The sequence below is a fragment of the Mercenaria mercenaria genome, unplaced genomic scaffold (assembly GCF_021730395.1).
Source record: "Mercenaria mercenaria strain notata unplaced genomic scaffold, MADL_Memer_1 contig_3886, whole genome shotgun sequence".
In the NCBI taxonomy this organism is placed as follows: Eukaryota; Metazoa; Mollusca; class Bivalvia; order Venerida; family Veneridae; genus Mercenaria; species Mercenaria mercenaria.
In genome coordinates this window covers 3,740-75,030 of record NW_026462069.1, presented here as the reverse complement: position 1 = coordinate 75,030, position 71,291 = coordinate 3,740, and the positions used below count along the sequence as shown (strand labels likewise).

General features: G+C 32.6%; 2 protein-coding genes across 2 annotated transcripts; one reads left to right on the top strand and one right to left on the bottom strand.

The window, feature by feature from the left end:
• Positions 1-11,254: 11,254 nt before the first annotated feature.
• Positions 11,255-40,737, bottom strand: LOC128553492 (proprotein convertase subtilisin/kexin type 6-like). Its single transcript, XM_053534661.1, has 12 exons — positions 40,593-40,737; positions 39,299-39,388; positions 28,185-28,274; positions 26,371-26,508; positions 24,670-24,764; positions 22,362-22,450; positions 21,820-21,989; positions 20,971-21,168; positions 19,261-19,358; positions 12,319-12,425; positions 11,981-12,095; positions 11,255-11,497 (listed from the first exon to the last, which is right to left on the bottom strand). Exons 7-12 carry the CDS (start codon positions 21,979-21,981, stop codon positions 11,299-11,301), a joined length of 879 nt encoding a protein of 292 aa, XP_053390636.1. The 5' UTR covers positions 21,982-21,989; positions 22,362-22,450; positions 24,670-24,764; positions 26,371-26,508; positions 28,185-28,274; positions 39,299-39,388; positions 40,593-40,737; the 3' UTR covers positions 11,255-11,298.
• Positions 40,738-68,133: 27,396 nt separating this feature from the next.
• Positions 68,134-69,691, top strand: LOC128553491 (uncharacterized; the record flags this gene model as incomplete). The annotated part of the gene is made up of 2 exons (XM_053534659.1): positions 68,134-68,212; positions 69,019-69,691. Coding segments are annotated over exons 1-2 (702 nt in total), but the record flags the coding sequence as incomplete, so codon positions are not given.
• Between the last annotated feature and the right edge of the window lie 1,600 nt (positions 69,692-71,291).

The following is a 71,291-nucleotide window of genomic DNA, read 5'->3' as shown; positions in this document are numbered from 1 at the left end:
CAGATTTTGAAATGGACATTGCGGCAGGTGGTAAAAGGGCAAATGTATCAAACTGTAAAGTGGCAATATGGGGGAAGGGTGTGGGAGGATACCCCCTCCTGCAAGAAGGGTTTGAGGTATTACCACAAGAAATGTTTGAATATGTAGACCCTTGATACAGCCTTTGGTGCGACTTTAACTGAAAATCTTCTGTTTCAATTTCTAAATATTACCTAGATTCTTTCTAGTATTACAATATCCAAAGTATGACTGTCACTTCATCTTTTTACTTTCAGATCATGCCTCAGGACTAGAATATGAGTCTGATATAGATTATTGTAGGTGTAATAAAAATAAATTCTAGAATCATTTCTGTTACAATAATATTTATCATGTATGTTACTTGAATGTTAAAATTTCATAACACAGCTCGATATTTACCAAAAATATTATATCCGGATACGATTACACTTTTCTCCAGTTTCAAAAATATATTTTACAAATTGTGATGATACGAAGACATTTAGCAGCAATTGGCAGTATCTGACATTGAAGTTTACGGTTTTAAATTACCTCTTATTTAAATCTTTTCATAAAAACGTTATTTCGTTTCGTAAAAGCAGCCAAACATAGACGATCTACTTTCGATTTCAAAAACTACAAGAAAATACAATTTAATATTTCGCCGATTTGTTTATTTCTCGAATAATCAGAAATAAAATCATTTTTAATATCAGTAGTACCTAAACAAACCAGTAAGAGCTTCTTCTTCCGATAATTTATCTGTTTACTGACTGCAAAATTCAACCCACGCAAAGTCGTAGAAGCGTTGTTATAAACAGGTCACGCGTGTTCGCCGACAAGTGTCCAGAATGTAGTTAGAATTTATCCGCGAAGTCTCGCGGAAGAATTAACGTACTGCACATATCTTATTCGGGTCATTTAAAATGAAGCTGTCATAATTCAATTTCATCGATGTGGTAAACTCTTTGATAAGAGACATTCAAATGCTTTCAGAGATACCCACTCAATAAAATACTAGCAGTATGTTCTGGAACTATATTTTATCTTTCGCTGGATGTTACGCAAGCTTTGTAAGTCTGCGCAATTCATAAAATGCACAGCGCAATAAATTTGTTATTTACGCAATGATTTTAAAGATTATTTTTTTAAACGGACAGGGTAACAAATGGATAATTTGGCTAAAAAGTTAATATGCAGTTTTTATTTGAATTTGTGAACATCATATTTGCTATTTTGTGACAAAAGGGCATAATATTCGTCACCATAATCATATGCGCAAATGTATTACCAAATCCCGCAGAATCGTTATGCGTGTTTATGCTTAATGAGTTACCTCGGAAGAAAATACGTGGCTTTATTCGAGTATTGCACAATTACAAGTCATAAATATGACAGATTACATCGTATACTGGTCATGGCAAATAGGATTGATATAAATGAACTTCATTCGATCAATGAACTCTTTGAAATTAGAGACAATCTAAGGGAACTACATCACTTCGCTGTGTTGTGAGGCCATTTAAGAATGAGAAATCGTGCGATAGCAAGGACTCGTCAAATGCTTGACAGCGTTTAGCCGACTCAAAAATGACAAAGGTTGAATTTTTTGGACAAATTCTTAATTATCAGTCTAGTGGCTAGTCTATGAAATCACTAAATTAGACTGGCATCTGACACTATTACATCAAAGTAAGAAAAATGACAAAGGTTGAATTTTTTGGACAAATTCTTAATTATCAGTCTTGTGGCTAGTCTATGAAATCACTAAATTAGACTGGCATCTGACACTTTTACATCAAAGTAAGAAAAATGACAAAGGTTGAATTTTTTGGACAAATTCTTAATTATCAGTCTAGTGGCTAGTCTATGAGATTTGTAACTTATCTAGTATAAATTACAAATACTTTTATAAAGAACCATTCACCATGTTCATATATAGATCTGTAAGAATGTTCATCCTTACCTAAATCATTGAACTGTGGTGACAGCCTGTCCAGCTGCAAATATTGGTTTCTTTCTCCATTAAATAAAAGATGGTATTCATGATCAACCATTGACTTTCAAGTACCAATCTGAAATATGCATTTATATGTGTAGATAATATAGGTTTGTTACTGTGGAGGGATCAGCTATGAGAAAATATCTGAAATGCAGGCAACAATTTTATTTTATGAAAAAGAAGTCACCACTTCTTTGGAATATACTATTTTCTAGTTAATATTAATTTAACTCAATATCAATAAATGGGAAAGTATCAATGGTCATTTTCTTAGTTATATAAAGTTTCACCATAGATAACATACTGTATAATGATGAAAGATTTTTTTAGTTGGCATTAATTTTGTAGTAACTATATATACATTAAAACTCCAAGGTAAAATGATCTGGAACACATGCTTCATTTAATAAAAATGCGTCAGTAATAACATGAGAGCCCTTCTGAAGAAAATGTTAATGTAGAAAATGTAATACTTAGGACTGGTGAATATTAGGTTATGACACCCCCATGATTTCTGAATGAAAAGGAATAAGCTGAACAATAATGGTAGACAGTTAATGTAAATTTGTCTTAAAATTGGCCCTGCTGTTTCTCACCAGAACATTTTTAAAGTTTCCAGTATTACAAATATGGAAAAAGTGACAATTACCCCTGACACCCATGTTTATAACAAAAAAATAATTTGTACAGTCTTTATAGAAGGTCACAAAAGGCCCATTTGTGTGAAATTATTTCAAAACTGGAACAGCAGTTTCATATATATATATACATATCAGGAAAAGTGACCATGCCCTCCGGCACCCATGTGTTCATGCTCAGATGAGCTTACAAGAGATCACAGAGTGATCTTGGCGCCCACCAATGTGCCATTTTTGAGTGTTCCAAATTTCAAGACTTACTGACTAGCTCAAGGTCAAATTTCATTTCCGTACACAACACTGTGCATGTGGTCCAAATTAGAAAGATGTAGCTTGAGAAATGTGAAAGTAGGTCACTAGATCAATTTCAAGGACAAAGTTCTTTGTACATAAAACTATGCATGTGCATCAAGTTTGAAGGCTGTAGTTTGAGAAATTTGAAAGTAGGTCACTAGGTCAATCTTAAGGTCAAAGTTTATTTCGGTACACAAAACTATGCAAGTGGTCCAAATTTGAAGGCTGTAGCTTGAGAAATGTGAAAGTAGGTCACTAGGTCAAAATCAAGGTCAAATTTCACTTCACAACACAAATCTATGCATGTGGTCCAAATTTGAAACATGTATCTTCAAAAATGTGAAAGTAGGTCACTAGGTCAATGTCAAGGTCAATGTTTGTTTTGGTACACAATCCTATGCATGTGGTCTAAATTTGAAGCCTGTAGCTACAGAATTGTGAAAGTAGGTCACTAGGTCAATCTTAAGGTCAAAGTTCATTTCGGTACACAAAACTATGCAAGTGGTCCAAATTTGAAGGCTGTAGCTTGAGAAATGTGAAAGTAGGTCACTAGGTCAAAATCAAGGTCAAATTTTGTTTTGAAATACAGAACTATGCATGTGGTCCAAATTTGAAGCCTGTACCTTCAAAAATGTGAAAGTAGGTCACTAGGTCAATGTAAAGGTCAAAGTTTGTTTCGGTACACAAAACCATGCATGTGGTCCAAATTTGAAGGCTGTAGCTTGAGAAATGTGAAAGTAGGTTACTAGGTCAAAATCAAGGCCAAATTGTATTTCGGAATACAGAACTATGCATGTGGTCCAAATTTGAAGCCTGTACCTTCAAAAATGTGAAAGTAGGTCACTAGGTCAATGTAAAGGTCAAAGTTTGTTTCGGTACATAAAACAATGCATGTGGTCCAAATTTGAAGGCTGTAGCTTGAGAAATGTGAAAGTAGGTCACTGGGTCAAAATCAAGGTCAAATTTCATTTCGGAACACGAAACTATGCATGTAGTCCAAATTGGAAGCCTGTACCTTCAAAAATGTGAAAGTAGGTCACTAGGTCAATGTCAAGGTCAAAGTATTTTTCAGTGCACAAAACTATGCATGTGGTCCAAATTTGAAGGTTGTAGCTACAGAAATGTGAAAGTAGGTCACTAGGTCAAAATCAAGGTCAACTCTTGTCAAGGTTCATCTTGCCACTCAAAACCATACATGTGGTCCAAATTTGAATGTTGTAGGTTATTGACAAGAAGTTTTTAAAAGCTATCCCTATATATGTCTATATGAACCATGTGACCCCCAGGGCGGGGCCATATTTGACCCTAGGGGGATAATTTTAACAAACTTGGTAGAGAACCACTAGATGGTGCTACATTACAAATATCAAAGCCCTAGGCTTTGTGGTTTGGACAAGAAGATTTTCAAAGTTTTTCCCTATATAAGTCTATGTATACCATGTGACCCCCATGGCGGGGCCATATTTGACCCTAGGGGGATAATTTGAACAACCTTAGTAGAAGACCACTACATGATGTCACATACAAAATATCAAAGCCCTAGGCCCTGTGGTTTTGGACAGGAGGTTTTTCAAAGTTTTTCCCTATATAAGTCTATATAAACCATGTGACCCCAGGGGCGGGGCCATATTAGACCCATGGGAAATAATTTGAATCTTCTTGGTAGAGGACCACTAGATGATGCTTCATACCAAATATCAAAGCCTAGGCTCTGTGGTTTTGGACAAGAAATTTTTAAAGTTTTTCCCTATATAAATCTATGTAAATTATAGAAATAAACAAAGGGCCGTAACATTACTAAAAATTGTTGAACCAGTCTGATTTCAGGGGACACAACTAGGGTACCAATACATCATTCTGACAAAGTTTGGTCAAAATCCCCTGGTAGTTTCTGAGGAGATGCGATAACGAGAAATTGTTAACGGAAGGACGGACGGACGGACGGACGGAAGGACGCCGGACCACGGACGCAGAGTGATTTGAATAGCCCACCATCTGATGATGGTGGGCTAAAAATGCATTTAATGTAAGAACATTTTTAATAATATTTGAAAAAAAAATACCAGTGAAATTTGACATGTATATAGAATAAGAAAGAAGACAGGGAATTTGAATAAGTAAGAAGAGAGGGAATTTACCTGTTAACACAGACCATTCTGCTTTTTAATTTCAATATACCACCAAATAGTTTTGCAAGGAGTTTTGCATATCTTTCTTAAATGTGTTTATTTTATAAATCTATTTTTTAATTTAGTATAGTTACTTAGACATGCACATGATTGTGCAGAATAATAAAATGAGGGTTCCAAGAGACAAAATAGAAAGAAATTCATCATGTTCATCATATTTTCCAATTTGCAATCACAATTCAATATCATTTCAGTTACAGAATTAAGTATAATTACACTTGCTATCAGAAGTCTAAAAGTGAAGGGACTTAAACTGCATAAAAAAGTTTTATTAGTGTTTAAGAGATCTGAACCTGTTTGAAGATAACCATAGACTTAAAGTTACTTTTACATATTTTGTTATCTTAAAAGAATAATGAGGCACAAATTGTTATTAAGATAGTAGCATGGTATAGTTCAATCTTTCACCTTCTTTTGGTGTGAGGGGGCACTGTGAGTGTGGCCAAGTAGTTAAGGTCTCTGGCTTCAAATCACTTGCCCCTCATCAATGTGGGTTTGAGTCGCACTAGAGGCATAATTTACAGATTTTTCAATATATGTTTACATTATATTATGTACAAAACTTGCTGTAATGAGATTTTTCCTCTGGGTTTAATGAATTGTTATTAAAAGACAAAGAAAATCTCCTATATAAGTGACCCCTCCCCCCACCCACCCCTCAAATACCAGACTTTTTAATCCCCAATATACAAGATCCTGTCTGGTCCAGTCTGATAAGGGTCCATAAAACCCCTGTAGACTTGACATGTAGCCTTATTATTGTCAGAGAATCATAAATTTTATTGCCTACAGATAAATTGGTTATTTCCTGTGTTTTGCATTGCTATTTTTTTTCTTTTTTCTTTTCAGAATGTACACAAAATTATTTTAACTGATAATATACTAATATTGATTGCTCAGTCATGTTGAGTAATTAATGTCCTGGCCAGTTAAATTATAACTCTTATAGGGAAGCAATTCTCTGACACTCCTTAACAATAACATAATTATTTAAGAGAAATTACAAGTTTGTTTATTCAATGATTATGATCTTTTTATCAAAAGATAAAAAGGGATATGGACAGAAGGATTTTATATATTAAAAATGCATAATTCCCCTAGTGTTGTCTAAATAACGTTTCTTTTATGTATAATAAAATCCAGCAATAAAGATATATCATTGTTCAAAATACACATAATTTATTATTTCTAAAAGCTAAGTGCCTGAATGCATTTTTTACATTTTTGATAAAAATAAAAACAGCAATGATGAGATGTAAATCAAAATATGATAAAACACTGTTTTATCCTATCACTTTGTGTATTTAGCCCTAATTCAATCAAGCTTTCTAAACTCCTTATAAAGGTGAGAACTGATTTGCTATAAAGGTGAGAAATATCACCTGCAATTTATTTACTGCACAGTAGCTTATTATGATAAACAGAAGCAAGTCTATCAATGGTCCAGACTTGTGTATTGGCCCTTACCTCCAATACCAGACCTTATCATCCCATAGGCCACATACCAGGCACACCAGAATCAGTGTCTTTAATTATTATTTACTGTAACAGTGAAACAGAATTAAGTTAGCTCTGTGTATTTAACTTTTCCCTGAAAAGGGTTGCTAAAAAGCTCTGCCGAGCTTATGTTAACCTTTTCACAAAGCAAAGGTAAATAAAAATTACCTTTACCTTTACCTATTCCAACTTAGTCAAAATAACTGGACGTTCAGATTGTTGTATATTTGGGTGGTTTTCAAAATAATGAAGAAAAAGTGGGACATAGAGTTGAAAACCTATTTCTTGTGGTGGTCACCTATTTTATATGATAGCAAATACTTCAAATTTCAAGGAAATAACTTTGGGAAAGTGTTGAGAAAAACCAAAGAGCTATAAAAATATTTTATACTTCTTTGGAAAAACCTATCAGAAAATAGTTCAGCCTTTAATTTGAAAGTTCAGTGAATTTCAATTGCAGTATGATGGGTGATAAATGTTGCAGTGTTTTATGATAAGGAAATATATTAACAGTTATATTTTCAACATATATGATAAGTAATAGGTGTAATGTGTATGGTTTGAAACTTATTCAATTAAATGTTTGTGGAGATTGGTTTTTAAAATCAGCCTTTCTGCACAAATCTGACATGAAAATAAAACTTTGCCTAGAAAATTTGTTGCTTAATGAAAATAAATTAACATATCATTATAAAACCTATTTTTTCCTCAAATTTTGAATGTTTAAAACATGCCAAATTTCAAGAATGTCCAGTAATCTTAATTTCTAAAATTTTCAACTCAAAACTTAGTTATATTGCAGATGCACAGGGGACACATACTGAAAATCAGTATAATATTCATTCATTATTAGTTTACTGTTCATAAATTTGTTTTCACAAGAAACACAATGCTTATTCAACAGCATGTGTTCCTTTAAATGAAAAATAAGTGACTTTAAAAATAACCAACACATTGAAATCATTTATTCTACATGCATTGCCTACAGAGAGTAGAAAATGACAAAATGCCATGCATGGTAAAATGTGACAGTAAAATTCATACATACTTTATTATGTTACTAAGAAGATGCACAGGGGACAAACTGCAGCAAAATATATATTCATAGAATATGTTCATAGTAAGTAAATTTTTTTTCAACTACACAGTATTCACTTGTGAACATTTACACAATGTGGGTAAACGTAAGCACTTGTGAAGCAAAAAAATTGATGTTTCCACTTTTAACTTGAAAACTGGTTACTTCTGAAAAAATGCAAACAATGAATTCTAAATTGTCCAGAGTTTCTTATATAATGATATATTAAATGAATGTCAAAAAAGGGTGCACAGGGGACATCACTTTTGGCTTTGTGAATGTTGAACAGTCCTTAATATGTCAAGTTAAAAAGCTGCTTTTTTATCAACTGTAACTCCCTTTCAAGGAAAATGAGCCGTGCCACGAGAAAACCAACATAGTGGGTTTGTGACCAGCATGCTGTTCGCTTTTAAAGCCTATTGGAATTAGAGAAACTGTTAGCGAACAGCATGGATCCTGACCAGACTGTGCAGATGCGCAGGCTGGTCTGGATCCATGCTGGTCGCAATCCAACTATGTTGGTTTTCTCATGGCACGGCACAAATAAAAAAAAGTATAATCTGATTTTATTTTTAAAACAATAAAAGAAATCTGACACTTAACAACTAAAAAGTTGCAAAGGGGACATTTTTGGGTGTATAGACATTCATCAAATGTCTGAGAAAGTTGATCTGTTAAACAAAAAAACATACTCTGTCTTCACAGCTGAAAGGATAAAGATCTTACAAAAATGTAAGGACTTTAAAAAACTAATGGAGTTTTGAAATTGTAGTGTTCTACATTAAAATTTTGGATTTTTTCACTATATTTTTGTGAAGAGGGTTCCATCACAAGATGTGAAATATTGGTGAGAGTAAGATGTTGGTAATGAAAAAAGAGTATTTTGCTTTAAATGTACAGAGTTTAAGCTTACTGGAACCACTCTCGAGTCTGCTTCTTGGAATAACCAGTACTAGTGTCATATGAGAAGTCCTGACCCCACTGGGGCTCGAACCCATGACCCCTGGATTGAGCTGAGCCAACAACTTACATACTACATAATTTAACATAAACTAATGAGGAACTCGTGCGGACGCATTGGTTGATAGGGCTATTATGCTGTCCTACAGAGGTGAAGGCCCCAGGTTTGATTCCTGGCAACTCCCATTGCGGTGTGACCTTGGGTAAGGCACTTTATCACGATTGCCTCAGTAGGTCCAGTTGTAAATGGTATATACTCGCAAATTGCTGGGGGTAAGGTATAATTGGCTTTAACTGTTCTTAAAAAAGGGTCGTTCGAAAGCTCTACAGAGCTTATGTTTATTGTTTCACAAAGTGACGTTAGATAAAATTTACCTTTAACCGAATCCTCTTTTGATAAATATATGTTTTTTTTTAAATTAATTTCAAAATTGTGACACAATCAGCATTTAAACCTATAGAATTTAAAGGGTCAGCAGCGATGAAAATTTATCAGAAACTGCTTCCAATATTTTGGTCTTTCGAGTGTTTAAGTTAACACAAGTGGGGACATTGCCCATACAGTATATCACATAAAAATATCTCAGTATCTCCATTGTTCCATATGATATGGATCCCGTTTTAAATTTTTGGATTACATTCCAACTGAACATCTAATTACGGATCACTTTTTTCGAATTTCAGTAGTTGAAAACAGCTAATAAATCACAATTACAGCTGCTTTGTAGATCCATATTGTAAAATTATGTCACTCTGGCCAGGCTTTGGCTGAAGAACTTCAAGAAGTCTTAAGAGCATCCGCACACTAGGTGATTATTTTAAACTGGTTGTATGTAATCTACTAGATCCATATTATATATGGAAAAAGATAAATAAGATAAACAAGTGACTGTCAATCAGAAAGATCTAGAATCTACAACATTTTATTTCAAAAGTGCAGATCTACTTACTTTCGATTTCGCAAGCTCCGCCATCTTGTCTCTTCAGGCGGCGAATGATGAAATTAAAACGTGCGAATCACGCTTTTCTCCAAAGGTGTAATTACACCGATAAACAGATATTTGCCTATGGGTATGTCAAGCAAGTTATTAGAGTCTTAAATTAACAAGAAGTTTTACTGAAGAATAATAGGACAGTTTTGAAATAACCAACTCATTATTTGCACACCGCGGCCATGTTTTTTGTAGATTTTTAGACAAAAAGGTCATTTTCAGAGCGTGTAAATCTTATTATTTTGAGTAGCTATTCACAAACAACAGTCCCATGCACAATATTTAACACCTCTAGCAAGTTTTAAGACAATCTGATTCGTGAAAAAGATAAGTTACTGTGTTCTGCAAGTTTTTTCTGAAGCACCATAAAAGCCGGTAAAATACGTCAAATTGGGCATATTCAAATCAATACATTTAAATTTCAGGAATATAAAATCAAAATTAAATTATGTAAGTTACAAAAGCTATCTTTGAGAATTTAATATGCAAAATTTTGCAAATATTGGGCAAAGAATAAGCATTTGGGCAGGTTTTGAAAAACATATATAAACCGTGGACCTGGTCACGACCGTGTGATAATCACGCTACACCGGCACTCTATAGTTATTCAAGTCGAATTCATTATCACATCCAAAGCATTCATGCATTTTAGCGCCGTGTGATTTTGTATTGTTCTGAAGTCAGTAACATGAAAGAATGTGTAATATACAAGACAACAAAGCAGTCTTAGATTGAAAGAGCTTTATATGCGCAAGTTATTTCTGTTCGGAATAGCAATATATGACATCACATGCAAAAGTGCCTAACTGTAAGATCGAGGAAAATATGCATAACATTCGATGTCAGGCACAATTTTTGTATTATGAGGTCATAAAGACACAGAATAAAATATATACAGCCAAAACAATACACGTTATAACAGTAAGATAAGAATTATTGTTGTTTGTCACATTTTCTAGCATAAAACTGCTATTTCTGTTTTTCTGAGGTGTATTTTACCAAAATCAGAAAATGAGCTTTTTTAAAATAAGCTGGACATATGGACAAAATAATTTGTGGTAATTGACTACGCAAACTACTTAAATATTTTCTATATTACCTAAATAAATGTGGTAGAAAACGACATTTTATCCAAATTCTGTGATTTTATACAAGGACATGGCATGGAGTAATTGTATTCAAAAACAAATCTATGTAGAAGACAAGCTTGTCCTTAAGGATATGTTCTGTAAAATAGTTTTATGGAGAAAAAATCACTGAAATAGTGTAATGCGTAAGACATATAAGCAGTGGTCATTGACAAACCTGTGCCGAATATACAGTTACACTTTGTTCGCTTGAACTCGAGTGGGCCTGCAAAATTTGTGTGAGTTATCAACAGTGCGAGTCATCGAACAACTTATTATACAGGGATTTTGCCAGGACCTGAAGATGAGTTCGAGCAAAGGCCATGTCTGAATTATCCAGATACGAGAGAACGAACTTTGACTGTATCTTACTTTCTATTGTAGTTAATAGCTTAAAGTTGTATATTTGTAGGACCTATTTCAGTAGCTTGATCTCGCACGCTTCGTGTGATCCAGGCCTAGCACAGTCATATCGAGCTAAATACAACATCCCAGATCAAACGCAGTTTCTTATTAGTCTATCATACCTTCTTGATTTTCAAATCCATTAATGTCGAACGAGTTGTACTCGGTGATATTATTTCAGTTTTCATGCGGCCGGCAGTTGTTGTGAAATTGATCGTAGTTGTAACATGTTCAACAAATATTAAGCATGAGTGATCACGTATTACCTGACAACTATAGCAGAATTCATAAATCTGTGTATAGAATCTAGAGGTCCTACAACAAAAGGTATACACTGTTTTATTCTAATTCAGAAAACATAATTTGATATATAGATATATATTCATTAATTTTTTGTTACAAAATAACATATCTCTGGTCGATTAATTATGAATATTCATTAACATTAACATTAAATGAGGCAAACAACAGTTTCGAATATTATTTCGACAAACACGGCATAATTATGATCTTAACATTTGAAATGAAGTACTTAGGATTCGGAGTTCGCGCATTGTTTTAAGTAAACATGGCATTACCATATATCCATGCTGAATTATTTTTGAGACTTCCGGCACCATGTACAGCTGAGTCTATTCCCACAAAAAAGAATTATGGGATTTGATTTTCAAGTGTAATTTTACACGCACTAATGTTCACCTAAACTATTTAGTGGAAATTAATTTGTATTTTGCCTAAAGCAAACAAATGATATTGGTAAGTATTCATCTCTCAACGATAATAACACTTGAATTATACCTGACTTTGTATCTCTTTATGGTCCATGACTGCAAATTCGGCACCGGCACATATTTTTGAGCCAGCATGACAAACTTGTCAGCATTTAAAATACCATACCCGAAGATGCTGTGAACTTAAAGTACAGAAAGAACAAGCATGCACAAAATTATCATATTCATAATATTCATAATGTAATGTAGGATTTTAGATTTTGTTTAGATTTAGATTTTGTTATTGCAGATATACATTCAACAATGTTTGTATATATCTACAAGTATAAGTGTATAAGTGGTACGTTTCAAAGGTATTAAGCATGTAAAGACGTACTATAGGATATACTGATATTATATACTTACAGTGTCTATTTGCTCCATTAGTTTTGAAATGCATTGTTTCGGCTAAACGTTCATAGTCTGAAGCATTCACTAGTAAATGTTGTACATCTCTTATTGTAAGAGCCGGACTGAACAAACAAAATGCAAGTTAAGAAAATTATTAGGCAGATACTAGTACTTCAAAAACTAATAGTACAACTACATACAAAACAGGTTGGAATTATAACTCAGAATAGTACAGTCACAAACTAAACCGTCGGCATAAGATTTTTTGATGTACCGTAATATTTCTACATAATGAACATGCCACTAAAAAGATCTATTTTGGAGACAGTATACATATTTTTCCACCATAATCATAATTAATAGCCATGTGTCGGAATGTAAAGTTATTTCAACAACTAATACATTTGAGAATCGTTGATTGCTACTTGGTCGAAATTCTCAAACATATTCAAAGATTTATAAAAGAATCATAGACAGCTATGGAAAGGACGTTTATTTACTAGTACGGATGCCAAGAATGTCCATCATGCACTCCACCCTAGACATTTTTTATAGGTTCTTGACGGTTCGGCAGGGCCAACTCTTCCAAAATGAAAAATATACCCATGAAAAAACTCTTTTGAACGGCAACCGTTTATTTTTGGAAAATGACATCCATATAGATGATAATTTGTCATATCTTATTTTGTTACTCTAATGATATTCTTTTACTCAAAACTTGGTGTACTTAGCTAATTTGCATAAAATGCACCATTGTCACAAACAATGAATACCATTCTGAGACCACCAAAACTGAATAAAATGATATAATTAATTCTTATCAATGAAATAACATTTTGTAGGTTATCTGTAATGTTCGAAGACTTAGAGTTAATACTTACTTGAAGGAGGAATAATGACGTAACATACATTTCAACAATCTTGTTGTATTACATCAATCATTTAGAAAATATTAAAAAAAGACATAATTAATATTACTTATTTTGTACTATAAGAATTACAATATGTTTAATTACTTGTCAGACAGTGGCCTTTTTTTCGTAACACGCTTTAAAATGCTTTACCACTACAATTACGTTTTAAAAGCTTTTAAGAAGAAATTGAAGCCAAAGTTGTTACATACTAATTTCTTTAAACTGTTAGGGGTAAGTTTTCTTCTGTTATTTCAGAAATTGCCAAATATATATTGGACCCTCCATTTAACTGTAATTTTAGACGGCATTCCAGTAAAACACAAAATAATGTCAATCTGTTCATTCATAGCCGATATATGCAGCCTTCCTGTGAGTAACATTCAAGTTTTATAAAAATGACTTTTTTTAATTTTACAAATAGCACCGTTATAAGAACGTATATCAATCCCGTAAGCTCAGTGGCAGGAATCATAGGGTCATGAGTCAGGTATCTGGATTTGGTTTTTGTTCTCCATGACGGTTCAATAAAACATTGTGTCTGAAGTCAATAGACTTACACCTGTTTAATACGGAGAATTTGGTACTTATTTGTAGAGACCTGTGAAGTTCAGATACAGAATCCAAGGACACTGGTTAGGTTAACTGTACGTCATTACAATGTAAATGGCTGAATTTATGTTGGAAATAGGTTCTTAACCAAATCTAACGAACAAAAGCAAATATGCAGGTATTTAAAGTACGAACTTTAGATTTAAAACTTTCACCAGGCTGACAAAACTGTTATCTTTTAGTGATACCAAATCAAGATATAAGAAATAAATAAGTTGATAGATATGAAATAAAGGAGACTATTGTAGCAATTTTGGAACATTAACAAGAATGACAGAAGGTACAAAATATTTTTGATATTTGAAATTGTACAGACAAGGACTGAATTGTACTATGTGGAGAAATATTCCAGGATATACCAGAACATTAAGAGGAACACTAAAAGAAACAATACATCAATCATAACTAGTTAAGTTTGAATATCAGTTAAATTACGTACCAAAGGCTATGATAAAGGCATGACCTGTCTTTATCAAAAGTTCAAACTGTAGTTAGAAACTCGATAGCATGAAACAATTTTTTTCAGAAACAAATTGTAATCTAGCGACATTCATAATAGATAAAGTGATTTTTTTTTGTACAGCTTATGATCTTCTTTTGTCAGTTTATAAATAATATGTTACAAAGCAACACATTATTCATACAGGTAACCAATAAGAGAGAAAAATGCTACAGTAGGTATCATTAAAGTGAAAATGTCGTAAGTCGCAGAATGTGATAATTGTAACACTGCTGCCTCAAATTTTGTGCAAATGACATATTTAAAACACTTCATCTAATTTTAGATTCAGACATTAACTGATCTGTTCAACTTTACTATAAGAGAACAGGGTTTAAGCTAGTGCTACGTACGTGAGGACAGCGTCACATTTCAATACATCTAATGAGCTGACACAATCAAAGCAAGTCAGGTATTATTTTGCTTGGTTGTTTTTTTTTACTTTTAAAGGTCATCTTTAAAAGGTTATTTGCTATTGCAAAAACTATCTTTAAGCTGGATGATTGTAAAATGTCTCTTTGTACTTGGATTCAGTGTTGTTACATTTTACACTGAAGTGTCGTTCAGATGGCACTCAGTAGTATCTTCCTAGAAGTTTTAAATGACATTAAGTATTTGTTTTCTTTACAGTTGTGTTCTTCAAACACCTAACATTGTTCACTTGACAGCTTTTTGCATTTTTATCAGTTTAAATCTAAAGTTTACTTAAAGCACTGGAGTATTTCATTTTGCTTTATAGATATGTACACTGCTGCTTTACAACAGTGAATATTTTATTGATACGCTCATAAATATAATGCATGTATTTCTGAAATCAAAATGCTTTATTCCTCACGTTAATGATTGCATAAATACACTTCACAATCACACTAAAAGAGATAAATATCCATTAAAAACCTTTTTCCATGAAAGGCAGGCCCACGTTTTATAAGAGTATGAATGTTAGCAGGGATGTGAACATAATCCATATATAGAGAAGATTTGCAAAAAAAATACATAATCAATACAAAATGTAATTATTGACAACAATATCGAAACCATCGAATAAAAGAACAACATAATTAAGAGACTGATATCAGTTTAATCAAACATATACATGTATTAGTTCAAAATGAAAGAAGAAAGAAAGAAATAAACATTGAGTGTGTAAAGAATGTTTCAGATGATTTCTAGGTTGACAAAAGTAAAGGAAAAATGTTAGAATGAATGTATTAATGTTTTAACAAAATAGTGACTTCATGATATTGAAAACAATGATTCAAATTTCTTTTTACATATTTCTAAAAACAAAAAAAAAAATAATGTGGTAACTTATTTCAAAGCGCCGTTACGGGAAAACCTCCTTGCTTGAGAAGTATGGCACTATACTATTTTGTAAGACTATTAAATATCTTGATAACTAAATACCATTCTACTCTTTTCTGGGAAAATAACGATACAATAAAACAAAATTACTGAAATGGTAACGTATTATACTAACATGTGTAAAGTACGTTGCAAACAGATTCCTCCTTGAGCACCGGTTTATTTATCACAGTTTATTTCATCATGTTGTTCAGTTTTAGCTATTTATTTTTTCCAGAGATGTCTGTTTTAGCATAGTATTGTTTTTGAATAAAGATTTCTTCATAAAACTTTCTTTGCAGCTAGAAGGCAATAAGAACATAAGTATTTTTATTTCGTTGATTGGACAAAATCTCTATGTGCTATGGCAAAAACAGAATTACAGGAAATTGCGACTCCTGCAATAATTCGAAAATAAATATGACAGTTTTATGAAACAGGGTGTGTTAGGCAAAGGGCTATAAAAATACTATTTTGTTATAAATCAGTTGGCACTAAAGTAACACTGATGCTATTGAACATGCAATGGCAACTTTTACGGCTGCCACACGGCAAAGACAACACTGCTTTGATAATTAAATAGAAAAAGTGGAAATCCACTGGTCGCCAAACGCTTCATGAATGAAAACAAATGCAGCCTTAGTTTGATAGAGCTTGTTCAAGGAGGGAAGCGGAAATGAAAGCTATCGTCTTCACGCCCTTTAGCCAAAGAATGAGCAGAAATCAAAATTACAATGTATCTAAAACCGATTAAGACACCCTCAGATGTAATTATTTGGCCGTATACATAGAACTTTCAATGATACACTAAGTGAAATGCCAAGAAAAGTAGTTGTATGTTCCCCAGTTAAAATAATAAGTTTTGCCGAAATAGTTCAGAGTCCGTATTCATAAGGCATCTTAAAGAGAATTCCTATAGGTTTCTTTTTCCTTTCATAAATTTTTTTTTGATTCACATATATGATAGGAAAAAGCAATGGGTCAGCAGGCTTGTTTTTGTGAAAAATATTTTGAACGTACCCCTGTTGCTGAAACTGCCAGCGATTTTTCAACATTTTCATAATTTTCTGCTTTTCATAAATACCAACCAAAATATACTTCAAGACAGCACAATTAAGGTTATTCTTTTTACAGGTTTTATTATATACTTATTTGATATCATTGTCATATTTGTAATACTATATTCGTATAATAATGGGTATAAATGAAAAAAAAAATCTTGTTTCATATTCAATTTTGTGAACTTTTTCCAATGAAAAATACCCATAGTGAAAAACGTGAAGAATATTATTTTTAATTAAAGAAAAAACTGTTTCATAGAATTGTTTCCTTTTCTTCTTGCATATGAATAATTGTATTGTGAGCAAAAAAATGGCTAAAAATATATGGGTCACCAGGCTAAATTTTATGTTAAGACCGTTTGAATACAACACCTGTTCGGACAGAAAATGGCGCGAACCTGTCCAAATTGATTACATGTATATCTACTAGAAGTTAAAAGATGTTTAAAAATTCTTAATTCTTTCTGTAATTGAAAGCTTAATAATCTGAAAGGAGATATTGTCTCATCAGTACTTAGTCAATTGTCTTACATTATATGAACGGCACTGTCTTTGTACTAAAATGCGATGTGAAAACATATCCACAAAAATGGCAAGATACCTCCAGGCAGGATACTTGTCAATACAAGATAAACCAGTATCAACATTTCATTACTGATAAAACTTATCAAAATGTTATTTCATTCAAGATTCCTCATATTTAAGATTGTCTGTCACAAATTTCAACAAATGTTGACTTCACTTCAGATTTCCATTGAAAGTGTCGGCTGCGCCGAAAGATGCGCATAAAGAGCTATAGGCATTCTCTTTAAGTATAAGTTTTGACTTAAGTTGAAGATTTTACTTAAGTTTGTGGTGATTTCAGCTAAAGTCTTAGACAAAACCTAAGGCCCTATTTATAAAACATATGCAACTTAAGATACGTTAGATGGCTTACGTAAGGTCAATTGTTTGCTTAAAGTTAAGTGTTGTTTCTGTCTGAAATTAACATTTTTAATGTTTTTGTCCACAATAAAAGCTATTTATTAACTGGACCAAGGGAAATAACTTATTCTGAAATGTCAAAGTTGACACGGTTTCTGCAAAGAAACATTTCTTTGTTTTACTTGGGAAAACTATCGTTTCTTTGATGCATAGAAAGTAAGGATAGAAATTTAATAATTTTATATTCTGTTAGTATACAATTTCTTTTGCTTAATGCCTATCGGTATTTAAAGTGTATGTTATTTATTTTCACGATATGAGGGGTTAAAATAGCCTTCTCAGCTTCAGGCACATAATCAATTATAAATTGCAATAAATGTTTATCTAAACATATTGGTAACGTACCGAATATCTAAGAATAAACCGAAGTTTTCAGTTGCTTTATCTCGGCAATTGACCCTTCTGTCTGATATAATATATTCAAATTGAAAGAGAAGGTAGATTCTACATTAACAGATGAAGGATTTTCTACCGTGACTTGCAAGGCTTTGAACTATCAAAAGTAAGTTTATTTCTATTTTTGTTTCTTACACCTAAACAATAGTAAATCAATATGGAAATGCTCTAACAACACACTTGTCAGCTTTGCGGCACATGCTGTTTCAACAGCAGCAACTGGTTACACATTTGTTTATAGATATCTGGTAACTTGATTTAGACCCGGAGTCTAGAAGGTAACCGTACCTCTACATCCAGAGTCTAGAGGGCCCAGAGTCTAGAGGGCCGATAATCAATATACATCATTAATTATTCTATAATGTACTGTACTAGTGATGTATAAGGTAGTCGCTAGTAAAAGTTATGATTATGCTTAACGTAAACGTCCTTTTGTTGTTGTTTTGTTTTGCCTTTTAAACCTTTTTAGCGGCTACATGTCCAGTACTTTATTAATAACATTTAGCTCTCACTTGGGTTCGAGGCATAATGAATATGAAATTTAAACACAGCGATTTCTGGTAGTCACTGTTTTTTATTTACTTATTAAGCAGTAAAATGAATTCAACAAGTCTTGAGCACAATCAATCTATGCCTTAAATACTAAAGAAAACATAAAATTAATTATTTTACTTCATCAGTCCCGAGAAAAACCAAAATATGACAAAAGCTTCCGATTACGACAGGCAAAACGTTATTTATATTTTTTTGCAATTTTTCTGGGATGAAAGAATTATCAAATACTCCCGTTTCCTGTTACTTACAATTTAAAGCGATAAGAAAAATACGAAACAAACTTCATTTCTCATTTTTAAAGATGAAGTATAGTATCCTCTTTCTGAATATCATTTTTAGTATTTATATTGATTACCAGACCTCTAGACAGGTTAAGAGGTCCGTTTACCGGACCCCTAGCCACTGCTTTTGTTCCTTTTCCTTACACTGACTACGTCTGTCTGACCTCGGTATATTAATACAGATGTGAGATGTTTCTCTATGTATATAATTGTGATTTCCATTTATTCTTGATTATCCATGGGACACTTACTTGTAATATCAGCTTAAATACATTTTATTGTTATGCCTGTGAATAAGACATGAAACATCTTACTTTGCTTGAAGCCCTAGTGCTATTATTCCTGAAACTTGGGATACAGCAGCAAATTCACCATTCAAAATTTCTTCACACTTATTGTTAGAGGATGCGACCTGCAAAATGAAAGCTTGTTTTATAGATATTTTCTATATACACCAGTATATGTTATAAGATTTTAAACCTTTTAAAGATATAAGGGCCTACTGGGCTCCCCTTTTACTATTTTTGTCACTAGACATTGATTTTATACATTGTATATAGACATCAGACATATTTGTTTGGGCTAAAACTGTGTACTTAAAGCTGCTTTCACAATTAAATGTTATAGACTAACATACAATTGTAGAAAATAATTCCAGTTTGTTTACTTGTATTACTTAGCTGCACTGTATTACTTACTCGTTTATTTGTGTGCAGTATTACCATATACACAGTACTGTCAAACGGCACAAATATAATTATTTCATATTCGTCAGAAAATATCTTTTAATTGATGATTTGAGAAAACAGTGAATACGAAAGGAACTAGAGCTATCACTTAAGGTAATGAATGTAATAACCCCGCTAGCACTGACACTGTACATTACAATTGACGCACACAAGATTGCATAATTATGTGGCCTGTATTTATATAGCATATAAACATTAAAAAAAAAAAAAAGAACTTAACATGCACCTTGCACAACTAAAGCTACTACTGATCACTTGTGTGAAGTTTCAATAAATCGAGTGCATGGGTTTATGAGATTAGGCGCGCACATGATTACATATGCATATAGTATAGTAACAAACAATAAGACTCGTAACCCTGCATTTTTTCTGAAAGAACCTTACATATACACAGCAAAACTACTATAATTACTGATAACTTTTGTGAAGTTTCATTAAATTGTGTCTAGGGAGTGAGGAGAGTTGTGCGCATATGTTTGTGTCTATGAACGGACAGACGGACAGACAAATAGCCTGAAACCAGTATATCCCTACCCCAGTTTTAACTTCGCTGTCGGGGGATACAAAATACATTGTGTCTACTACATCAAAAGCAAAACGTTTAAAAAAAAATTAATAAAATGTCTCTGTGTTTTTAAAATTACATATTTCTGTCTGTTTCTAAATAAGAATTAATAATATCGATGCAATCAATTTGGATGGAAAAGACAGAAATCGACAATATTTTTAATACATTGCCCAACATGTAAGAAAATGATGTCATCACTTTAAGTAAAAACCATTGTGCCTTGGCTTTGTTAGCTCCCTCAGCACAAGGTGTTCGAGGTGAACGTTTGTGATTATTCAACGTCCGGTCGTCAGTCTGTCCTTCCGACAACACTTCCTAAAATTGCATCTTCTCGGAAATCTTGTATTGGAAGCTGATGAAACTTGGCCTGGATATTCTTTGAAATGTCTTCTTCCAAAAGTACTCAAACCGTTTCGCTTGGTTGCACAATGCAAAAAATGCGAGTTTTCACTAACTCTCGCAATTATGTATAATAATTTAATTTCCCGAGGAAACAATTAAGAAAGACATGCTAAAATTAAAACGAAAATTATCGCCCTTAAAACCTTGCGAGAATTGTTAAATCTCACATGCATATATGTTCCTGGACAAAGTGATAATTATCGCATTGTCACTATTACAATGTCGCGTCTTTGTGAGGCGAGAATTAATAAAAAGATCAGAATTTCATACTTTTGAGACAACGAATAAACGGACAAAAATGTTACCATGGATGAAGATGTATGGTTGTTCCCATCTCGAGGTCTTAGACCAGATATTAGTACGCTTGCATCTTGAATGATCTCGTAAGTATTTGTCCCAAAGCTGCCAATACTGTTAACGCTAATTGTATGAATATTACTTGACAACTCACTTCCACAAGGACAAGCCGGTACAACGTATATTGCCCCACGTCCATGACGACCCTTTAGGAGTAATTCAAAGTGAATAAAGAAAACTTAAACATTATGATATCCTTTTAATGTAATTACATGTTGTTGTTTAGATAATGGAATTTAACTCGTAATAAATGAAAACTAGAGATATCATTATGAACAATAATATCAAATGATAAAAATCTCTGACAGTGCGTCAGTGCAAGAAATGATTTTTAATATATAAAATTCTGATGCGCTGCTAAAATACGATTTCATGTAATTGTATTTTGTAACTGTCTTAAAGGAGACACTAAGCACTTGATTTACAGTCGAGGCACGCAAACAAAACTGCGTCCGAGTAACTGCATTCCTTTATTTGAGCTTGAATTACTTACGTACAAGAAATTATAGATACTAATATCACATTTATTTGTTATTGTCGTTTATATCTAAGTTAACACAACATTGCTTGGAATGATCTTCAGGCTACAGCTATATCAAATGTGCTGCAATTTGCTTAATATATACTCAAAACATCACAATAAAAAGCGAAAGGAACTGGAATTAATGAGATTAGGGATGAACAAGAATACAATATAACCTGTACATTTGTCAAATAATTGAATATAAGTTTGTAGGTAGCATTTATTTATGCAAATTAAGCTAGAAGTGTTTATAGATAAGCTGGGCTGTATATACCTTGTTTACTCCGTACTCGATGGCACTCCTTGAAGCAAGATCTAGTTGATCAAACGGCCTTGTAGGTGACCAAGTGTTCATGCAAATGTCAATTCCATCTAGTTCGGATGTAAGCTTACGAGACACTTCTGATGCTGTGCTATGACTTGGAAACTCATACATCTTGATTGCTTCATAAAAGTGGAAAGTGCTACTTTTTGGCACCATTTTATGCAGACCGTAAAAGACAAACAGACAGTCATACTGAATATAAACACTATTATCAAAAACTTGCAAAATCATCTTACTTGTTAATGAAATAAATATTTTGCATTTTATACAAAAACTAGACTTTATTGTAAATTATAATGGAAGCATAAACAGATGACAAACAATGCATAAAAGAAGAATATTACCTCTGTACAATTTTTAAACAATTTGCCTTCTGTATCAACTTTACGTCGTATAATAGGTCATATAGATTTCAGAGATGGAATTTCAGTTCCTACCAAATATAACTAAGTTGAATATTCTTCTGTAATGCATGCACTTTTTGTTATTACCATTAATGGTAGCATTATAGGCAATTCCTGCAGCACTGCATATGCTATTCCTTGTAGTGGCACTTTGACGGGTAACGTTGTTTCCATGACTGCAATTGTTATATAGATAATAACAGAAGAAGCAATGAGATAATTGTTAGCCAATACTGTTTCTTCGTTCTTACTACAATAACAATTACATTGTCCCAGTCCTTCCAGTTTGCTATTAACCCCTTTCTTGAATTGACAAAATACTGATTACCATAAAAAAGTTAGGCAAACATATGGACTAAAATCATTACTCGATGTTTTCCTATCAGTAAAGTCTATTATGCATATCTGTATCATGTTGTTTATCAGAAGTCGAAAAGAATGTCAAAACAAATGTATAAATGTACGGCATTATGTGTAACAGCATTAGTACAAAGCGTCAAAACAGTTGGCAATTGAAAGTGATAAATAAACCGGAGAATATCTAATAAACATTATTTGAGATATAAGTGTTATTTGAAACGCGCAATGCCTCATAAATAGAGGAGTGATGTGGAGTTGCACCGATTACGATACAAAAACAGGGAATTGGTTTTAAATGCAAAATTAGATTGATATCTACAGCTGTAAAATCAATGTTGCTATATAAAATCTACAAGTGTAAACTTGAAATAAGCATGACTGTTATTTTGAACAACAAAGAAAAAACAGGTCTTTTACAGCTGTAAAATTTCATACAGGATCTAATTTTTATTATTATTTAAAGTTCAATGAGTTACATTTTAAAAACGTGTTCAAATTATGTTAATCTCATCCGTCTCATATTTGTGCTACGAAAGACACACATTTACTAATCTTAAAATGTTGTACATGTGCTAATGCATAAATAATATATTTGACTTGACAAGCACAAAAAGGAAACAGCATTTATATATTTGCTACATTTTAACTGCTCGGAATAGCCTAGTGAAAATTTTCAACGTAAGTACATGCATATTTGTGTGTCTTAATTTAAAAACTGATAGAAGGGTGTTGCACAACGTTTTATATTATGCAAATCGAGCGACATGTTTTACATGTTTTGTTTGTTTCCATGACCGATTTACATTGCACATTTAATTCGTTTCGTTTACAAGATGTCACGGCTTCCCGAAAATGACAGACTTTAAGCTCTTGTGATTCTTGCCGCGGGCTTAAGAGTCAGTGGCGTTGCAAGTCAGTTTAACAGTCATCACAGCACAATTATCAGTCTATGTCTGGCGTTCGTTCAGGTGGGACAGTGGTAACAACTGTACGTCATGACAGGTACATAAGTTACCTCATCCGCGTAACAGGTTTAAGGTTACCAGACGTGAAGTTTGAACGCCAACGCAAGCCTGATAAGGGTCAGGAGGACCTGTTTAAGTCAGATCATCAATAATCTTAATCGTACCCTTTGACTCAACGTTATTTATGTTGCTGACAGAAGGACACATGTTTTCTGCCATCGAGGTGTACTGTTTACTGGTTATTGCTTGCAGGAGCGGGATCGATTTGATAGGGCCAGTGTTATGGTTTGTGGCGTTAGAAAAACAGATGTGGTCGTCATTCCTTACAAATTTAGTGGACAGTGTGGTATTGATGACATTTTCTGTCCAGTTGTGGTATCGTTTCTGCATCAGTATCCCGATGAACTGACGCATAACAACCTCGCCAGGCATAGCGATAACAAGATTTAATGGCAAACATGCCTACAAGATATAATACAGTCGAGTAAATATGGGACCTTCCTGACTGAGGGAAAGAAAAACAGCTTACCATTGACATCATCGAGACCCTGTCCAAGAATAGGAAAGCCATTCCAAATAAGATTCGATGGTACGTCCAGTCGGTGTGGTCAAGTGTTGTTGCTTTGATTTATTGGAGCGTTTTGTGCAAATTACAGAAATTCAAACACAAGAAACAAGTTGAGAAAAAGAAAACAACAAACAATTTACAATTCTCAGTTTGACCCCTTAGTCATTTTAAGTGGAAAAATGTGGAATAAAAATGATGCAGAAAGGTAAAGGTATTACACTCTACAAATTTGTTATATAATTTGAATAAAAGTTGCCAGACAAAATAGCAAAGCCCGAGTGCAGTTTCCTTTTGCGTCAGTATATATTTCTTATCGTGTCCACCAAGTTAGTTCGATCTTATCAGTAAGCTCAACTAGTACTGGTGTCCTTTTAGTATAAAATAATTTTCGAATTATTCTTTTTAGCTGTATATTAACATGTAATAAAGATATCACAAATTGCTAAAAATGTCTAAATTGAACTTTGATAGTTGCAGATAAAAAGTAACATTTCTAACTTACTGTAAAAGTGCCTGTGCTTTTTTTACTAAAACAGGAAAGTTCTCCGATGTCACATCTGAGGTTTTAGTCAAAAAGTTCGTACAAACTTCATTTCTCTGGGGAAAGAAAACTATTTCGAATACATTTCCTTACTGAATGACAACTGGCATCAATAAGAATAGAAATACACCATACTGGTTGTAGAAAAGTACTAGAATACTTTTTTTGCAAATGACAATTTTATCAAAGGAAATGCATTTACGAACTTTACAAGTGCATTTTCAATTGTATAGAAAACTTAAAAAAAAAAAAACATTTCATTATCTCTCACGAACAGAGGCAATAAAAGCGAGTCTGCTACTAAGTAGATAGGACTTATTTTTCAGATCAAATGTATGAAGTCAAAAACCTTTGAAATACATATATATTTCTGAAAATAAGAGAAAATACAAATAGAATTATAGGCACTCTGCCACATCGCTTTAATAGCACTGTCTATAGATAAGCATTATTCCCGACATTATCTGGATAGGAACTATTTTGTTACAACGATATGTTGTGACTATTACGGATTATCGGGGTATTGATTTTGTTAGCTAACGGACACTTTCGTGTAAACAAAAGTAGATAATCTGATTTCTCCAACATTTTTATTCGGTCAAAGTTGCCAAGATTACTCTGACATGTTTTAATATCAGTAAAATTGATCTTATACTTATTCTTTCATATTTGTCCATTTAACAGCAGGCAAACGGCAAAGACAGCGAATTTTGTCCAAATTTCAGCAATAATTTTACGAACTCCGAGATAATTTCAATCGATACGAAGTTACGGTTAAAACCTAGATACATTCCTTCATCAGGTAAAATCATTAGTATTTGCCGTCAATCAGTATTATGACTACGTCCGATTGTCATTCATTCATTTCAAAGATATTTGGACAGATAGGTCATTGTTTACATTTTACTCGTTACAGTTGCACAAATAACCCATTATATTTACAAATATCAGAGTACACGCGGTCTGTATTATGTTGTTTCGTTGCGTTAGATGCTTCTGAAGGATCTTTCAAAAGACTTTTTTGTTATAATATTTTAAGGATAAACAAGCTTGTTAACTGCTCACTATAGTGAGAATTAGCTGGTTTTCTAGACTTTCATTGTTGATTGCAGTATTTGGAGTCTTTAAATTACATCCAGCTGGCTTACGGAAGGTGTTTGGTCCGGCCCATTTGGCCACTCGTGATTAAATGATGCACGTATGGGCATCTGGGTTATTCCTACATCACCAAAGCTGCAAAAACCTATAATTGTGTCGATGCGACGTTAAGCTCGACAAAATAAATAAATAAAAATCTGTCTTGAACAGAACATGCTATGTCTAAATACGAGATCATTTATTTTTAATCAGATATTACACATCTAACCGGTTCATAATATTTGTATTATATTGAAAAAGATAATATGCGTTTCCGATGTTTTAAACAGGACCAAAGCTTTCTACAGATTGATTTCTAAAAATGTTAGGTAACTCAATAAACTCTATTTCTGTGATACATAATTTTTCAGCCGGAGACCGAACTATCAACGAGTGAAACAGTTCTCCGTTACGAGAAAAACGATAATATTACGCAGTTTTAGTTCTTTGTTCCGACTGTATTTATATTAGGCGAAGGACTCGTCTTCTATTTAATCTTATAAAATAATACTTTAAATATCTTACAACAGTTTGTTCCAGATCAAGTAGATCAGTATTCAGCCCAATATCAGTAATAGCTATTTCAACATCCTCTCCTGTAATATTTCGTTCCCATACTTTTGACACTCCTATCCTATAATAATCTTTGCAAGCAATGTTTGTCTGAAATAAAAGTTAACAATGACACATTTCAGTTAGTGAAAATGTTGGAAATAAATTATCTAACTTTAGTTGTATTCGATGAACATTATTGAAAACTAGAATGTGTCTGTAGGACACAGGGTGTGCCACCCGTTGGTACATTTGTCACAAATAAGGGGCAATAATTCAAAATGTTTGCACTGTTAATGGGGTTTAGCCGAAACATACATTTTATGAAAAGGATTCGTTATTCTAGGCCATATATTTTTGAGCTATGTTCATCACAAGAGCTATGAGCATCACAAACAAAAATCTAGTATTTTGGCTATTTCAAGGGCCATAACTCTGTAATAAGCACAAAGATTCTCAAGAAGAATGCCAAGATGGAAAGGTCACATCGTGATAAAGACTCTAGCAAGGTTTCATGAATTTACATTAAATACTTTTTGAGCTAGGCATATACATGTAATTAGGTGAAAATGTGCCTGTTTTTACTATTTCAGGGGCCATAACTTTAAAGAGCTAGGTACGTCACAAGGTGAAAATGTGCATTTTTTACTATTTCAGGGGCCATAACTCTGAAAATAGGGGCAGAGCTGACAAAAAATAAGTGCACAAGTTCATATCATGATAAAGACTTATACAAGATATAATCAATTTATATGCAAGATATAATCAATTTATATGAAATACTTTTTGAGCTAGGCGTACGTGTCAAAAAGTGGAAATGGGCATATTTGCCTATTTCAGGGACCATAACTCTAAAAATAGGGGGCCTACAAAAATAAAAATAGGAGGTGCGCAAGTTCATATCATGATTAAGACTCATGCAAGGTTTCATTAATCTATATCAAATACGTTTTGAGCCATGCGTGTCACAAGCTAAAAATGTGCATTTTTTACTATTTCAGGGCCCATAACTCTAAAAATAGGGAGTGGAGCTAGACGAAAAATAGGAAGTTCATAATTATTGTCATGATAAAGACTCATGCAAGGTTTCATCAATTTATATCAAATACGTTTTGAGCTAGGTGCGTCACGAACTTCGGACGGACGGACACACGAACGGACGGACAAGACCCAATTGATATGCCCCACCACTTATTGCACAAAAATACAAAATGAGGTACAGTTTTTAAAAAAATAAATAAAACTTATGCCGGTCTGGGAATCTATCTCACGACGAACAAGTACGAACGGAGCACGTTACAACTCGGCCAGTTAGTGTTCTGCCAACTTAAATGAATATGTCTATATATGTATTCTGTCTGTATATGGATATATTCTTATGATATTTTTGGTTGGTTACATTTCCAGACGCTATATTCATATGCGATAGGTTTAAAATGCTGCATGCTTATAAGTAAACACAAGATTGATATGTAATGCCACAAAACTTTAAAGTTTTACAACAAATGAATTAAATCATTATTGCAGTTCTTAATGCACGATTAGTTTAAAAGTAAAGTAAATTTTATTTCACTTTACATAACTTTATGACCAGTCACTTGTTTTGCGATATTAATATCAATATTAGATACGCCATAATACTCACTCTTTGTGCAAAATCTAATCGCTATAGTTTCAATATCCTGTACTTGGACACATATTCAGGAGAAAACTGTCAATAATTGCACGCTTATGCTTTTAATTCCTTTCATTTCGTTTCTGGTATTAACATACGCTGATTCACTTACCAAACCTAACTTAATGTCATCATCTTTTGGCTCTGAGGGAACAAGGTTTAAACTATTTTTGTATACTCTGACCGGTTCAATGGCTATAATCTAGAATAAAAAGAAAGTGTTGTTATAGTTTTCTACTCCTGAAGTCTGTTCAAAGTATCTAAATAACAGCGCTCCGCTTAAAGGCGGTAAATCAAAAAGGAGCCACATTAAGTGGCCACACTTCTGGACAGTCCAACGCCTTTAAAACTCAACATTATTTCTTTACAAATAGAATTCTTTTTAAAGGGGAACAACTGTTTGAGAATAATTTAAATACGGGACGGTATGGGACACTACGATATAAGATATGTTGAACAACTAGACTGTGGTTGAAGTTGTTCTTCGTATATAAAGCAATTTCACGGGTTTTAATACTCTTTTTATGGAATAATAATGTCTATTTCATGATAGACATTTTGCACATTTGTTTACAATTGTTTTTTCTCTTAGATTTCATTGCAAAGTGTCATCTGTCAAAATGCGTATTGCGGACAAGTTGCAAAATGGTTAAATCTTGGGGGAAAAAACGTACTTATTTTTCGATTTAAGGACTGACATTTAAGGTCCGTCATATGCATTTTATTCACAGTTTGCCATTAACAAATAACATTATGACTTTCATGAAACAGACAGGATTATTCCATGAAAAGAGATTATGAACCGTGAAATAAACGTCTCATTATTGTTTGAAAACAAACAGCACCTTTGCCAACAATCTCTGGCCAGTACTATGTTTTACCATATGTCCCGTACTGTCCCGGACGTAAAATATTCTCAAAGGTTGTTCCCCTTTAAAAAAGACTTCCATTTGTAAAGAAATAGAACTAAACAATTTTTCCTGAACACTATGTTTAACCTGGTAGTTTGAAATTGTACTGGGACATTAAAATGCATCAAAAACAGAGGTATGTAACGGATGTATGAAAATGGTGAGTTTTTAAAGGCGATAAACTGTCCAGAAGTGTGCCACTTAATGTTGTCTTTTTTTGGGAATTTAAACATACATAAAATTGAAAATCCCGTTTTAAGACATTATACCTGTCTTATATGTTGTCCAATATTCATTTGAAACAACGTTTCCTTTCTATAAGTATGTAATGTTCAATTTCAAAACGCCATATATCCACGAAAACCTTAAGGTCATCAAAACATAAAAAAAACATCTTTACCAAAAATTTACATGACCATCGCATGATATGCCGTACTGTACCGTGTGATAGATACTTAAAGAAGAGGGCAAAGATCGCCCTAGGTTGCTCACCTGAGTAACACACTATAACAGGGTAAACATGTTTACCTAGTAACTTCATTGAGACAAATATTTTGAGATTGAACCAAAAAACATGGCCTCTTGAGTTTAAACAATCACTTGTTTGATTTAACCTATTGACCTAGTTTTTTTTTACTCAACATGAATCGGATTCGACAATGTCCAGACTTTCATAAAATCAAACATTTTGACAAAGTTTCGGGAAGATTGAAGCAAAACAGTGGTCTCTAGGGTATATATATCTAGCTTTTCATTTTATTTGTCTTAGTGATCTCGATTTTGAACCCACGGGAATCAGATTTAAAATCATCCAATATTTAATAATAACAAACAAGTGTTATGAAATTAGTATCACGAATTTGTCCCCTTTGGCGCAAACAAGGTTATTCTTTGATTGGACCTGGTGACATAACCCACTCGGCAGATAAAACTCATTCGAGATTCAATGCAGACAAATATTTAGACTAAGTTCCATACACATAAAATGAAAAATGCACCCTCTATTGCATGCACAAGGTTTTTATTTGATTTTAACAGGAGACCTGGTTTTTAATTCCAGGTAAGCAAGATTCAAATTTGGGCTAAAGATAATAAAGATCATCATTTTGACCAAGATTTATGACGAGATGGTAAAAAATCTGGAGTGTTATCAAACTTTTCCTTTGATTTTTCTGGATGACCTAGTTTGTTTTGGGCCAACATTTTCCAGATTCAATTTTGACCTTAAGGTCATCAAGACAAACATTCTGACTTATTCTCATGAGTTTGAGTTTGAAACTTAAATTTTGGTCTCTAGAATGATAATAAGAGTCTTTTGAGCTTGCCTTTTGACCTCGTATTTGACCCCACAAAACCCAGTTTCAAACTTGACCTAGTGATTATCAAGACACCTATTCTGACCAAGATTGATAAAGCTTGAGTCATAAGTGTAGCCTCTATATTTTTCAGAAGTTTTTTTTTATTTAACCGGACGGCCTAGCTTTTGACCCCACATGGCCCAGATTAAAACTAAAAACCATCAAGACAAACATTCTGACCAAGTTTCATAAAGATAGAGTTACAACTGTGGCCTCTAGAGTATTCACAAACTTTTTTATTGAACTGGGTGACCTAGTTTTTGTACCCAAATGACCAATATTAAAACTAAAAATTGTCAAGACAAACGTTCTGAACAAGTTTAATAAAGATTGAGTCACAACGGTGTCCTCTAGAGTGTTCACAAGCTTTTCCTTTGATCTGGCCTAGTGACCTAGTTTTCAAACCTAGGAATCATGAAGGCAAACATTCGTACCTAGATTCATATAGATTCAGTTACAACTGTGACATCAAGGGTATTCATAAGTTTTTCTTTTGATTTGACCTTGTGACCAATATTTTGACACCACATAATTCAGATTCAAACTTGACTTAAAAGTCATCAAGGCAAATATTCTGACTAATTCTCATTGGTTTTAAACTTAAATTTTAGTCTCTAGAGTGTTCACAAGCTTCTCCTATGATCTGGCCTCTCACCTAGTGTTTAACCCTACATGACCTAGTTTCGAACTTGACCTTGAAATCATCAAGACAAACGGTCTGTCAAATTATCATAAAAATTGAATCACAAATGTAACCTCTAGACTATTCACAAGCTTTTCCTTTGATCTGAACTTGTGACCTGGTATTCGAGCCAACATAACTCAGTTTCAAACTTGACAAAGAAGTCAACTTGGCAAACATCCTGACCAAGTTTCATAAAGATTAAATTACAGTTGTTGCCTCTAGAGTGTTCACAAAAATTTTATTTGATCTAGGCTAGTGACCAAGTTTTTGACCCTAGTTTCAAACTTTTCCTAGAAATAATCAGGGCAAACATTCTCACTAAGATTCATCAAGGTTGAGTCTCAACTGTGACCTATCGAGAGTTCATAGGTTTTTCCTTCTGTTTGACCTAGGTACCTAGGTTTTTATCCTTATAAGACCCAAATTCTTATTTTAGGTAGGGGTCATCAAGGAAAACATTGGGACAAATTCTAATGAGTTTTAAACTTTAACTGTCTTCTCTAGGGTGTTGATAATATTTTCCTTTGATCTGGCGTAGTGATCTAGTTTGTGATACCACATGATCCAGTTTCCAGTTAGACTTAGAAATCATCAAGACAACATTCTAACTAAGTTTCATAGAGATTAAGTCCCAACTGTTGCCTCTAGAGTGTTCACAAGCATTTTAACCGGCTGACCTAGCTTTTGACCACATTTGACCGAGATTCGAACTCGATCTTGAGATCATCAAGGCAAAAATTCTTTCCAAACTTGTTGTTTAGGGGGTTTGCGGGTGTCCGACCACAACTGATGGTTCAGAATGCCTCATGAGGGCCCCGTGCCAAGTTTGAGGTAACCTCATGGGTTTAATCTCACCCAACTCTTTAACGGGTATTTTATAATATATATCCATGTATGTATGCATACCGCTGACACGTTATTATATATTGCAATTTAAATTTTTGCGGTATTTGCAAATTGTCAATTAATGACGTATTTTTTGTCAATTGCTGACGTATTTTTCCATAGTATGAGCAGTTGTATCGTTTTATAATTGATACACTGGTATAGGATTGGAAGATTTTACTAGGAAAACAATATCCTGAGTATGGGGGTTTTCGGATGTCCGACCACAGTTGGTGGTTCAAAATGCCTCATGAGGGTCCCGTGCCCAGTTTGGGGTTGCCCCACGGGGTTAAATCTCACCCCAAGTGTTTTACGTGTGTGATTGAAATTCGACATACCGCTCACACGTAGTCCCTAGCTAAAGAGCTATATAGGTAGAATACGATGTATTATTAATCGTATAAGACAAGCTGGTTCTCACTGAATAAGTTTTAAATATATTTGCGGTTTAAAGTCAGTAAAAAGTGTATCATATACCCCCAGCCTGGGTTAGTTTTACACTTAAAATCAAGTAGGATTTACTCATTTTACCAGGAAAACAATATCCTGACGCAAAAGCGCTTTCGACCCGAAGGTCTTCTTCAGTTGCTATAAAATCTGAATCCTAAGTTGTATGAGATATTTTCAGTATATATCAAATATCGGTACTTTATGAGGGTTCCGATTTATTATAGCCTTTTCTACAATTAGTTATATAGGTATAAGTGCATATAACTATTTACGCTGGTGTTGCGTAAGTTTTATATAATTTTGAAGGGTAGGTTCCTTCGCACTAGATTAAATTTCTAGAGCAAGCCTAAAATGGCTTGTATGCAAATGCACTTTAAATAAATGCACTTAAGATAAATCAGGGTAGGTTCCTGAATACCCAGAAAAAAGAAAATTTTTGGGATATTTTGTAATCACTATAAGCGAGGTAGGTTCTCGTATAAATATAGTGAGTTGGAGAATAAACAAATTACAAAGAAAACAACAACGTTTTAAGAAACGTTAGAGATTTATTCCGTAAGTAAGTATTTCTAGAACAAAAAAATGCCAAGTATGTTTGGCAAATGCACAGTTCTACTTCAAACTTCGTAAAGATTGAGTCAAAACTGTGGCCTCTAGAATGTTTACAAGTTTCTCCTTTAATCCTAGTCACCTAGTTTTATTCCTATATGACCCAGGTTCGACCTTACCTAGAAATCTTCAAGACAAACATTCAAACAAAGTTTCATAAAAATTGTCTCAAACCTCTGGCCTTTAGCCTGTTCACAAGCTTTTTCTTTGATTTGGCATAGTGCCCACACTTTAGTGCTATTTGAATTCTTTTCTCTGAACGTTTAACAGCAAAGTGTTAAAATTTTAATATAAGTATTCTTAAAATTTTATGTTCATATCCTGGTTCCCCAGTCAAGATAAGAGTTATCTTACATGTGTGTAAATAAACATACATTTCCTACAAAATCATATAAATATAACAACTACTGTATTCTATTTGTCAAATATTTACATTAAAGAACATACCTGTACGAAATTTTACACCAGGTTCTGTTTTCTTGCCTCTACGAAAATAGGACCTGTTTTACAGCTGTAAGACGTTTGTAAAATACCTTTATGGTAAAATCAGTTGTAACAGACTTGTAGATTGTTGTAAAAGGACATGTGTAAGCACATGCATCAACAGTTGTAAAAGTTTTAGTTTAAACTGATAAGTTTTAAAAAAAAATAATTACAAGATTGTCATAGGTTTCCATAACTTAGAAAGTTTTGTGACAAGATACGATGCATAGATTCTACTTTGCATCCAAAATAAATTTTGCAATTCCTAAACTAGAAACATATTTCATATTGCTCTTTACTTACTAGGTATTAGTTGGGAATTTGTGTTATAATAAATATTGCTTCCCTTTTTAGAGATTTACAGTTCAATCTAATACTTTTTATACTCCTGCTTTCGTCTCTTTAAATGTTCTCTTTTTCAACACGTAATATTTCTACAGCTTTAATATTTAGGCATATCTACAGCTGTAAAGTTGTAACTTTTCCATTCTTATAGCTGTAAGTTCTTTTTACAGCTTACATGTATCTTATTGGCATAATTTTACCACTTTTTAAAGTTGTTTCAGATCTGTAAATTGAAATCTACAGCTGTAAAATCAATGCTATTATAGAAAATCTACAGATGTAAAATTGAAATAATCATGACTGTAAGTTTGAACAAAAATACAGATGTTTTATAGCACTAAACGTTTGTACAGGTGTTCATAATTACTGTCATGACTACTTCAAATTTACACTTGTACATATTAAACAACTTTGATTTTACAGCTGTAGATTTTAATTTTTGGCTGTAAAACGATTGTAAAACAGTTCGATTTTTTGCAAATCAAGTGCAGGTGTATTAAAATCTTACAGCTGCAAAAATGAACACGTAACATTAATGTTACGGCTGTAGAAATATTACAAGTGTTGAAAAAAGAGGGCATTGTTTTTTTGTAAAAACCCACCGGTTTCTTGCCACGCCGGTATTTGACAAATTCAGCCCATACTTATACACGCTTTACAAAATGAAGATTGCCTTAGTCCAGTAAAAATACGAAATTTAGGGGACAAAATTTGCACAGAAATGATTTTTGGCATGTGTGATCTATATCATATCAGGAATGACATATCAAAAATCTACCAAAATCCAATGAGGCAAATACCCTATTTTGGGGTTAAATTATGAAAAAATGAAATGAAAGTGCGAATATTTGGAATTCCATTATAGCTTCATTTATACTTATCTAAACATGTCAAATTTTTAAAGGATATAAGCAGAGTCTATTACCAGTCACCGAAAATTATATTTGAAATAATATATATCCAATATGGCTGCCAAATCCAATATGGCCGCCATAACTTAAGGGAATTTCTGGAATTGATTCAAAGTATGTTTTATACTGCATCTGAGTGTGTCAAACATTCATATGATAACAGAAAAGTAAAACAACGTTCATTACACATAATCCCTACAGTACTTTAATCCAATATTACATCATATATCCAATATGACTGCCTTATTTCCGATATGGCCGCCTAATAAACAACATGATAACCAACAATTTTAGCATTATCTTTATGAAATGGGTAACAAGTACCCTTATAGAAACAAAGGTAGCGGCTAGCAAGCTAAGCTGCTACCTAGTCACTTCTAATTTTGATAGCAAGAACTAGTAGCAGGAAAGAAGCAGGTGGTAGCGTGTATCTGCTATGTACCTGCTATCTAATCACTACTAGTAGAGACCCCCCCCCCCCCCCCCCCCCCCACACACACACACTTTCGGTATCAGGATCCTGCTAGCACAGACATAATGTAGCGACAAAGCGATTTTAGTGGCACATTAAGTTTAATATGACAGCAGCTACCTGCTACCATAGCAATAAAGTAGCACTCAATATGATGTCATTGTGTAAGCCCCTTAACATTTATCATGGTATCACAATGTCTGTAGGTGGAAATGAAATGTTCAGTGTTTGGGACATGTGATGTAGTTGCCTGATTCAAATGTATAAAATGTTATCTATTCTGATTTACTCAAGAGGGTGATTTTGTTATTTTCACGCAAGTAAGAGTCTCTCTGATTGTTAGTTTTTTATAAGAAAGTAAGAAAGTAAAAAATCATTGTCCAAGTTGAATTCAAGATGGCGCTGCTATGTTGTTTCAACAAAATATTCTGGGAGCCGATGTATTTTTAAATCCGTAAAATATAAATTTTTATGTTATTTTTTTTGCTTCAGAAGTCAATTTTACAAAACAAGAGATGAGGGCATATGTTGTTCTAGTTAGGTTGAGTGATTTACATGATAAGTAGAAAAACAAAAACTGTCTTTTGATACAAATGATATCAGGTCTCGGCAACGCATATCAGCTTCGACTTGATAACATTAATATCAAATGACAGTTTCCTGTTATTTTTTATCATCGATACTTGCCATTTGATATATCAATACAAACTTTTCTGTCAATGACAGCTGTAATAAATAAAATCTTGATCAAGTCAATATTTTATTATATGTCTTCAAATATACCAATGGTATATATTTTGTTAATTTTCACTTCTGTTGATTTTGGGTCTGTATTTTGAGCCAGTCTTTTGAACTTCTACATTTATTTAGCTCACCAATATCAAAGTGTGATCAGGTGAGCTTTTGAGACTACATTCATCCGTAATCTGTCAGCCTGTCATCTGATCATAGGCATAGACGATTTCCTTGTCGACACTCTAGAGGCCATATCTTTTTGCAATCTTCATGAGTCTTAGTCATGATATCTAGGTCAACCTTTTCAGTTTTAAACACTGTGGGGGTAGTACATAAATTAATTTTGTGGTCCAATCTTCATGATACTTTACCATGTTTACCCTGGGTGTATTAGATGACACCCACGAAATATTCTACAATAATCCCAAAGGTAGCAGCTCGGCAGCATGAAGAGGTAGCAGACAGGTAGCGGCTACCAGTATAGCAAGAAAACTAATATGCATACAAAACACTACCAATAGAAGATAAGTAGCAGGAAAAGGTAGCAGCTAGCCGCTGCTATAAAAATAGGTAACAAGTAGCAGCAATTGAGGTAGCAGGAAAAAGTAGCAGCTAGCCACTACAAGTAGGAGGAAAACTAATTTGCACACGAAACACCACCAATAGCAGCTAGCGGCTACTGGTAGCAGTGTGGTAGCAGCTACCTAACTGCTAGATCTACCTAGCTGCTATTGGTAGCGAGAGGCCAATTATTTCTGTAAGGGTAATAACTAAAATTCACAAAAGATATATTTTAAGAAGTTATCACACTGTATAACTTTACTTAAATGCTTTATGGTATTGTAATAGCTAGTATCTCTACCAATACAATATCAATGCAAATAATCGAACAAGTCCTGATTTCTGAGCTTTTATTTTTGTAGATGTAGTGAACTTTAGATTGTCAAGTCCTCTGCATGTGAACTACATTCTAAACCTACTTTTCTGCAACTGCATGCTAATGTTTTACAACCTCGTTACCCAGGCTCAGTTGTTTGAAACTTTAACGGGCGATTAAGCTAATGGTTGATTAACATTTAGTGTTATATTTCAACATTTTAGAAGACTTAGTAAATCAAAATTATAGATTAAGGAATATGAACAATAAAATGTCCTCACCAGAAAAACCAAAATATCAAACTGATGTTTTCCACATTAACTAATATTTTGGATCAAAAGTTAACCGGCGGTTAGTTCAACAGCCCGTTAAATTTTCGAACAACTGGACCCTGACTGGCAAGTACAGCAAACAACTTTCATGACAACTATTCCGTCTGTTCGACGTGCAGAGGACTTAGTTGTGATAAATCGTTTGTACCGGAGTTTAGTGCTGACTAAATATTTTCACAATCTAAAGTTATGTAGTGGAAATTCAGTTAATTCTAATTAGATCACTGTAAGGTCACAGGAGAAACAGCCAATCAGAGAGGAGGATCCCAATCATCTGGTCAGGAGGACCGATCATCGACGAGCAGCATCGCTTAACTTCCAGACTCCATTAAATCTATACATATTCTGTATCACCAACTGAAACTGTTCTGTATCACCAACTGAAATCCAATGCCATCTTGGGTAGTTAGTGACTGCATTGTATTTATATCTGCCTGTAAACCTCTTCCGCCCCTAATAGGAGTATCGGACCCGGTATAGTGACGGCCATTTTCGCTATATTTGTGTCAGAAGTGGGATGAATGCAGCATCCGTGTTGTTTATAGCACACATGGAACTAGGAGAAAAGTTAGATACGTAGTATCTGTATTATTGTACAGAACACACTGAGCGCTAGAAACAGGGGTGACCACAGTATCCATTCTATCTAGGGCATCCAAAGAAAGCGTAAGTAAGGTATCTGATTTATGGCATAAGTCATATGGGTGTTAGACTTGAGGGTTACAGGGTGTCCACATTGTCTAAATTGCACGTGGCTTGGGCAGAATGGTAGATACAGTATTTGTATTACTGGCCAGATTGCTTTGGATGTTGGAATTAAGGGTTGATACGGTTGCCGTATTTTTTAAACTGTAAGGGGCGCTCCAAGAAAGATTAAGTCAATATTTGCACTAACACATATAGTGCTAAGATTATATGTGGATACAGTCTCTTAATGATTTCCTGTACTAATCAACTTGTTGTGATTAAATATGGTGTTATTCCTACCAGGCCTACTAGCATTAGTGGTGTCAGCAATATTACTCCCGACATCATCTGATACAGTCATTAAGCTAGTTAGCAGTCAATGTACTGCTCCTCTGTGGATACTCATCACTGATTTCCTCAAGACTAAAGTCTGCACACAGTAGAGAACTAACAGCCCCAGAGCTATTTGCCTGCTGTCCCCAAGGTTTCGGACATTCGCCCAACACAAGAGCACTACTCTCGTTCACCTCCACCCACCTCCATTACAAACATGGTAAAAAGTTTAATCTAGTAAGTGAAGAGCAATATGAAATACGTTTTAAGTACAGCAACTGCAAAATTCAAGTAGAAAGTATGCATCACATCTTGTTTATAAATATTTATTTGTCATGAAAACATACGACAAGTTAAAGCTGCTATTTTGAGACATGACCATTTCACAGCTGTAACTTTCAACTCAAACTTTTTACAGTTGTATTTTTGAGGTCTTTATGTCGTCAACTGTACTACTTCTGGCTATTTTTCCACTTACAAGTCTTTTACAGCTGTAACTTTACAACACAGGTCTTTTACTGACGTTTTACAGCTATTCCTTTACCTATCCTGGTTCGCATTGTTTTTTAAAATTTCCTGTTCGTTCAGATTATTGAAATTGTGCTATATCTATCAAATGCAAATGTAAATGTAGAACTGACATTGAAATCAAATGCGATTCATTCATATTGAAAAGGAATAATTACAAAATTTCATAAAAGTAATTAAACATACACTTCAGTCTTTATGAAACGGGTCTTTCAACTCCTTAAACTAATCTCTTTCAGTGTATACTTAGAATAATAAATGTCATAAAATGTTGCTCAAATGTAATCTACGACATTTAAGTCGATATACCCAAATGAAAGCGACATTGCAATAGTTTGCCTGACTGCAGCAAATGCTTCAAAAATATCGCTTATAGATTTTATTACATTCTTGATATTTTTCAAGATATAGTTATTGTAACAGTATGCGATATTTAGCCAGGCGTGCCTCTGAAGTCTTTATTATGAATAGGGTACTTCAAACACATGCTATTGTGCTTGATGTTATTACTTCCTTAATCACCGCACAAACCCGTCTAATAAATCGTTACAGGATCAGTTAATTTGAATGCATTATATTGACTTTTTGACAAGGGACTGTGGGAAAGATTTATAACAATGTTTACCTGATCTCGAAATTTACTCGATATAAGCTGTAAGGTCTCATTTGTATTTTTATCTCCATGATACTGGAAAATGTATACTGAAGGAGTTATCTGAAATGGTTAATATGCATGAACCTAATGTACAGGTTATATAGAATTACATTTAGAAGAAAATACGGCATTTCATTTACAATATATATTCGATATCAAAATATATCACATGAAACTTTGATACTGTCATTTAATATCGCGAAATTAAAAGTCCGCGCGTAAGGAGTTAATGTGCAACACCCCTCCCGCCCCTTAGAACATGCTTAACGTCTAGAAAAATCAAAGCCTTGAGATGTCTGATGATTGCGGGTTTTGCTAGAGTTATTTTCATTTTAAATGCCAATCTATAAATATACATGTATAAGAAACTAATACTAATGTGCCTCATATCTAAGATAAACTCTACCTGACCTTACATGAACAGCTGGAAGTCAGTGATGTAACCATGGGCTGGAATACCTAATCATTGACAGATCTTATATAATCTAAATGACCAGTGTGAATGGATAGAGGATAAATAAGAACTGCTTGATCATTGATAATTCATCCGCATTGTTCATGAATGGGACTACTTTGTGTAGCACATGAACAAATTCCTTTGGATGTGATTTGGAATCAAATAAAGATGCTACATGATTGTCAGAAATACACTTAACTTTGGTAGCGGGATAAACCCGCAACCAAAAATAACAACACTAAATTTAAATTAGCTAAAATTGTGAAACGAATTTTGCACCTCTACTGTTGTGAATAGTGAAACGGACACACTGTATTGTCTCACATCAAAGTTTTCTTTAAAGATGAATTATGCTAACTTAAAGGCAGTATAGTACTCCACTGAGTGTAAAATCATAAATTCACAGGCGTTTCAAATAGTTTTAAATTCTCTTCGGGTAGCAAAAGCATGTACGCTTGCCCACCAAATATACGAAATAAACAAATCAGAAGTTCGGGATAATGAAGAATTCTGTTAGATTATCTCTTAATAACGGGATGATAGATTCAAAAAAAAAAAATTTTCTTATTGAAAACGATTCGGCCTTCGTTGTACAATTATCGGATTTATACAGAGCTTGTGTCTGGGTATTTACAGCATGCTTGGGGTTGATACAGATAATGTGTCAAATTCAACACAGACTATAAAAGTATTATACGAGACAGGCAGAGATTTTCATATTCTGGCTAATTTCAACGATTATCCACTTTAGATAACAAAACTGTAAATAAGGAGACGAAGACGTAATGAAGAAAAAAGTTATCTTACCTTAAACAATAAAGTAAAATTGCATGACTCCAAACCTTGTTTAAAGACACTGAAGTATTTTTCCCTGATCTGAATGGTAAATCGCTGGGTTTCCGTATGATTCGTTTGTATGGTTAATGTTATGGTTATGATAAAATAAATGAACCTGTTCATTTTCTATCTACACACGAGAAGATTAAAAACGTTGAAGAAAAGTGCTTAGAGATCATAACGATCAATTGATTGTTATTCCTATAGTGATCTTATAAACACGGTAAACAAAACATAAACCAGACCAGTTAGGTAAGTGTGTATTTTACACGCTGTGATAAAATATATTGTATTAATGGGTACGACGTTAAGACTGGTTTATATTCGAGGTATATGAAATATAGTGTAAAATATAACTCGTATAGTATAATACGGGTATCTTATTTTTTCATGAATGGACAAAGAGCGGTTAGCACTCATCCATAAAATGAAAATATAAAATGTTACAAAAAACATGAATTACAATCTTATGAACTTAAGAAGTAATACAAGTTGAATACAGCTAAGATAGAAACTCGTATTATCTGGAGTCTTCTGTGGAATTTTCTCTGTAACAGAATACGAAAAGCTTTTTTTGTTGATAACGCAATATGATTGTATTTAGAATGAATTTTAATGAAACACAAGAATCGTGCGAGTATCTGGAGATACACATTTACTCTTTTATACAAGATAGGAAGCGTGTACATAACAAATCGACAAAACAGTATGTTTCATTTCTTTAACCGTCTTTCTTAAATGATTTAAGGTGTCATCCATGTAGGGTTTAATTCTGGCGTGTAAGCCATTGTAGCCGCAAATTTTTAATTTAAACACAATTTAATTTTCTTCATGGATTGTTAATGTAGTCATATATTGTAAAATAGTTCTGTTAAGTCATGTAGTACACGAGTGCAGTTAAAATATAATCGTGTTCAATTGTTTAAATTCAATGTAAAAATCGATTATAAATTCCAAATATACAAAAGGTAAACAAAACTATCACGCAATCTGCAAATATATATCATAATATATGGTCGTGATCGGTATTGATTCAAACGAAAAACTATAATGAAATGTGAAGTTTTTTTTTTAATATAGCAAAAGCCGTTTTATGAAAAGAAGTACAAACCAAGTAAAATAAATGAAACAAAATACTTAAATGTTATCGTAGAATTATAATACATTATACACGGTAATTATGACAAACACATATTTGAATAAATTGCAATTGTTAACGTTGTTTTATACTTAATCTTTACCCTAAGAAATTTCTACAAGAGTGTAATGATGACCCTGGATCGCTAACCTGAGTAATATGAGCTACATTTTACAAGTGTCATACTGAAATATTAGGAATGTCAGTAGGTCATATTCATGGTCAGTTAAAGTCAGTTTTAAGATAGGTGTGAGTAGTTATATATATGGGGTAGCGAGCTCAATTCTGACCCCCCTGACCCCTTGGCCCTATTCTATAAGCGGACTTTAATCTTACCCTAAACTTAAAATACTAACTTGATACCCTTGATACCCTGAAAATCTTTTAAATCTTTAGTTAAACCGAATGAAAACCTTTGGTTTAACCAAAAAAAAGATTTAGTCTTTGGTCCGGACTGACCCCTTGCCCCTATTCTAAAAAATCCAATGCCGGACAATTTAAAATCCACAGGTTTTAAACAGACTAAAAAATTTTAAACATATATAATATAAAATGAGTTTACAAAATAAAATATATTGTTTGAAAGAAAGAAAATTTACAGATAATGTAAATCCTCACTATATTATAACAAAAAATGGGAGAAAAATGATAAGGGCTACTTGTTCATCTTGTGGAAAAATAAAATCAAAGTTTGTTAAAAGTACAGGGGGTAATTTAGATATTCACAAAGCAATGTTACCTTTATTACCTAAGAAAGGTTTAACACTTCCAGGATATAACTATTGTGGACCAGGAAATCCTTTAGATAATGGACCTCCTGTCAACGAACTGGATGCAGTATGTATGGACCATGATTTTTGCTATGACAGTGATGTAAAAAAGGGTACATGTGATAAACAAATGCTTTCCAATTTAAAGAACACTAAGTCAAAAACATTTGGAGAAAAGATTGCAAAACATTTAGTTGTAAAACCAGCTATCAAAACGAAATACACGCTTGGTCTCGGACAAAAATCAAAAAACGGGAAAAGGGGGTAGAGTATACCCCCGGAATCACTGCACCAAGCTACCGCTGGAGCGATGAATTAGCAGAAGAATTACACAAACCAATTAAAAGGAAATTTAGGAAACGAAGAGTGATAGTTAATGATATTGATGATACTTGGTCAGCTGATTTAGTTGACATGCAAGCTTTTTCAAAATATAATAAAGGAGTAAAGTACTTGTTAACCGTTATTGATATATTTAGTAAATATGCTTGGGTTATTCCATTAAAGAATAAAACTGGAGAATCTGTTACTGAAGCATTTGAAAAAATAATTTCTGAAGGACGATTACCAGTAAATTTATGGGTAGATGAAGGAAAAGAATTTTATAATAAAAAGTTTGAATCATTTTTGAAAAAAATAAAATTAATATGTATCATACATTTAATGAAGGAAAGGCTGTAGTAATAGAAAGATTTAATAGAAGTTTAAAAAGAATAATGTGGAAATATTTTACAGCAAATAATACTTATACTTATTTAAATAATTTGCAGGATATGGTTGATAAATATAACAAAACAAAACATTCTAGTATAAAAATGGCACCAACCGAAGCTAGTAAAAACTTAAATAAAGGTACTGTTTACTTTAATTTATATGGTGATTTAAAGATACCAAAGAGCAAAGCAAAATTTAAAATTGGTGATCGAGTTCGTTTAAGCAAACTTAAAAGACATTTTGAAAAAGGATATACACCAAACTGGACAGAGGAAATATTCATAATTTATGGAATTAATAATACAAATCCCAGAACGTACACTATTAAAGATTTAAATGATGAAATAGTTCAAGGTTCATTTTATGAACAAGAACTTTTACCTACTACACAAGAAGTTTTTAGAATAGAAAAAGTTATTAGACGAGACTATAAGAAAAAACAAGCTTTAGTAAAATGGAAGGGTTATAGCGAAAAATTTAATAGTTGGGTTCCGTTTAGCGATCTTGAACAAATTTAATTTAGAAATAAAAAGTTTAATTATATAAATGAGTAATAAAAATCTTATTTCTAATAATAATGGAATAGAAACAATAGATCAATTAATTATTCACTTAACTAAACTAGCTGCTGCTTACAGAAAAAGTTATAAATTTTGTGGGAGAGTAAGTACCGGATTATATATTACAGCAGGTGTCTTTGGTTGTTCAGCTGCATTAGTACTTGTTCCAGCTATTCCTATATTTGTAGCAGTTGCTGGCGCTGTTCCATCAGTAATTACCATATTTACTAACAGACTAAAACTTGACGACAAGAAATTTATTTTAAAATCACATCATCAAAAAATAAAACAACTTATAACAAAAGCACGGATCGCAGCTTTAGCTGTTCATGACCCTAATGATCCTGGAAAAGTAAATAAAGAAGAAGAGAAAAAAGTTATTCAGGATATTTTTACAATACTATTAGAAATGCAGAAAGAAAAAAATTATTCAACACCTCTTGAAATGCATATGAAGGAATTTAAACTTAACGGATATAAAAGTAAAAAAGAAGAAGAGCTGTATTAAATTTTACATGTGTTTTTTAAAGATTTTTTTCTATAAGTATATTATATATAGATGGTTAATAGAAAGGTAGATAGAATGATTATGCCAAAATTATCTAGCACTTTAGGAGAAATAATGAATCCAGATGAAAATTCATATAAGAAAGTTCTTAAAAGAAGAAATGTTATTAAATCAAAACTTGATCAAATAGTTAGCGATGAATATAAAAATCATGTTATTGATAAATTACAAAATGTTATAGATCCTTATCTTCATAAAAGAACTTTATTTGAATGGGACTGTGGTTGTCTATTAACTGAAGAAGAAAATGATGAAAGATTATGTGATTGTCCCAGACCAAATAATTATCGAAACAATCCTAAAAAAGTTATTGTAACCGATTGTGATACTAATGAAGAAAAAACATATAAAAGCACTTACAAAGCATCTAAAGAATTTGATATTAATGCTGGGTTAATAAAAATGTGTTGTGAAGGGACAAACCGAGTAAAATGTGGAATATCAAAAGTTAATGGAAAAAGATATAAATTTAAATATTTTATTTCTTCTTAAAGATAATTTAAAACTTTATTTATTTTATTATTTATTTTATTATTTTTTTAAATTATTTTTTGCTTGAAGATTTTTTTTCTAAATATAATATATAGATGGAAATCGAGAGATCTACAAAACAATATTATAAGAAATTTGAAATTAAAATTACATATAGACAAGATCCAAAAAATCAATTATATTTAACTATAAACGACTCTTATGAAATACTTAAATCTGAACTTAAAACTTTAAAAGGTATAAAAATAAACGTTGTTTTAAAAATAACTTTTGCAAAAATGGATAAAACTGATACAATATATAAATCAGCTTATTTTCAATCAAAGGCTTTAGAAATTATTAACACAAACGAAATAAAAAAAACTTTACATCAAGCTTTTGATGAAATAATAAATAGAATTGGTAATTGGATTTCTGAAGGAAGTGGCTGGAGAATAGAGTCAGTTGATGCTCATTATATAAATAGATATAAGTATAGTCCATTGGCTGCTTCAAGTTATTTAGAATTACCAAAACCATTACAAAATTCAATGAAAGGATTAATAAATATAAAGAATGATGATAACGAATGTTTTAGATGGTGTCATTTAGCTTACAAATTTCCTGTAACAAAAAATTCTGAAAGAGTTTCAAATTATAAAAAACATATAAACGATCTTGATTATACTGGAATTAAATTTCCTGTTACATTAAATCAAATACCTAAAATAGAAGTTTTAAATGAAATATCATTTAATATATTTGGATATGAAGAAAATAGTATTTATCCATTGTACATATCAAAATATCAATACGAAGAACACTGTGACATGTTGCTAATTACTAATGATAAAATAAACGGCGACTGTAAATCACCAGAGACCCCAGTCCAACATTATGTTTGGATAAAAGACTTTAATAGATTAATGTTTAACAAAACCAAACATAAAGAAAAAAAAACATTTTTGTAAATCATGTCTACAGAATTTTTCACAAGAAAGAATATTAAATGAACATATTCCAAATTGTTTAGCTATTAATGGTATCCAAGGTGTAAAAATGCCAAAAGAGGGAAGTAAAGTACAATTTAAAAATTATCATAAAGGTTTAGCAGTACCTTTTGTAATTTATGCTGATTTTGAATCAATAACTAAAAAAGTTTTAACTGCTTTACCATCAACTGAATCTTCATTTACTGAACCGTATCAAAATCATATAGATTGCGGTTACGGTTATAAAGTTGTTTGTTGCTATGACGATAAATATACTAAACCAACCCAGATTTATAGAGGTCCTAATGCAGTTTGTAAGTTTATTGAAAAAATGTTTGAGGAAGAGGAATATTGTAAAGAAATATTTAAAGAACATTTTAACAAAGAACTAAGAATGTCTAAAAAAGATGAAAGTGAATTTAAAAAACAAAAGTTTTGTCATATCTGTGAAAAAGAATATATAGAAGATTCAATCAAAGTAAGAGACCACTGTCATATAACAGGAAAATTCAGAGGAAGTGCTCACTCAGAATGTAATATTAATTTTAAACTAACACACAAAATTCCTGTTATTTTTCATAATTTAAGAGGTTATGACGGTCATTTTATTATGCAACAAATAGGAAAATTCAAAAAAGAAATTAATGTTATTCCTAACAATATGGAAAGATATATGGCATTTATGATTTCCGACTTGGTCTTTATTGATTCATTTCAATTTATGTCGCAATCATTGGATAACCTAGTAAAAAATATTCCAGAATTTAAATACTTATCTCAAGAATTTGATTACATAGAATTATTAAAGACAAAAGGTGTTTATCCATATGATTACATGGATTCATTTAAAAAATTTAAAGAAACAAAATTACCTTCTAAAGAAGATTTTTATTCAATTTTAAATGAAACTAATATTTCTGATAATGAATACGAACATGCTAAAAATATTTGGAATAAATTTAAAATAAAAACAATGGGAGAATATCATGATCAATATTTAAAAACTGACGTATTACTTTTAGCTGATGTATTCGAAAATTTTAGAAAACTATGTTTAGAGTACTACAAATTAGATCCTTGTCATTATTTTAGTAGTCCTGGTTTAGCTTGGGATGCAATGTTAAAAATGACTGGAATTAAGTTAGATTTAATAACTGATATTGATATGTATCTTTTTATTGAAAAGGGACTGAGAGGAGGAATAAGTTATATTTCAAACAGATACAGTAAAGCAAACAATAAATATATGAAAGATTATAATTCAAAAGAAGAAAGCAAATACATTATGTACCTCGACGCCAATAACCTTTACGGTTGGGCTATGTGTCAACCTTTACCCTCTGGAAACTTTAAATTTATATCCGAAAAACAATTTAAGAAATTAATTGCAAAAGGTAAAACTAACTTTATAGTTGAATGTGATCTTGAATATCCAAAAGAATTACATAAAACCCACAATGATTATCCTTTAGCTCCTGAAAAAATTAAAATACCAGACGAATGGCTTTCCAATTATAGTAAAAATATTAAAACAGAATTTGAAATAGGAAAAAGTAATGTAAAAAAAATAGTTCCAACTTTAATGAAAAAACAAAATTATGTAGTTCATTATAAAAATCTTGAACAATATACACAATTAGGGTTAAAAGTAACAAAAATACATAAAATATTAACTTTTGACGAAAGTCCTTGGTTAAAAAAGTATATTGATTTTAATACTCAAAAAAGATCTAAAGCAAAAAATTCATTTGAAAAGGACTTTTTTAAGTTAATGAACAACTCTGTATTCGGTAAGACGATGGAAAATTTACGTAAGAGGGTTAATATTAAATTAACTCATGATGAAAATATTTTATTAAAATACATAGCCAAACCTTCATTTGTTAGTTCAACGATGTTTAACTCTAACCTTTTTGGTATTCATAGAATAAAAGAAAGTTTGTTATTAAACAGACCTTGTTATGTCGGAATGTGCATTCTAGATTTATCAAAATATTTAATGTATGATTTTCATTATAATTACATTAAGGAAAAGTACGAGGGTAATTGTAAATTATTGTTTACTGACACTGATTCATTATGTTATGAAATAAAAACCAAAGATGCATATGAGGATTTTTATAAGGACAAAGATTTATTTGATAATAGTGATTACGATAACAACTCAAAATTTTATTTCGATAATAATAAAAAAGTAATTGGAAAATTTAAAGATGAAGCTGCTGGTGTAGTAATTGTTGAATTTGTCGGATTAAGAAGTAAAATGTATTCATATTTATTAGAAAACGAAGTTAATGTTAAAAAATGTAAAGGAATTAAAAAACTTGTTGTTAAGAAAACAATAGTTCATAAAAATTATAAAGATACTTTGTTTAATTCAACCCAAAGTAATCACACCTTTAAAGTTATTCGTTCTGATAAACACAATCTTTCCAGTTATGTTATAAATAAAACATCTTTATCATGTTATGACGATAAAAGATATATTCTTGATAATGGTATTGATACATTAGCTTACTCTTAAATTATAGAACCATAAATTGTTAACTGAATACTCGTAACGTTTAAAGAATTAATATAAAAAGCATCATCCATTTTAAATTCATTTGCATAATTAATAGAAATAGATTCATTTTTTCTATTATTTTTTACATGATAACTTTGAAGAATTACACTTTCTTTATTTTTTATTTGTAATTTAGCTTCTCCTTTATCTAATTTAATTGCATCAACAAGAATAATTAAGATGCAATTTTGTTTAATTGCCACAATATTACCACCCTGAACCAAACCAGGACTAGCATTTACAGTTTTCCATTGAAATAATCCACCATCGGTATCTTGGGTATAACTTGTTAAAAACAATGGAGGTTTTCTTTTAATTTGTGTCGACGTCCATCTTTCTATTTTATTTACTTTTTCATTTATATTATTGAATATTCCCATTATATTAATTATTCCAGTTAAATAAAAACTAAAGTTTTAACTTTAATAAAAACACAGTAATTAATTAAGCTTTTAATTAAGCTTTTAATTAAACCTTTAATCCAAAAGTAGGTTACTATTATAGGATACAGGTTCATCCGATATGTAGAATCTGATGTAACTACCCATCAAAAGCATAAATGTTAATTCTGTAGATGCTGAATCGTCATAAGGATGAATATCAAACACTGTCCCTTGTGTTAGATAAATTTTAATTTTTTTCTTATACATAGATATTAACTTATCAGTGTCAAAGTCCTCAGCTGCCTCAGCTGTTATATTTACATTATCAAATATATCTAAAAAAACATCATCCTGAGGCCTATTATTTCGCCACCTAAATATGAAATTTGATATTGGGCTTTTAGTCGGTTTATACGGTTCACCCGGGGAGCTCGCACCCTTTAATAAAATCTTAATATCTATTATATAAGTTCCGTTTTTTCTGACTATAAACACACCACTCAAAATCATATCTAGTACATTTATTTTATATTTTTGGTTTGTGTTTATAAAATCTTCATAATCTACAGTAATTCCAGGTCTTATTTCAAATATATTTAAATAGTTCAGATCGGCCATATTTTTATATGTTGAATGTATCCAGGCACCACGACGGTCAAAATACTTTTTCATTTGTATGTAATCAAAAGTATGATTATAATAGTATTCAAAGAGAAACACTTCATGTTTTACTTCCTCTACCCTTTTTTCTATTTTTCTGTCTTTCTTTTTAAGTTTAAGAATTATTTCAGCTAAATCATCAACTCGTTTTGTTGTGGCAACTTCAGAAGCAGATAAACTATCAACAACGCCTTTTGTTCTAGCTAATTGTGTTTCTTGTTTTAAGAAAACATTTTTTACTTTTGTAATTTCTTGGGTATTAGTAGTAATTTCTTCAACATTAGTGGTTATTGCTTTAGTATTAGCAGTAATTACTTGAGTATTAGCAGTGATTGATTCTCCTTGTTTATCTGATATTTTAACTACAGAGTCTAAATCATTTATTATTTTTTTAATTTTATCATTAATTATCTTAATTGCTTCAGTATTAGCAGTAATTAACTCTCCTTGTTTAACTGATTTTTCAACTACAGAGTCCAGTTCATTTTTATGTTCTTCAACTTTAACATTAAATTCATTAATATCATCTTGTAATTTTTTTGTAATATTACTTAATTCTGCATACTTTAAATTGTGACGGTTGTCAACAATACTAATCCAATTTCGAATTTGTTTTTTAAAGTCATCTATTTTAGAATTAATTTCTTTTTTAAGGTTATCTAATGCTGTATCATGATCATCACCTCTTTGTGAAGCTGCCTTTTCCAATTCAGATTTATATTCTGCAAGTTTATTTGAAATTAATTCTAATAAATCTTTATGCTTATTTTCAGTTTCAGTATTTAGTTTATTTATTTCTGTTCTGATTTCTAACTGATACATATTTTGTAACTTTTTTTCAGCTTCAATAATCTTGTCTTTTAGTTCTTCATGTTTAATCATACTATCTTTTAATTCTTGAATTTGGGTGAATAAAATGTTTAAATTAACTCGAAATACTTCTTTTATGTTGGCATCTGTCAAATCAGATTTCTCTTCAAGTTCTTTAATAGAATCAACCATAACTTTCATTTCTTCTTCAATTTTACCTTGTAATTGATTAATTAATAATGAATTCTTTTTAAAATCTTTTGTTAATTCTTCAATATTCTTTACTTCTTCTTCTAATGTCTGTTTTATACTTTTGACATCTTCAAGATTATAGTCATCTATTACACTTTGAACTTTTTTAAACATAAATCGTCTTGAAACTACATCGGTGGATTTATCTGGATTTCCTAGGTTGATTATTTTATTACCTCCCATATCTAATGCTCTGTTCATTGTGTTATCAAGTTCCTTATTTCTGTGAAGATATGATTCCATGTCCTTTCTAAGCTTTTTGTATTGTTTTTTAGTAGCATAATCACTTAAATCAATATCAAATTTAACTTTACTTATACTTTCAGGTTCACTTATTTGTTCTATATTATTAAAAACTCCCATTATATATTACCAGTAAAGTTTTTTCTTAAAAACTTCCTTGGTTTGTCAATATATAAGAAATCATATTTTTTATTTGTTGCATTAGCAAAAGAATCACAATCTATATTTTGTTCATTACAAATCCTATCATTTTCTCCTTTACCTGGACTTTCAAATAAAATATAATGTGAACAGTTAATTCGAATATCTTTTGGTGTTTTATAGTAAGACTGACTTAAATAAATAACACAACAGTTTTTGTGACGTCCTTGAATAAAGTATTTTGTTATTTCATTTTGAACTTTTTTATCTTCACATACAAAATCATCAAATATTACTACTTTTTGTTTTTCTGATTCAAGATTCTCACAAGGTTCAATTTGGTTGGGATTAGCTGAATATTCAAGTATTTCATTTGGATCTACTTTAATTTTTTTTGCAATTTGACTTAAGTTGTTAATTAAATCTTGATATTTAGATTGTTCTAGGTTTTTAGCATATAAGTATAATTTATCATAATATATAAGAGGTTTTCGAAGTATATGCATTAATGTATTTGTTTTTCCAGATCCAGAAGATCCACATATTAACATTCTAAAACATGAATCTGGCATAAAAGGATAAAATTGTTTAAAGTTATTGGATTTATCACTTTTTGTATCATAATTCGGAATTTCCATTTATATAATAATACATTATTTTACATTATTTTACATTATCTTACATTATTATATAAATGCAATCAGAACTTAATGAAATGATAATAAGAAAAAAATTAGTCGGGCAAAAGATGAGAGATCTTAAAGAAGAAATAATGAGAGAAAAAATAAGAAAAGCTACAAATCGGGAAATGTATACTGAAATTTATAAGCCAATTACTGAAAAAATAGAAAGTCAAAAAGAACAATTATCAAGTCAGTTAAAAGCATTACCTGGAATAAAACAACAATTAGCGTTACTTCCAAAAAGTTTTGCTGATAAGATACATGAAATAGAAAATCTAAAAATGGTGACAGAGTTATTGGAAAAACAACCACCTCCGGAACTACCACAACCGTTACAACCATTACAACCATCACCACAATATCTAAAAGAAGATGAGTATGATACAACTGAAGAATCAGAAGAAGAATTGGGAGCAAGACCAAAAGAATTTACAGTTAATTTTAATAAAGATATTGATTTAGATCTTTTAGATGAAAAACAATATTATACGCCGCAAGAAGTGTTTGATTTTTTTCACACTGAATCTGAAACTCCTGATGAAAAAATGACTAGGGAAGAAGTAGAGGATATCATAGAAAAGGTAACAAAGAAAATAAAAAAATTGGGTGACAAATCTGGTGCAATAACTAGAAAGACAAACAAAACAGATCATGATCTGAAGCAACAGGAAACAATTATAGCTGAGTCGGATAATTATAAAAAATATAGAGAAACAATCAAAGATATTCTAAAAACAAAAAAATATACGGGAAAAGGAATAAGGTATCATAATCAAAAACAAAATTACACTTTACCAAAAACAAAGTATAAAGTTTCACCAAATGGACAATATGGTAATTTAATTATTAACTTAAATAAACTTTATGGTCAAAACAAATTAATTGCTAAGGATAGAATAACTGGAAAAGAAGTCATTAACACTAAAGTAGATGATGATTTAATTGATTTGATTAATAAAAGATATAACAATAATAAAAAACATTCAATTCATTCAAGAAAAATATTTAAAGAATTAACAGAAAAGTCAGGATTACCTATCAATAAAAGATCTATGAAATTTAAAAAAGTAATTAGGGGTGATTCCATCAATGCCTCCGGCAATCAAGGTTATGACGTTTGTCCATGTAATCCAAAAGAATTGGTTAATGACTTGGAGTTAATTTGTGGTTCAATTAATGCCGGAAATAATAATGAAGAACTAAAAAATGAAGGTATTAGAATAATTGATGAACTATTAAAAATGAATTCTCTTTTACCAGAACAACATGAAAAGTTATATAAAAATTATTTTTCTTGAATTTAGTTTTAAATTAAAGTTTTTAATTATATAAATGGAACAAAAAATAGTATTAAGTTCTGAAACAGTTAAAGATAATAAAAATACTCCGAGTGATTTTACAATCAGATTTAGTCGTTCTTTAATTTTAGATAAAAATAAAATTTATGTTGTTGGTTTGGATAGTATTAACACTATGACCTACTCTTGGCATAATATTAGTGATGAATATGACAATAAAAGAATTAGTTATCATAATGGTAAGGATTGGAAAGATATTATATTTACAAATGAATTTGTAAATATAATAATTTATGAATTTGATAAATCAGAAATTGCTCCAATAAGTTTGGAATTTGATTTAAGTAGTTTTAAGATTTTGATTTCAATTACAGGTAATTTTAAGTTGGATTTGGAAACATCAAATTTTCATACATTGCTTGGATTTGAAAAAAAAAAATTGGAAAATACCGAATGGGGAACTAAAACACCAAATATAACTAACTCTGTGGATACAATTTACATTCATTGTGATCTTATTGATAATTCACTTGTTGATGGTAATTTCAGTGATATTATCTATGCTTTAAGTACTGCAGATTTAACAAGAGCTTATCCATTTACAAAAGAACCACAAAGAGTTGGATATTCTGAAATTAATAAATATATTATAAATTCAATTAGAATATATATTACAGATGTATTTGGTAGAATAATTAATTTTAATGAGGTTGAAACAAGTTTTACACTAATTTTAAAAGAAATATGAAATTATAAATTTTAGTTTTATATAATGTACAAAAAAGTTTATGACAAAAATAAAGGAATATTTATTTATGTTGATGCTCACACGGGAAAAGAAATCATACACGGAACAGGTATCTTTGACACTTTAACGAAATTGTTTTCAAGCGGAGTTGCATCTTCAATTAGCACAGCTGGAAAAAAAGCTTTGGAAACAGCAGGAAAAGCAGCACTTGAAAGTGGAACAAAAAAGGTTGGAACAGAAGTTGGAAATTTAGCTGCAGCAAAGCCTGTTGAAAAACTTAAAATGAAACCTGCTCCGGCAGTTGGTAATTTAATTGCTAAGGAATTACAAGAAAAGAATAACAGTAAAAATAATAAGGAGGAAAATATTAATATAAGATTAAATAGATTATTGTCAGGATCTGGGACTTTAGCTCGTGCTGGAACTTCAGCTCAACAAAAACGTATTAACAGATTAATTTATAAAAACTAAAGTTTTAACTTTAATAAAAAATAAAATAAAAACTAAAATAAAAACTAGAATAAAAAAATAAAATAATATATAATATATACATGTTTAGAACAAAAGAATATTGTGAAAGATATGAATTAACTCCTATTCAATTAGATACAGCTTTAATATCTGTTTTGGGAAATAATGTTAAGCAACAAAAAAACGGTTATCACTTTACAATTAATGATAGAAGTTCATATTTTGATTGGTTTAATGCTTATTTTGAAGTAAGTTTTAAAGTAAATAAGCTTGCTGATGGTGGTAATTATGCTGATGGAGATCAAATTGCTCTAATTAATAATGCAGCTTCATTAATTGATCAGTTAGTGGTTAAACAAAATGGAAAAATTGTATATGATTGTAATAATTTATATAAGATAGTAAATGTAAAGAGTTTGGTTGAATTGTCTGAGGATTATGCAAAATCAACTGGAACAAACGAATATATTTATTTAGATACTACTGATACTGCTGCTGTTGCTGATAATTCAGGTTTTAAATTTAGAAAGGAATTAATTGAAGGTGGTAATGAGGTAAATGCTAAGATTCCATTAAATAATTATTCATTTTTTCAGGGTTTAGAAACTAATATTTTACCTCCAAGTCAAATTCAAATAACACTGCAGCTGACAGATGATGATGAATTAATTTTTAGAGCTAATGCTGCTGATGCTGGTAGAGTAATTGTAACAAAATTAATTCTATGGGTTCCACGTTTGGTTTTTAATGAATTTGGGTTTGATCTAATTGCTACTGAAAGATTTAAAAAAGCAAGATGGTCATACCTTAGGGAAATGATAACACAATCAACTGATACACGACAGACGAACATAACTTTTAGAATAACAGCTGGTGTAACAAAACCACAACATGTATTTGTTTATTTACAACGACCTGATAAAAGTAATGCACAAAGACAGAATCCACATTTATTAGATACATTTAAAGTTGATGCAGCAAATGATAATGTTTGTATTTTGAGCTCTTGTCGTCTTGAAGTTGGTAATGGTGTTTTTTATCCAGAAACAGAATACACAAGTATATCAAGAATATATGATGATGTAATTAATTATTATTATAAACAAAATAACAAAACTACTGGAAGTCTCTTAAATAGATTTAATTTTCAAAGTTTGTTTGGATTTGTTCATTTTAACTTGGAATATAAAAAGGAAGCAATAACAGAAGATCCTAAACACATTACATTAACAGCTAAATTAAATGTTCGGCCGGCAGCACATGTCCGTGTTTATGCAATTGTATTGTATGAGGAAACAGTTGAAATAAATACTATTGGAAATGAACTTGTTATTGTTTAAATAAAATAAATATAAATTAAAATAAATATAAAGTATATAATGTCATCAAATTATATTGAATATAAAATTAACCTTACAGATGGACAAAAGAAAAATTTAGCACAAGCTTATAATAATAAAATTCCACATACTTTTAGATTAAAACATGAACAATTACGTGGAAACTTCCCTTTACTTTTAACAAAAACACAAATTAATCAAATTAAAAAAGCTGTTGCAAATAATAAGGGATTAGAAATTACAATTTCAAAGAAACAAATGTCCAGTCAAGGTCAAAATGGTGGATTTTTAGGAGCTTTGGCTGGTTTGTTAGGAAAAACAATTCTTCCAATGGCAGCAAAAATAGCTCCAAAAATATTAGCCCCTCTAGGCATTGGTGCTTTGTCTGGGCTAGCCAGTACTGGTGTTAGTAAAATATTTGGAAATGGTATGATTTCAGTAGCTAATGATAAGAGAAATATGATATCACCATATCTTACACCTAATCAAAGAAAGCAATTAGTAGGATCTGGAGTGATTAAATTAACACAAAAACAAAAACAAGACGGTGGGTTTTTAGGTATGTTGGCTGCTAGTCTAGGAATACCTTTGATTACATCTTTGTTAAGTGGAAAAGGACTACAGATTGATTCACAACGGAGACCTTACAGACGAATTCCTATAGTAAAAAAAAAATAAAATTTATAAACAAACCTATTTCTAACTTTGAAATTGAACAATGGGTAAACCAATTAAAAATTAAAAACTTTAGGGGTGTATTTAGTAGAAATAATTTACTAAAATTAAAAGAAAAGGACGAGTGTGGAATTATAAATTTGGACGACTCTGTTGGTCCTGGAACACATTGGGTTTGTTACTTTAATACTTTGTATTTCGATCCATTTGGACTTCCTCCACCAAAAGAAGTAATTAAGTATATACCAAATGTAAAATACAACAATGTTCAATATCAAGACAAAACAAGTATGCTTTGTGGATATTATTGTTTATTTTTCATTAAAATGTTACAAGATAAAGTACCGTTGTATGATTTATTGTATAAAATACTAAAAGTTAACAATCAAAGAGCAAACGAACAAACAATTATTTTACATTTCACATCTCAATACAACACGTAAAGAAATAAGCGTTTACATTGTAAACGTTACTAATAATAAACACAAACATTGTACATGGTATTTCAAATATAAAAATAGACGTTTACATTGTAAACGTTACTAAAAATAAATGTTATTAAAATAGATTTACTTTATTTTACTATAGGTTTTAACAATAATTTGTTAAAATCTTTTTTTTCTTTTTTTAATTGTCCGGCATTGGATTTTTTAGAATAGGGGCAAGGGGTCAGTCCGGACCAAAGACTAAATCTTTTTTTGGTTAAACCAAAGGTTTTCATTCGGTTTAACTAAAGATTTAAAAGATTTTCAGGGTATCAAGGGTATCAAGTTAGTATTTTAAGTTTAGGGTAAGATTAAAGTCCGCTTATAGAATAGGGCCAAGGGGTCAGGGGGGTCAGAATTGAGCTCGCTACCCCATATATATAACTACTGGTGTGTAAAACTGTGCGTGTTATTAAAATACCTCATACATACATAACATACCTCAGCAGGTCAAGGTCCCAGTCATGTGACATTATATTACTTGGGATGGTCAGGTAATAATAATTAAACAGTCTAGGAAATAGGAACAGATAATGTTTTTAAGTATTTTTTTTTCTATTATATAATAACTAAGTGACCCAGAGACAGGGCCTCTTTTCACCCAGGGGAATAATTTGAACATTTTGGTAGAGGACTACTTGTCAATACATCATACCAAACATCAAAAACCTAGGCCTTGCAGTCTCAGGCAAAATGATTTTAAAGTGTTTTTTTTCTATATAAATTTATGTAAAATTTCGGATCCCATGGCTGGACCTTTTTTCGTCCCAGGGTAATAATTTGAATAAAATTGGTAGAGGACTACTAGGCAATGCAACATACCAATATCAAAAGCCTAGGAATGTCAGTTTCAGATAAAAATTAAAGGTTTTTCTTATATAAGTCAATGTTAAACATTGGACCCCAGGACAGGGCCTCTTTTCACCCAGGGTAATAATCTGAACAATATTGGTAGAGGATCACAAGGCAATGCCACATACTAAATATCAAAGGCCTAGATCATGTGGTTACAAGACTTTTAAAGTTTTTTTTTTACATTTTAAGTCTATGTAAAACTTGGGACTCCCAGGGCGGTGCCTCTTTTCACATACGGGGTACAATTTGAACAATTTGGTAGAGGACCATAAGGCAATACAGAAACCAAATATCAAAAGCCTAGGTCAAGTGGTTTCAGACAAGATTTTTAATTCCTTTTTTCCTGTATAAGTCAATGTTAAGCTTTCGATCCCAGGGCGGGGCTTCTTTTCACCCAGGGTAATTACCTGAACAGTCTTTGTAAAGGACTTCAAGGCAATGCTACATACTACATACATACATCAAAGACCTAAGTCATGTGGTTTCAGACAAGATTTTAAAGATTTTTCCTCTATAATTCTATGTAAAACTCAGGACCCCTAGGGCGGGACCTCTTTTCTCACAAGGGGAACAATTTGAACAACTTTGGTAGAGGACTATAAGACAATGCTAAAATCCAAATATTAAAAGCATAGATAATGTGGTTTCAGACAAGACTTTAAAACTTTCTTTCCTTTATAAGTATGTAAAAATTGGAACCCCGGGGACTGGGCTATATTTGAACCTATTGGGACAATTCTAACAATTTCGGTAAATGCCACTAGTAGCGGCCACATTTAGCGGTCACAAAAGCTCACAATGAGCCTTTGGCTCAGGGGAGCTAAAATGAACTGGTCTATTTTTCAATATCGGCAAAACCTTGCATTATTCGCATAAGTGTTAACAGAAAAAATAGTGACTGAGTAGAGAACAGAGCAAATCATGATCAGCCTGCACGCACTATCTTGATCTGCACTGGCCGCAAAGACAGAATCACTTGCCACCAGCAGGCTAAATGTTAAAGTACAAGTTTTAGCACGAAAATCTAATAATATATTGCCTTTAGTTTTTTTTCAAATGTACCTAGTTATTATTGGTAATGTCGGGAACTCGAAACGCACAGTTTTGTTTTCTGTTGCAGCTGGCAGATTTGAGAATATATTGCATTTTAACTTCGGTTTCAAAAAGCTACATCCTCTGAACCGGGATTGATATGAATAACTAAGCAGAATTTGTCACATCAGACGGTATGGTATCACAGAGTCTATTGTTAATCCGCAGATGACCACCTAAGTATTCTTAAGTTACGCTTTGTTGACTAAAATCTAGAAAGTAGATCCCTCGGAAGCACCGAAAACAAGGCAAAGAGTGAAAATTGCAGACTCGGTTTGATTGAGTCTGTTCATGAGCAGTAATGGAAAATGCAACACTGCCCACGCCCCCTAGCACCGGCTTAAGCAGTGTTCAATCTTCAGATCTAAATGAGTTGAAATCAATGATCCCGAAGGACCAGAAAATATAACAACACTGAGATGAAGTCGGGGCGACTTTTTACGGCCGCCACACAGCACTTAACACCCGCTGTTGTGAAGTAAATAAAATATGGAAAGCAGATCTCTCGGAAGCACCGAAAACAAGGCAAAGAGTCAAAATGGCAGATTCGGTTTGATTGAGTCTGTTCATAAGCAGTAATGAAAAATGCAACACTGCCAACGCCCCCTAGCACCGGCTTAAGCAGTATTCAATCTTCAAATCTAAATGAGTTGAAATCAATGATCCCACATGAAACACATTTGACCGGAACACAACAGCCTCCATTACCACAAGGGCGATCCTCCAAAGTTATATTACACCCGCAGTGAAGGAGCTACACAAAATATTAAATGACACCAAATTACGTTAAGCTGACAAGTTCTAGAACAATCCTTCTAACGCTGAGATCCAAGCGAGAAAGCAACTAGTACCATTATTATATAGATTCAGCCTAATTTTGACTGACATTATACTTAAATACGTTTAATGAATAAGGTAGTGACGTCGTTGATATACACATGTACCAAACATTTTAGATAGGGTTGTAAGTCAAAAAAACTTTAAGAAATGTGAGATACAATTGCAAAAACAAAATGTTTCAGGTCTAATTTTATAATCTAATACCCCTACTTATTTTGAATATTTTGCTGTCCAGGTGAAGGTCATGTCACTGGCATTTTACTCATTATAGAAGCGCATTTGCAATTTATTCTTTACTACCTGTATTAAACGGTGCCGTCGTGAGAATGCTAATTCCAATGCTTGAATGTCACGGAAACGTAAATTTAACATTATCAATTTTTATATGAAATTTCATTAAACAAATCAATACCTAAATTAAACGCCTATTTAAGACATCTGAAACAGGAAACCTAAGAATTAGGTATGCTTTTATTTCAGCAGAAATAGCGGCCGACAATATTGTCATTAATTCACGCCTACATTCTTAATATTAACGTTTTACGAAACGAACTAAACAGAACTAAAGCTCATACAGTAATATTTAGTTACTTATCACATACTGAAGTTTTAAATGTGATAGTTCAAATAGATGATCAGCAATTCAAACTCCCAACACGAACTATATTCCTTAGAGGCTACAACAGATAAAAGGTAAGGGTAGATTTCCCGGAAGCACAGAACATCCTAAGCATAGCAATAGAACTATGCATCTCATGTGTCTCTTCCACCATTAAAGCTCGGAAGTCGTCATATGACCTATCATGTGTCGGTGCGACGTTAAATCCAAAAAAATGAACTATGCATCGCACAAGTAGGCACAAAATAAAAAGTAAATGTAACGGAAGAATATAATAGACGGGTTGTTCCAACAATCATACACCAACACTACATTCTAATTAAATTAGAAGTAAAGAAAATGTGTTTTTTTTATATTTTTTTTATATTTTTTTTTAGTTCAGTTTAATCATATATTATTGCATATCTCCATTACATGCATAATATACACATATCTAGTACAAGAGTATGAAAATGATTTAATGTGAAGTTTCCATTTTCCTGTTTTTTTTGTAATATTGAGATGCGTTTGGTGGTTCATACATATTTTACTGTGATTTGAAAGAAGCAAGCTTCGGTGTTTCACAGATACTATTATCGAGTTGTTCATCTCATAGTTCAGTGATAATGGCACCAGACCTGTTTAGCACCCTCCACCCCCCCCCCACCCCACACAAAAAAAAGCATGTCAGTAATCCCATGTGATTATTAGCAATTTTGACCATCTGTCATTAGCTATTGTGTTTCAAGTCGTGTTGAGTCCATGTGTGCGTATGCCGGGTAAGATAAATTTAGAGTACATTTCAGTATGTCTAGATAGCGTGACAAAGTCAGAATTGTTTCTTAAGTTATATGGAGTCGAATCCTCAACAAAATTGAGAAAAAAACTTCTCTCAGGTATTCTGGCAAAAGACCATTCTTATATTTGTAATTAGATTCAGTTTTGGAATTTTTCTACGATCTCACATGATGATCCCACCTACCTCTTGTGCAAGACCTTCTACTGATACGGAACGCGTGTGACCTGACACTATTCTGGTAGCTTCATATTGAATTTTGTCCAGAGAGTATTTGATATTTCTCGCAACTGTCCGAAACAATTGATGCGTATTCAGTAAGAGCTCTAAAGTAAGCTATATAAATTTGACGGAAGAAAACGTGCATGAGTGTGGGGGGGGGGGGGGGGGGGGGGGAGGTAGACAAAAGGGTGGGATCTTGGGAGAAAGGGAAAGAAGCAAGAATGGATATTCAAAAGGGGAAGCCATGTTCCTAGCCTAGTGTCATCTCATTGCAAAACACGCATACACAACTAACAGAAACAGAGATTCTGGCCGGAAAGAAAAATCAACAGATCTAGAGTAGGGCACAAACATATACACACAGAAAAAGCACTCGTAAAAGCAAATTAGCAGGAACAAAAAATCAACAGTGGGGCGACACCTAAAGACCGCCGGTGGCAAGATATATGGTTGACACGATTACATACTCATATGCATAGTAACATGAATGGGGCGACAATGCGCGATGGGGTGGGCAGTTAGGGGGTGTTTGAGGAGAAAGGAAAGAAATGCAAAAAACAAATAAGACAGCATACGCAACACATAATACGAGAGCGACAATAAAGTTGAAAATAGGTGTACAACCTTGGAACAGTCAGTAACCTGTATACAGGAAACAGGGGGTTTATTTGTGTTAAGGTCACACCAACCTTGCAACCTATTTTCGACAAGTTAGACAAAAAGAGTGTTTATCACTTGGGGAAGGTTTTACAACAAGCGACACACAGCTTGCTTCATCGCAAATTCTGACGACTCTACTACTACCAATACAGTGTAACTTCCGAAAACCAAACGACTTCCGGACCAGCCTAAAAGTTCGGTTTTTGGAAGTTCCTGGAATTCAGAAGTTTTGTAGTTTGCGGGCGAAATGGACGTGTTATGTTTTCGTGCACGTAGGATAAAGGGGATTACTATCATTTATGATTGTACAGGTTTGTATAAAGTGATAATTAACTTACTAGATATAATTAAATAATTAATGATTTGATTAATTACAAATATTAAGGTTGATCAAGTATGTATAAGAGTAATAAATTTCCATTTTTGTATATGAAAAATAATGGCATTTACTCAAACATTTTCCTCTTATATTTTTTCCATTTTTAAAGTCCCTAGTTCGTCAATATTTAGTTGATGTTGATAATGCATAGTTTAATCGATGTAACTAAATTAATTAAAACACCGACTTTTTTTATTCAAACATTAAGAAAGTTATCCACAAGTAAGATATTTAATTCATCATCAAATGAAAAAAGTAATGGTTGATTATTTCTCAATTAACTTTTGTATCAAATGATCATTGTGATAATATAATGCATGTCAAAATAAACACGTGTTGCTAACAGAATTTCCGGTTTTCAGAATACGGAAGTTCCGGTTTTCAGAAGTTAAAAATATATAGAAGGTTTCAGGTTTTTAAAAGTCCGGTTTTGCCGCACTCCTGTCAACGCCGTTGTAAAAAATGTTGCGGTAAAGACTTTATAGTGCAAACTTCACAATTCATCCTTCTCACTTAACACTTCATTCTTCAGAATTAATATTGGATACTTCCCACATCATTAAAGATCACGAACTTGACTTAACGTCATTGTGCATCGGCATAGATGTGTACGCCATATCCTTATTTTGAGTTTTAAGCATTATTGATTGTGTACATTTTAAATGTTCTATTAATATTAATAGGAAATTAAACGACTTTCGGGTTAAGATTATATCACTTGTTGATATTCGAAAAATAAGAGGAATTTCACTGTCTCTCGTCCGTCTCAGGAAAAACCATTAGGATAAGTTTTAAACACTCCAACGAGAATGATACGTGGGTGGCGCACATGAAATTTCCATTCAACACAGAAATCTGGTTGTCATGGTAAACAAAAGGAGAATATGTTTAAAAAATTTCATGTGTAAAACAGAAAGGCCTAGAAATTAGATATAGGGTTTGAGCGTTCAAATAGTATTAGAGGTATTCAAATTATGACACTGTATTCAATTGATCACAACCGGGGTACAGTACTTTTAAACGGGGTAATAAAGGAACACCTTTTTGATATCTTCTCTTACAGTATATTATGCGCAACTATATTCAGTCAAATTATGACTCTGTAGTCAGAACTAACTCGGCCATAATCATCACATCTCATTATGTCCAATCTCGGTTATTCCAGGTTGTTTCAAAAATAGGAAAAATAAAACACCCGAAAAAGACTTAACATTTCAAACTTCAGACTTAACACTTCAAAACTTAATGCTCTAATTTCAGACTTCACACTTCAAACTTCGGACTTCACACATAGACTTAAAACTTTATACTTCAGACTTTCTTATAATTTGTATGTTAATAAAGCATTATATATGAAGTGTGAAGTCTGAATTTTAAAGTTACCATTGGTCTTTAGTAGTTTTCTGACTGTTGTTTGGGATGTACCGTAACAAACATCTTATAGGATTCTGAATTTATTCGGCTTTTCAGAGCTGTATGTATAAGTCATATCAAAGATTTCAATGAACGTAATCAATATATTACAAATTAACATATTCAGCACAGCTACCTTTATTATAAATCACGTAAAAATTGTTTTTGATTTTACTTACAATCGTATTTCAGATGTATTAAAATACAATAGTAATTTATAGATGCTTTATCGGGAAGGGAACCTGATTTGATATTTAAGGTCAAGGTTATTTTCCATCTGTGTCTTGTAAGTTGCAAAACGTTTTATAAAAAGAGGTTATGACCCAACTGTTTTAGACGCACCACATGTTTCGTGTCAATCTCTTTAACAGTTGGCCTTTAACAGTTAAATTAGAGCATTTATGTGTTAAACAATACATGTCTTCTGTTGCAATGGCCTTTGCTAGGATTTCCTCTGGAGTTGGATACTTTCACTAAGACTGTCCTGTGAATTTTGAATACGAGAGAGGTATGAGTGGGGTTAGTTGCGCATCATAAACAGGTTAGATTCTCCATTGGTGTTTTTTCCATAGACCGTTCTAAGGCGGTGTTCCACTATGTTTCTGCATTTGTTCGCTTTGGAGTCATGTCTTTGTCTGTCTGTGCACTTGTCTATGTGTGCTAGTCTTGCATACGTCTGCAGGTTGTTGGGGAAAAATCTAGTAATTCTGTGAGCGAAAACGAATTATTGTTATTCTTGTCTTCGTTTGAATTAAAATTTAAAGACTTTTTTCTAATGTTGATTTTCGTAAATGTCATGTTGGGCGACCTGTGGTTTTCCACTTTCCTTATCTGTCTATTTTGATACGTTGAAACTTTGATCATAATTGTTGTATGGAGTGAAAAAGTAACCAAGAATGTATACAATATCTCCTTTTTTCAGGCAATGGCCTGTTTTGATGCTATTTTTACGATTGATATCCCAAACATTTCATACGCCTTTTTTGGATCAAAAAATGGCATTATGATAGTGAATTTGTCTGTCAGTCATAATTTGTGTCCGGACCTCAATAACCATTCAAAACATTGACTTTAAACGTAATGTATTGAACGACGTGCAAAGCGCATGGAATAAGTCGGCAAAAGGTAATAGGTAAGGGAAGATTTTTCGGAAGCACAGAGCACCAAAACTACAGCTCCAGAGCCACGCATTTGCAAAGTAGGCCCACAACAAAAAGAAGCTGTCATAAAAAAATATTACAGACATGTTGCTTCAACCATCTAACAAGTACTTGTTAATTTATATCAAATATAGATATAGGGGAATGAAACGGTAGGGGACAAAATGTGATAGTGGGAGAGGAATTTGAAGGGAAAAGTAGAATCAGGATGAATACACAGAGGGAATGCTACGTTCCTTATTATCAATCACACTACACTGTAAACCACAATAGCACTGACACTCATGTACCAAAGATAAACACACAACCACACCCAACTAAATAACATAGAAAAACGAACAAGTAAGATACAAGAAAAAAGTACGGTGCCGTTTTATACTCACAAGCGAACAAATGCACCCATACAAGTGGACAAAGGTCAAGGTTACGAATAAAGCTCAATCAAGGTATTAATTTTAAACTTCACATAAAGATAGACAGAGGTGAAAGAGTTAAATGCGCAAAGCAAGGTCGCAACATCAAAGGGCATGGTCACAAATACAATCCAAAGGTCCAATCTGTCCTTCATATTTCCAGTCCGGAGAATAATTTATTAATTACATATGGTATTGAAATATATGTAGATGGTGACAAGACAATGTGCAAAGCATGTGCTGAGTGCATGCACTAGGTCGGTATGGAAGATTCTGATACCTTAAGAATTTACGTGAAGAACATGCTTACATGCAGTCTTACGAGGATGAACATGATAATAGCGATAATGAAAGAGAAACTGGTGCTAATGGATTTCAAACGCGTGATCCTACTGAAAACGTAATATCGGCTGATGATGAAGGAGACAGAGTACAATTTGGCAAGTCACTTTGAGTAATATATGAGTGATATAAGATCAGAGTTAAGAAATGGCATTGAGACTGTCCGAAACGAAGTAAAAATACCTTCTCCGACTTTGATGAAAAGTTGCATGGAATACAGGCACAGTTAAATGAAGAAAGAGACATTTCCCAAAACATTATAAATACGGTAGGTCCGACGACCCCAATCCCCGTCAACGTGTTTGTAGGGTACAGCAATCACTGTAGAATTACAATTATATATAAAAATATTGATAATTACGCACCAATGACCCCTCCAGTAACAAATAAGAAGATGCAGATGGAACCTCAAAACTATCATGGGACTGATGATATATCGATTTCCACGCGCTCATCTCTGCAAATACGAGCAAAGACAAATGAAGGACTATTTGTCAATAGTGAATGCCTTGCAAGATCGATTTACACCCGTAAACCGTGCAGAAATATTTCGATCGAAACTTCAAGGTAGAGTTTTAGGTAAGAATAAAACAATACCTGAATTGGCTCAGATAATTTTTATTATTATTTGTTGATTTTAACGTCGCACCGACACATGATAGGTCATATGGCGACTTTCCAGCTTTTTAATGGTGGAGGAAGACCCCAGGTGCCCCTCCGTGCATCATTTCATCACGAGCGGGCACCTGGGTAGAACCACCGACCTTCCGTAAGCAAGCTGGATGGCTTCCTCACATGAAGAATTCAACGCCCCGAGTGAGCTCGAACCCACATCGATGAGGGGCAAGTGATTTGAAGTCAGCGACCTTAACCACTCGGCCACGGAGGCCCCCAGATAATTTTTAAGTTGACTCGCAAATCATATATCCAATTGCCACAATAAAACTTCTTTGCTAGGGACTATTTTACAGATGCCGCCGTATCGCAGTGGTAGCGCGTCCGCCTTGAGATCGAAGGGTCCCGGGTTTGATCCCACATTAATTCCACATTGCCTCTCTCTATCTGCTCTTAGAGGTTAGTTCCATCTGGAATGAGTCTCGAGAGCCATTAATATAAGTTGTAAGAACTTGTTTGGCAATCGAGAATAAATAAATTAGTATAAACTATTACAGATGCCTTATCTGATGGGTGGACGGATAGCTCAGTGGTTTGCACACTGGCCTTCCGATCCTGAGGCCGTGGGTTCAATCCTCGACAGCTACTCGGGAATTTTCAGAAACGCTTTTTAGTGTTTCCCACCCAACTAGAGGTGTACTGGTCAAGAGTTGTGCGATTCTACAAAACCGTTAGTGCTACGAAAATCTTAAGAATTTATCATCAATGAATTATAAACAGTTTTGGCATTCTACAAAACAGCCTATGTATAACAACTGTTTATGTAAGAAGTAAAGTTCTTGTGAATCTAGGAACTGTGAGTGCTAATATCCGTCAATAAATTTTTGATTATCTTTATATACCTTCAGTGTTAAAAAAAATGTGCCCGTCTATGAAACCGTTAGTGCCATAAAACCTTAAATATTTACCATCTAGTGTGTCAATCTACAATACCGTCAGTGATTACACCCAATTCCAAAGACCTTTGCTATCTTACCTTAATTCGATTCTACATCACCACCAGCATAGAAAAAGGTCTATGTTATCCTACTGTATCATCATGTCTTCAATACTGTCAGTGATTACATCAACTCCCAAAGCTGAGCCATCTTACCTTTCGTCAGTATTATAACACTGTCCGTATAACACAAAGGGTTGATATTGTTCTGCTGTATCATCATTGCTTCAATACTGTCATTGAGTACATCAACGTCGGAAGAGTTGTGCCATCTTACCTTTAGTCAGTTCTACAACACCACCAATTTAACACAAAGGGTTTATGTTATTATTATATATTATTATACCTCACTTTTGTATACAATGGTAAAATCCCATTACCCGAAAAAGAGATATTTTGACTATCAGAAACATTTTCAACCTTTTGACACGTGACCAAGCGAAAATTGACTGTCAGGTCATGTGACCGCAGTGATATTTTGAATGTCATATAAGGGCAAATAACTGCTTCAATATTTAAGCTAAATCATGACGTGATTGCCTCCCTTATACACATACAGCAGTGACGTCACTATTCAATGTGTACACAAAAACATCAGACGACAGGAACTGTCAGCATGTAAACATGTCTCGATTTGCTAGTATTTCTGAAGATGATTTAGACACTCTTGATGGACAGAAAGACTCAAAAAACACAAAACGTGTAATAAAAAGAAGTGTGTCTCTGTTTCGTGAATTTTTCGGCGAAAACTGTGAATTTGAAGGATTTTCAAGCGAGGAATTAAACAAATCTCTTCGAGCATTCTTTGCAAGCATAAGAAAGACAGATGGGTCGGAACTAAAGAAATCATCACTGACATCAATTAAGTACGGAATTTGTAAATATCTGAAAGATGAGTGTAAAATTGATGTGTGCAATGATAATTCATTTTCGTCATGTCTTACCACATTTAAGAGCAAAGTGACAGATCTGAAAAAAAAGGGTAAAGGATCTATTGAACACAAAGAAGAAATTTCCTCTGAGGATCTTCAAAAACTTTTCAGTAGTGAAAATATAGCATTTGACATTGACACACCATGTGGGTTACAGAAAAAGGTCTGGTTTGAAATTATGTACTTTCTTTGCCGGAGAGGGCAGGAAAATCTGAGAGGAATGAAAAAGACACCTTTGCCGTCGCTGTCAATGCTGCCGGTAGGAGATATGTCTATCAGATGGTGGATGAAGCTGATAAAAATCATGGGTAAGAAACAAATTTACAGAAATTTGCTAGATTTAAATCTATTTAATCACACTGCAGTAATCTTTAAAATTCAGTTGACACATGCTGGTGAAAAGCTAGTCCAGCTAATCTGACGCGCTCCTAGGAAATATTGAGATATTTTTTGCAAATGGCCAATATCCCCACTCAAAGACCAAGATAGTTTACTACAGTAGGGTGTAACGATATATTGCAATTCTCTGTATCGCGATACCTTAGTCTGCCGATACACATATTGTTGCATCTGTATCACGATATGTATTGTATCGTGAGACTAGCGTATCGTTACACCCCTTAAAATAGTTGAAGCAATTTCCAATGAAATTTTTATCGCTATTTGTATGCTTTAAGTTAAAATGTTGATAATTTCACAAATTGGCCATGAATTCAAATAAATCTTACATGTATAGAAAGGTCGGATTAAATTCCTCATTAATCTATGTAAAAATTATCAAATCTCCAAAATTACAAATTTTCTAGTGATTTAAACCTTTGTGTATGTTTACACGCCATATAAAACCAATAACTTTACATGACTGTGTACTGTGATTTATCTTCCATTATTTTGGTCCTTCAAAGTTTGACGTTAAGATTGCCAGTCACAAATATGAAACAATCTGAACGTCGAATTATTTTGACTAGTCAAAACCTACAGATATATCAACATTGCTCATGTTCATAATATTATACTATCTACCGACAATAAATGAATATTGTCTTGACTTTATGCAAATTTTCAGGTAATTTAAAAATAAACTATTTCTCAAAACATTTCACTTTTTTTTCAGTGCCGAGTCGAGATGTGATGAAACCATTGGCGAAGGGAAAATGTACGAGCTTCCTGGTGATGTCAATTGTCCGGTGGCTTCGTTTGAAAAGTATCTCAGCAAACTGAATCCAGGAATTGACTGCCTATGGCAGCGACCGCTTGATAGCTTCGAACTTGATGGACCAATTTGGTACTGTATGGCTCCCTTAGGAAAGGGAAAACTAGCTGGAATGATGGGCGATATTTCGAACTTGGCACATTTGTCTAAACGGTACACAAACCATTGTATTCGAGCCACATCAATATCCGAACTTGATAGAAATGGAATCGAGGCTCGACACCTGGTACGAGTGTCTGGACACAAATCTGAAATGTCTATTCGTAGCTACTCGAGACGTTTGTGTGACGAAAAACAGCAGCAAATTTCTGATACACTGGCTAAAGCCCTGCAGAAAAAGCCAAATGTGACAAATATAAATCAACAGGCTCCAATAAATCAACATGCCCCAAATGAAACAGCTACTTCTGGGGTTGACATTAGCGATCTTGACTTTCTTGAGGAGATTTTTCGTGATGATAATGTATTCATTGAATTAGATACCACTGGGAAGGAGAATCATCCCCCAAATATGCAGCCACATGTTAGTGACAAACCCGTTGTCACGTCAGTTATTTCACAAACTTCCAGAAAGGTGTGCTATTCTACAATATTGTCAGTTCAAGTTTATTATCATATTTTTAATTCAATATTGTTAGTGACATTACGCCAACTTTCAAAGAACTGTGCCACTTGTACCATATAATCGGTACTTCAGTATTTTAAGTGCTATTGAACAGTCAGTTATTACTCAAATTTCCCAAAGCATTGAACTTTTAGACTTAAAATGACATTAACGTCAATGGCGCAAAATTTTACATTATACTCACAATCATCGATGTCTACAATCCACTAGAACCTTCGTCGTCACATTATCATTCTTTTGATTTTCAACGATTTCACCATTATACATGTCTTTTTTAAGGAGGCTGGTAAAGCTTAATTTTGAGCCAAAAACGTTACCAACAAAAAACAACCGAACAATCACCATTGGTATGAGCACACTTGTATTCTTGAAATAGTAATTACCGTTAAAGACTCCATACACGTTTAACTAAATAATATCTTAATCAACCGTGAAAGTGTAACATATAATAATAGACAGCTTCATGAACTTGAAATATTTTGTGATATTTTTAAGTGTGAGAGACTCATAAGACTTTAGAGATATTGTTACTATATATAAAATCTGAACATCAGAATTATTTTGAAACTGTAACAGTACAATGACTTTATTTACATTATCAGAATAAACTATCATTATTAAAGCACAAACATAGATTTACCAAGCATATATATAAATAAATATCTGATGCTATAAAAACAGACTTTACATACATTCTTATTATAAGACGTAATATATCAGAAACATATCTAGAATGTTTTTACAGCTAATAAAACTGTTAAATGTTAAACGTCTAAATGCAACGTCCATAGAATCATACAATTAAGAGCACAATTTAGTCAAAAGCCAGATGTGACAAGATGGACGTACCGGGGACAATAACCATCAGAACAAATCAACACCCTTTAAAATATTTACATATTTATTTACATAAAATGATTATAAACAATGAAAGAAGATAAAATGAAAAAAAATCCGATTGTTAGAAAGAAAAAAAAAATGAGTATAAGAAAGAAAAAAAAACAATCTGAGCTCAGTATCTCTAGATATAAAGTTCTAACGCTGACAGTTCCATTTTAACATGACGTGGCACAGTTGTTTTTTCATAATTTCGAACTTTAATAAAACATGTAAAAAGATCCTTTGGAAGCAAAGAATGCAACCAAGAAGAATAATAGCAGACTCGGTTTGACTGAGTCTATTCATGAGAAGTTATGAAATGTGCAACACCTCTCACGTCCCCTAGCACCGGCTTAAGCGGAACTCTATTACACATATGTTGAATGGACTCCATGATCCCAAAGGACCAGAAAATATAACAACACTGAATCCAAGTACGGGGAAACTTTTTACAGCCGCCACACGGCACTTAAGTAGCATAAAAATACAACATATTTTCAAGTAAAGTCCCTTTAAACCGTGGATACGTTGACTCCGTTTTGGCTCCTTATGATGGTAGGTGATTGGATTCCTGAGCTGACTTCAGTGGATCACAAAAGTCATCGTCTTTGCGGTTTACGGCACAACCATGGGACGAAAGCTCTGCGCTGGGAAAATCACGTCCAGGCGA

Bases quoted from the DNA above. Each gene is read 5' to 3' on its own strand.
- LOC128553492 (XM_053534661.1), bottom strand. From the start codon at position 21,981: ATGTATGAGTTTCCAAGTCATAGCACAGCATCAGAAGTGTCTCGTAAG. The intron at 21,169-21,819 runs GTATATACAGCC...TTACTCCTAAAG, and splicing joins TCGAGTACGGAGTAAACAAG to GGTCGTCATGGACGTGGGGC. The intron at 12,096-12,318 runs GTAAGTATATAA...CTGTACTTTAAG, and splicing joins TAATGGAGCAAATAGACACT to TTCACAGCATCTTCGGGTAT.